This window comes from Meriones unguiculatus, chromosome 11 (assembly GCF_030254825.1).
Source record: "Meriones unguiculatus strain TT.TT164.6M chromosome 11, Bangor_MerUng_6.1, whole genome shotgun sequence".
NCBI classification, from domain to species: domain Eukaryota; kingdom Metazoa; phylum Chordata; class Mammalia; order Rodentia; family Muridae; genus Meriones; species Meriones unguiculatus.
In genome coordinates, this window is record NC_083359.1 from 8,363,081 (window position 1) to 8,434,904 (window position 71,824).

Consider the following 71,824-nt stretch of genomic DNA (forward strand, 5'->3'; position numbering starts at 1 on the left):
CAGTGAGATTTCCATATAAGAGACTTCAGGATTTCCAGCTATGTAGGACTGACCCTGATGGTATTGGTTGAAATGTGAAATCTCTCTCAAGCTCTTGTGTCCCTGGCTGGTGTCATTATTCAGAGACTGGAAAATATGTGGAGGGAGCATGGTGCTTGAGGCGTGCCTTTGAATATTGTCCTCAGTTCCTGGTCCCTTTCTCGCTCTGTCTCCTGTCAGACACGGCCACATGGTTCAGCTATCACAACGCTCTGTCTCACCTTGGGTCCCAAATCAATGGAGCCAAGAACCATGGATTCAAACCTCCCACACTGTGAACCAAGGTCAGTCCCTGCTCCCTTACGTTGCTGGTGTCAGAGCTTTTGTCACAGAAATGCGAAGGCACCTAACATAGTGAGAAAACTGCCAATGACACAATACCTAACTCTCCGGAGCCACATAGGCTTTAAAGGCACAGTCAATGTTCGGCTTTACAAACCAACTCCAAATTGGGTGCTGCGGCAGTGCATGCCTGTAATCCCCGTACTCAGGGAGGCAGAGGCAGGCTGCTCCCTGTGAGTTCAAGGCCAGCCTGGTCTACAAAGAGAATCCAGGTCAGCCAAGGCTATACAGGGAAACTGTCCTAGAAGAACCAAAATAAACAAAAAACCCCAACTCAAGTTCTCTGCGCTCAGTTGTGATAGGAAGATGATCTCCATGGAAACTGTTGGTTTTGTATGCATACATGGAGTTCTCCACAAGAGAGAAGCCAAAAGAGAAGGTCAAAGAACAATGATATAGACAAAGAACAACGAGGTGGGAAGAAACAGCAGAACAAAGAGACCTCTGGACTAGGACAGTAAATTTTAGGGGAGTCACTAGGAGGCGCCTGGAGAAATGTGAAGATAGTACCAATCAGTGCAGTGCCTCAGGCCACCAGAGGCAAGACAAGAAAGGTTCTTTCCTTGCCCTGATGTAGGGAAGGCTCTGTCAAAGGCGGTTAATGGAAGCTGCACACACAGAAGACAAGCCGGTCCTCCTGCAGCTGGGTTCTCTAATGGCCTCGGCTTAAATATGTCAATTTGTTGTATTTGGAAATGGCATATGCTTACTTCCTTTGCATGTGTGCGCACAGAAGAAAGAGCACAGAGTTCATTGAACATTATCATTGTCATGTGAGCTCACTGAGGAGCTGGCTCTTGAAGTAGGTTGCTGCCACCCTCCCCACTCAACACTTTAAAGCAAAGCGTGCCAATGCCAAGTGTCCTTTAAGGCTCTGGGAATGGTCTGGCTCCTCCAACTCTATGCCAGGGAGAGAACAGCCTGAGTAAAAACATCACATCCTTATAAACAGCTGGAAGGTAGATCAGTTTCAAGGGATGTTACTTGTTTACTCCAAGATATAAACATCTTTACAGTGAGAAAGAGAAGCTGGGAGTTCAGCCATGGAGAGTGGTTGGTGGAAAGAAAGCTCAATTAGCAACTCCAGCTGACAGCCTTGGCTCCCGGGGCAGTTTCTGCAGGACTTGGAGGGTGTGTGATTCAATGCTGTCCTCACTATCCATTGCTATTCTTTTCACTCAGAGGTCTCACTTGAGGGGACTCTCTGCTCTCTCTTTAAGATGCTCTCTTTAGAAAATTCCTGCTGATAGCTTTAACAGGGCTTCCCTGGTCAATTTCTGCTGGACTTTTTGCGCACCTGATTCTGTTTATCCAACTAACTGCTACTTGCCATTTATTATTATTATTATTATTATTATTATTATTATTATTATTATTATTTTACTTTTGCTTGCTATAAACTTGATAGATTCACTCATTCTAAGCCGAAAGTATGGCAATCATAGGTCATTCTCTGGTCTGAGCAGAAAGGAAAGAAGACTCAGCCAGAGCCTTGATGGTAGACCTTTGGCGTCTATAATTATAAGAAAATAAATGTCTGTTGTTTAAGTCACTCAGTCCTATACAGCTGATATATTAATAATCTCCCATATACTTATTTCCTGCTCAAATTTGCTAAAACATACTTTGTTGTTCAAAACCAAAAACAAAACAGTACTTTTTGTGATAACTGAAATGCTTTCCCAAATGATATGGCTGCATTTCGACTACGTTTACCTCTTTGCAGATTATAGATATAAACTGGGGACACGTTTTTTTAAAATAAAAATAAAAACAATTAGGTCACTTAAAATCACTAGAAAGAGATCAAAAGTAGAAAATTTTGACAGGTCTGGCTCATGGCACATTGAACCTCTTCACCCAAATAGATCTCCCACATTCTTCACCAGGGTCTAGCCTAACGGTATTTACCTGACCCTCCCCACAGATTTCTTCTGTCCAAACCACCAAATCTAGCCCAGCGCCTCAGATTTATCTGTCCACCCTCTCCTGTGCTGCAACCAATTACTAGGCTTTTGCCAAGACCCACCCTACTTTCCCCCATCCCACAAGCCCCTTCTAGCCTACATACAACCTTTCCAGCCATCCAGATCTACCCCACACTTTAGGTTTGGGCCTGAAGGTACATCATGTATACAAGCCCAGAGGCCTCTGTTGACCTGACTCCATTCAACCCAAGCCATGTCCAACCTCAGGGCCCAACCCACCCATGCATCCCTTTTTTTCTGCCTTCTGTCTATATCAGATGTAGACCTAACAAAAGAAGTCCATGTGCCAAGATCTCTCATCACAAAAAAATACCTCAGTGAAAGATCAAACTAATATCTGCTCTCCCAAGCCTGCCACTCCTGTAGAAATGTTTGCCAAAAAAATTACCTGGATGAACCCCAGAACATAGAATTTAAAAGAACTCTCAGAAACTTCATCAAAGAATTCAAGGAGTTTAACAAAGACAAGGAGATGCAGTTCAATGAAATTAATGACAAAGAAGGAGAATCAATGCCTGCCTGAGTGGTACTCAAGAACACACACTCATAACCCTTATGAAAATGATGAAATCCAGGGCTGGGAAATAAAATTCAATAAGGAGATATAAACAACAAAGAGGACTCAAGCCGAAACAATGATGGAATTGAAAACCCAGTAACTGAATTAGAAAACTCAAAGGAAAGCCTTATAAATAGAATGAGTCAAACAGAAGATGAAATATCAGGACTCAAAGATAAAGCAAAATATCTAGACCAAAAAAGTAAGGAATATGAAGAAGAAGGAAAAATAAAACATAGGAAAGAAGCATATAGGAAATGTAGCATACCATAAAAAGTTAAACCTTCAAATTATAGGTGAAGACAAGAGAGAAGAATCCCAAGTCAATGGCTTAGACTAGATTTTCAACAAGATAATAGAAGAAAACTTCCTCAAACAAAAGAAAGGTATATCCACACATATATAAGAAGCACACAGAACACTAAATAGAAAAGACTAGAAAAGAAGATCTTATGTCATATCATAGTTAAAACACTAAATATACATAACAAAGAAAGTACATTGAAAGCAGCAAGAGAAAAAGCACAAGTCACATATACAAGAAAACTCATCAGGACAGCTGATTTCTCAATGGAAACTTTGGAAACAGAAGAGTCTAGAGCAATGCATTCCAAATTCTAAAAAAACTATAATGGCAAACCTAGAATATATACCCAGCAAAACTATCCACTATAATGGAAGGAGAAAGAAAAACTTTCTACAATATTAAATGTCTAAAAAAATTATATCTAATAAACAAAACATAAAAAAATGCAGGAAGCAGTATTTCTGGCTGAAAATAAGAAAAACCATAGAAGAGAGACTATGGAAAGAAATATGAAGTACTACTGAAAACACAAACAACATCAAAAATCAACAATTCATTTAACATACATATTTCAATAATGGCTTTAAATATCAATGGCCTAAATAATCCAATCAAAAGACACTGGCCAATTGAGTGGATCAGGAAGCACAGCTTAGAGATAGGCAATGCCTCAAAATGAAAGGATGACAGAACTCCAATCAAATGGGACCACAAAGCAAGCAGGCATCACTATTCCAACATCTGACAAAGTAGACTTCAAGCTGAAACTAATCAGAAGAGATAAAAAGGGACACTTCATTCTAATCAGAGAAACAATCAAGAGGACATCACTATTCTAAATATACATGCACTAAGTTCTGGGGTGTCCAATTGACACATTAACATCAATCCAATTTCTCCAGCATCCAGGTTATCTGAACAAAAAAAAAAATAAGTACAGGATTAATTGACATCAAACATCAAATGAACTTAGAACATATTTACAGAATATTCCATCCAAACACCAAAGTATTCATATTCTACCCAGCATTACACGGATGTTTTGCTAAAATTGACCACATCCTGGGACACAAAACAAATCTTTATGAATTAAAAAATATTGAAATCACTCCTCATATTTTACCTGACCAAAATGCAACAAAACATATAATTGACGGCAAACAAATCTCTAATAAGTATATAAACTCATGGAGCTTCAACAACTCATTACTGAATGATGAATAAACCAAAGATTAAATCAAGAAAGAAGTAAAATATTTTATGGAACTAAATAAAAATAAAAAATGCAACACAGCAAAACCTCTGGGATACATTGAAAGCAGTCCCACAAGAGAAATTTAAAGCTCTTAGAGCTTACACAAAAAAAAAAAAGAGAGGGAGAGCATGAATAAATGATTTAATGATTACACAACTCAAAAAGTCAGAAAAACAAGAACAAACAAAATCTAAACCCCTTCAATGGTTTGAAAAAAATAGTGAAAATCAGAGCAGAAAGCAATGAAGTGAAAGAAACAACAAAACAACCCTCCCCCAATACAAAAAAAAAAATCTATGAATCTAAGAGTTGGCTCTATGAGAAGATAAACAAGAATGTTAGATCTTGCTAACCGAAGATAGAAACCAAATTATTTAGGAAATGAGCAGGAAAAGATGACAGACACCAAAGACATTCAGAATGTTGTAAGAGACCAGTTTTAAAGACCTCTATTAAGCTAGAAAATCTAAAATAAATAAATGAATTTTTATATTGAGCCAAACCACCAAAAATTAAGCCATGAAGTCAACAACATAAACAGATCCATAAAAAATGATGAGGTTGAAAATAGTAATAAAAACCCTTCAGTTAAAATATTGTCTACAACCAGATAAACTCTCAGCAGAATTCCACCAGCCTTTGAAAGCCAATCTGTCTTAAACTAGTCGAAAGGAAGAAAGAAAGAAAGAAAGAAAGAAAGAAAGAAAGAAAGAAAGAAAGAAAGAAAGAAAGAAAGGGAGGAAAAGAAAGAAAGAGGAGTATTCCCAAACTCCTATAAAGCCAGTGTCACTCTAATATCAAAACCAGGTAAAGACAGAACACTACAGGCCAATATCTCTGATGAACATGGATTCAAAATTGTTTAAAAAATACTTGCAAATAGAATATAGACAGACATCGGAAAGATTATCCAGCAGGATCAAATTAGTTTTCTTCCTAAATTTCAGGGATGGTTGAACATATACAAATCAATTGAGAGATCAAAGAATTAAATATTAGTGGGTATTGGTTTACAAGCTTGAACAAAGGCCAGCAAATGGAGACATGTCCAGTCACCCGGGGAAAGGAACTAGATTTACTGAATTCTTTCCCTGTCTACAAGAGATACAGTTGCTAGGAAACTGGCCCAGATGGCCAGGCCAGAACTGCTTATGGTCTTGGTGCCTAAAGTAAAGCAATAATTTCAAAAGTCAGTTTCCCTTACCCAATCATGTAAATGCCAAAGCATGTAAGTTCCTGCTTGCTGGAAGTTTTTGCCCTTTAAAAACTTTGTTCCCCTAGACCGTAGGGTAGCATTCCTCTCCTGCTTCCACAGGAAGTTTGCCACCCATTTTTGAACATGTATACAATAAACCCTCATGCATTTGCAGTGGAGTCGATTCTTGGTGGTCTTTGGGGGTCTCAGTAACTGGGCAAAACACAACAAATGCAGTAAACCACATAAATATACTTGAAGACCAAAAAAAAAAAAAAACATATGATCATCTCAGTAGATGCTGAAAAAAAAAAAACTTTAACAAAAATCCAACATGTATTCATGACAAAAGTCCTAGATAGTGTGGGATTAAAAGAAACACACCTCAAAATAATAAAAGCTACCTATGATAAGCCCACAGCCAGCATCATCCTAAATGGAGAAAAGCTTGAAGCAATTCTACTGAAGTCAGGAACACAGCAGGAACCTCAGATATCCCCACTCCTCTTCAATATCCTGCTTGAAATACTAACTGGAGCAAGAAGGCAACAGAAGGAAATTAAATGGATACAAGTAGGAAAAGGAGTCAAACCCCTATTTGCAGATGATATGTTACTGTACATTAGAGACCCTGAAAATGCTATCAGAAAACTTAGAGAAACAGGAGAGATCCTGGATAGCCCAAACGATCCTGAGCAAAAAGAACCGTGCACGAGGGATTACCATCCCAGAGCTTAAGATTCCTCCCTTGATATAAGTTCTTTCAATTTAGGGTCTGTACTTTAAATTGTGATATATTTTGATACTACGTCTTTGTTGCAATTCGTTTAAAACATAAAAAATTCAACTTCGATGCTTTTAAAGCAAGATGGAATTTCTAGTACCATTTCACATTCACTTCAGCACACGATGTTAAAATGGAGCTCTCTGGAATGAAATCGACTTCCTGGAGCACTACTATTTCCTGGAGCACTACTTGGAGGGTAGGAAGAACACCTGGGACGGGGGCAGTTGAGGTGGTGCAAGCTACAGGGATGGGGTTAAAGGTGCTCTCCAGCCAGAGATTTTGCACCCATTTTCCTCAGAGCCCTGGACACCCACGTGATGCCGAATGGCCTTACTGTCTGCTGGGAATTTTGATGTATTATATGCATGGAGAGACTTGGTAGCCAGTATCTCAGGCCCCGAGGAAATAAGACACTGGGTTCTGGTAATTGTCATCAGAACATCTGAAACCCAAGTTTGCATTTGGAATTTGGCCTGGCTGTTCAGGCTAGCTAATAAGACTAATTAAAGGAGACTTCTGGCCCAAGAGGGCATCCAAGTTTACCAGTGTTGACTTAATATGAAAGTACAGAACACTGCACTGCCTAACCTCAGGCTTATGTAAATTCTTTGTGTTTTTTTTTAAAGTGATATTTTTCCTTTAAAATACACTTTTTTTTTTCATCTGAACACTTTTTAAATCAACACGTACCTACAATTTATCATGCGTTTAATGAACGGGTTTCCTTTTCCTGGGATGTTTTTAAGTCGAGGGCAGATCATCTCAGAGCTGCATGAGTCTGAGAAAAGTGATGGAGTCCTCTACACAGGCTGTGGTCTACCTCCTCGGTCCTCAGGGGGAGTTAGTTCACCTGGCAGCTTCCTGCTCACTGTCCACCACGGCTGGGCACAGGAGCTCTTCCGAGGAGGGAGGGGGCCACACAACTCCTAGTGGGACATTTGCCAAAAGAAGTCTCAGTCTTGCTGCAGTCAGCTGATTGGGTTCTCTGGAAATGCCGGGACACTGAGAACTCAGAAGGAGGAGGGATCTTTGGGATCTAGGAGACCAACAGAGGTGCTGGAAGCAGGGAAATAATGCCAGCCTGGCACTGTTGGCTTTCTCTTTTGCCCAGACTGAAAGGCCAGAGACTTTGGATTTGCTTAACATCTTCCACAGGACATGTTGCTAGCATTATAGGCTCAGCCACTGAACGGGATAATATATTAAAACCAGAACATCAATGGGTCAAGTCTATCATTTTTGTTGCTGTCTGACGTTCAGCCAAATGTGTTTTTCTGGGTGTATTCCATGGTTAAATACGGTCCTGGTATCATCAAGTACCCTTACATCCACACACATTAGCATAAGCATTACTTTAAATCATATCACTTATTTATCTCATTTGATTCTCCTCTGTTCTATGAAAGGAACAAATTTTGATTGCTCTTTTTTCTCCATTCACTTACTTGGAGTAGACCCTCTGACAATTCACTACATAGATAAAAAGGAAGGTACTGCAATTTAGAGATTGTGTGTGTGTATGTGTGTGTGTGTGTGTGTGTGTGTGTGTGTGTGCATGTGCAAGCACGTTGCCCTGGGTCACTCTTGGCAATAAAAACAGATTCTGTTTTCTGGTACCTGGACAGAATGTCTTGCCTAAAGATAGTATGCATGCCCAGAGCTGCTGCTTGTCCTGGCAAAAGACCAAAATGAACCCAAGGTGAATGGTTGAGGGATCAAATGGAGAAGTGGGCTAGTTCTTTCTCAATTCCCAGTCCTTGGTCAAAGTCCTGGGTAGTGTGTGCGACATGGCTTTCAGGCAAATTGCCAGGCTGGTGGTAAGAGGGCAGAAGTCTCTACCCTCGAATCTCTTCATCTTCTGGGAGATGATTCTTTTAATTTACATCAGCACAGGACTGTGTCCCAAACCAGAAGGGTTTTGCCTAATTCATCATGTTCCCAGGCCGCACAATGGGACCCCTGACAAGCAGAACATTGGAGAGTGAAAAGAAGGGACACCGAGAGTGCTCATGAATTGCAAATATCTCATCATTAAAGGCTGCTGCCTTGCTTGGGACCATCTGCTTGATATGCGGGGACCCAGGACCTCAGGCTAGAAACATCTGCTGCTTTAATCATTTTACCTCTTAATTAAAGCACAGGCTAAGGGAAGCCAAACATCATCATGACCCTGGACATATCACAGTTTAGCCACATAGACATGGAGACCACATCCGCCTTGGCTGGGCGTGAATGAGAATACACAGGTGTGCATTCATCCAACACATGTGCTCCCCTACTGAGATAAAGCAAATGTGGGTTCACAAATCCCCTCCCATTGACATGATGGACCATTTTGAAGACACTCTGTCTTGCAGTTGTATTGATCCTCCACCGCTGCAGCTTGCTTTAAGCTGTTGTACCCTGAGGCATGATGGCCAAGCAGTTAATGATCTATAAATACACACTTTAGGGCGCTGGGGGAGATGCTTTATAAAGGAACCCCACTGCTAATCTTTTTGCACTGCAACGGACCTTTTTGTAAGGGGAACACACACCCTTTAATTTGAACTGCTTGGTAAATTCAGATTTTTAATTCAGTTTTCACATGCATTAACAAAGGGACAAAATACAGAAAGGTTTACTCAATGTGTAAACAGTAAGCACTAAATAAACAGTAGGTGACACTAGTATTTCTTCATTCACAGTACACCCATATTATTTTGAACTTAGACCGCTTGTAAAATGCTTGCCAGCCAGGAAGGAATACCACTCAGTAATTAAATGGACTGATCTACTGATAAACTAAAAAATGTACCTTCAAGGATATACAATAAGACATACAACAATAATTAAAAAAAAATCCTAGCCCAATATATCTAAGAAACTTTCATTTTTATGCACAACAAATACAGAGACTACCACGATTAAGCTGAAAGTGAGCTGATTATGACTGAAGTTCAGTACATGAGCCATGCTCTCTGACAGTTCACATAATTACGATGCTGTCTGTACTGATGCAAAAACAAGGCCCAGTCAGTTCCTCCACCACCCATCACAGATGACTGAAGCTTCCATACACAGCAGCAAAAAAGTGAGGGAGCCACATCTTTTCTCCTCTCTTTCTTAATACCTCATTTTTAGAAAGAGGCATTTAGGGACTGGCTAGATGTGTTCATTTGGTCCTGGTTCTTTAGACTCACCCTCCCTTGCCACTGAAACACCCTCTGTAAATGTTGTTTTTATTTCCCCAGATTAGAGGATGAGATGAGAGCCATACCCAAACTTTATGTACCCAAGCTCTACATGGCTTGGGCTGAGCCAGGCTGCTTCTGTCTAACTATCCCTTGGCCTAGACCTAGAAGCTTCTAGTCTCCATACAACCTAATCTTTGGCAAGCCCAGACCCTGAAGGCTTCAGCTTCCAGCCTCCATCTGCAATGCCTAGAATGTTTCCAGCCTCTGAGATTAACTACTGAGTAAGCTCATTCTTTCTAGTTCTTTCTGTCCTTTGGCTGGCCAGTTCAACTCAGTTGTTCTGGCTCAAAACTACTCTCTAAGCTGACTGTTTCAAACTAGCTTCTCTGTGCTTCTCACTGAATTGCTCTGCTTGGAAAAACTGCCTCTGAACTCCACAAACTGAACTGCATGAACTCATCTGTACTCAACTGAACTGTATCAAACTGTATCAAACTGTTCTGTATACGCCTGACCTTCCTGTGCTGTTTCCATGAGTTCCTCTCTAGTCTCTCGGTGCCGCTCTTAGGTAGCTTCTCATTCCTGTCTGTTCTCATAAGAGTTGGGCGTATCCTATCATCTGACTCATTTGTCAAATCTTTCTCTGATTCACCACTTTGCCTGCCCCTCAATTAGCTGTCATTGTTTAGGATTAAATGTGTGTACTAAATTCCAGCCAGACGGATTAAAGGTGTGTTGTGTCTATATTAAGCCAGACAGATTAAAAATGTGTACTAAGGGTGTGTCTGTATTCCAGCTGGATCACACAGATCTAAGTCTTTGAATGTGATCCTTGCCAGAGCAGCCATGTTGCTGAATTAAAAATCCTCTACACCCCTAAACTCCCTGAGAATTCCCATTTATTTCTGTGAGTTGGGGGTCCCTCTCTCCATGCTTCAGAGTTGCTTTACAATCCTGCAGAGGATTCTCCATCTCCCACTTCAGGACAGTTGTTACAGGACAAACTACCCTTTAAAGCTTTTTGTTGTTGTTGTTATTGTGTTTTGAAATTAGACAACTGACTAGTGGTTTCCACAAGGCTTTTTCATACCCCTCAGTTTTGGCTAATCAACCCAGCCATTACCCTCCTCTTCCCCTCACACACAATAGTGGCATGGCTCTTAAAGGGTAACTAACTGCTTTCTGGTTGGATTTGAGGCCTGTTCCACAGAAGAGAATTTCATCCCTGGTACTGTAAGTTTGGTCAAGAACCTGCCATTGTTATTTTGCTAAATGGTCATGCTGTCAAAACGCCTTCTAAATGTTTGTGTTTATACCCACAGACATGAGCTACTCTCAGCCTTGATCTTTATGATGCTCCCAGCGTAAAGAAGAGGTGGAGAGATGAATAACTGGTCAAAGTGCTGAGAATAAGATACAGAGTGCTCAGCCGTGAATAGTATATCTGTCCCACCACACAAAGGCTTAGGGAATGTGGCAGAAGAGGAGGCAGAAAGAAGGCAAGCTCCAGAGGATGGGAAAGAAGGATGCAAAAGCTGTCTTACAGACAGGACATGTGTGTCAAAAGCATGAAATCACAGCAGCTGTGGTGACCTACACAAGCCCTGCACAAGGTCAAGCCAGCCAAAAACATGACGTAAGTAGTAAAGTGATCATCGGGCCCCACCCCTATGGAGAAGCTATTAGCAGTGGATGGTTGCTGAGGGAAGGAATGAGAACCAGTCTTACTTGAAAATGCAGTAGGTTTCCCATGCTCCAGTGGATGGACCCACATCTCTGCACATGTGGGCATCACCAGCCAGACGTACTGGGTGTTAGTCAGGGTTCTCTGTGTGTGTGTGTGTGTGTGAGAGAGAGAGAGAGAGAGAGAGAGAGAGAGAGAGAGAGAGGGAGAGGGAGAGAGAGAGAGGGAGAGAGAGATGTCTATTAGAATAGCTCACAGACGGTGGTCTGACTAGTCCAACCACGCTGTCTCCTGATGGGAAGTCAAAGAATCCAATCCTTATTTGGTCCACAAGGCTTTATATCTCAAGTGGTCTTTAGTATATACCAGAAGAAGTAGGCTCTAACACCAGTGAAGCAATGGACTTGCCAGCGAGAGTCAGGGTAGGAGATAAAGAACAAAAATTTCCTTCTTCTATGTCCTCTATATAAGCTTCCACCAGAAGGTGTGGCCTGGATTTGAGGTGGCTTTTCACGCTTCAGATGATCTGGATTTAGGGTGAGCTTCCCACCTCAAATGATTCAGTCAAGAAAAATCCCTCACGAGTGTACCCAGCTGCTTGTGTTTCAGTTAATTCTCGATGCACTCAAGCTGACGACCAAGAGCAGCCATCTCAAGTTCACCCCTTGTCGACTTGATATATAATCGTATATATCATATGTAATCATATATATATAATCATATATCCTTATGTCATGCTTAATTTCCAAATGAAAACAATAACTAGGCCATAATTATACCCAACATGATATAACTATCCCACACACAGCTGCAAATGCATTATATATTTAACTAGGCCAGTGGGTTATAAAAACAACAAGAAGAAAAACACAGATATGAGTCCTGGGAGGTGGATGTGTTTGGGAAGATATGCAGGCAATGAGAGAAAGCAAATGGGGAATGGGTATTGACCATATCTAATTTGATCTATTTACATATACGGAATTCTCACTCATAAAGAAAAGAGATTTTTAGACGCTAAAACTTCCCTAGGCTTCAACACCTCCTTCTGTAAACCCTGCCTTACTCTCTGCACTGCAGCCCTCTGGAATACACTGCCACCCAAAGAATAGATTAGAATGAAAGTGAAAGCAGCTTTGCCAGGGAAACCCAGTAATTAGAAGCCCAAGGCCACCGCTTCAACCCAGAGCAGGGGGGTGAAAGCCTGGCCATAGTTATACCGAGTTACTCATTTCTTGAGTTTGTGTCTGATGAGTTATAAGGTGTGCATTGTCCACTCATGCATACTGTGGTTCTTCCTTTTCTTTCCCTAAGTAGAAAGGCAGCGAACTGGTGCTCAACAGGAGAGGAACTGTCATTGGGTCCCAATTTCTTGTCTGTGTCGTGGGGCAATCTTCATGAAATTTCTTTCCTAAAACATTTTCCTCCACAACTGAAACAGAATGTTGTGCCCACTCCTGTCACCTCTGCCCTGCATGGCCCTTCCCACTTTGTTTCTGTAAAAGTTGTGGGTGGGGCCTTCTCATCTCCAACGAGAACTCAATGCTAAAAATAGGTACAGAATGCAGAACAAGATAATAGGGAGGGGAGGCAAGGAAAGGGTGATTGAAAGATAAGATCATTGTTATCTGTTCATTTCAAACCCAAACAACCAAAGCCACGGTCCCCCGACCATGCCTTTAGATCTGAGAGTGGATGTACCCCGAAGATTCATGTGTTCTGAATGGAGCTAATGCCCAGTCTCTTCTCAATTCTAACTTGATTTCCACCACAGTTGGCTGGGGGACCAACATAATTAATATTGCCCCTCAAACAACCACTTGGATAGCTCTGTATTCACTCCCTCCCCCCACCACTGCAATTTGAGGAGCAAAGAGCAAGGGCTTAACACACACATCTGGACAGGCAAAAATCAGGATGCTGTCACAAGCTGGTACTTTTGACCACAGACTGATGGCGAGGTGGGAAGTGACCATTGGACAAGCTTCTCAGCAGCCAGATCTGGAGTCTTGGAAGGGGCTGTGCTTGAGATCCACATGCGGAGAAGCAATAATCCACATGTGTGCCAGTAGAGATTGCGGTCAACAGTAACAGGAAAGGCTGAGCTCTTTCTGTGTCTCAGTATATACTAGAGCTACCCAGCTCAGTGGGAGCACATGCCGAGGTCGATCAGCTGCTGATGGGGTCACCCACCCAGCTCAGAGTGACCACATGCCGAGGACAAGCAGCTGCTGATGGGGTGACACTCCAAAGTGAGAGCGATTGCACTGGGAAACGATGATGATGTCGTGAGGCCCTCAATGACTGCACACACTCAATCAGGGGTGGTAAGAAACACACTTGATGTCCTCTTTTCCACCTGTTAGTAGGCTTACTCTAGAACATGTTAGCAGAGCCTTGAATGAGAAGACAAAGTGCAGTTTTGGAAGATGGCAAAAATCCCAAGAATATCATTAAATCAGAATCAGCCTTGTTCTCACCCAAGACATTCCCTACAATGAACCTTTACTGTAGCAACAATGTTCCCTGGAGGCTTGTTGTGTGGATGGATAATCCTTGGGCAAAGTTCAGGTATTTCTGGTTTCCAGGGATTGCTAAGGTCAGAAAACTCCCCCACCCCACCCCCAGCCCCATGCTGGAGAAATGGTTCAGAGGTAAAGATCTCTGCTCTTCCAGAGATTCAGGGTTCAATCCCCAGTGCCTACATGACAATTCCCAATCACCTTTAACTCTCGCTCAAGGGGACCTGACACCCCATGTAGGTTCCTTCTAGCCTCTGTGGGCATTGCATGCATGTGTTGCCCAGACATACATGTAGACAAAACACCCATGCACACAAAATAATAGAATAAAAACAAACTTAAACCCTCTTATCTATATCAATACATTCTCAATAAACAAGCCTGCTCTAAATGTTCACAAACTCCTTTAAGGCACATCTTGTCATCTGCCTGGATATCTGTGGTACGCTGCTTATAAATGACCTTTGGCCTACCGTCCATTTAGCCTTGTGCTCCACTCAATCCTCAGCGATTACGTCTTGGTGCTACCACAGCTGGTAGCGTAAATGTGTTACTAACGGAAGGTGCCTTAATGCAGGGGATGACTTTAGGCTATCTCCACAGTACAAGAAGTACAACAGTTGACTAATCCCACGCCCTGCAGGTGCCACCAAGCTGGTGGGAACAGGAGGGAATTGAAGAAGTAAAACGAAATAACATCAAGTCTCGGGAGTGAGCTGTGAGGATGTCACCATTGAAGCGGAGTGTAGTGTTGACAGCGGCCTGGCTCTGTGCCCCTGCTACACCACATATCGCTCAGACCTGTGATGAAGTACCGTAATGTCTCAGAACTCACGCGAGTCATACGGTTAGTGAGTGAATGAAGCATGACCTGGATGCCCGATTCCTGAAGCCCAGGTTCTAACTCCACCTGGGCCACCTCCTGAGTCTCTGTTGGCTTTTTGATCTGTTTCTAAAATGAGTCAATTTAAGAATGAAAGAAAAAAGTATGGATCCCATTGTTGGGCATTGTGGAGACAATGACAGAATTAAATACACAAATACTAACAATGCTTATTCCTCAGTCTAGAGAAGCCACTAAGAAAACCTTTTCCTTTCTTTTGAGTACAGGTCTCTGCGAATCTACCCCTCTGGGGACTAGCTGAGGCCCCGGGCGAGGCCAGCATGTGTAAGCATTCACCCAGTCCCTCACTCTGCCCATCTGTGGCTTTGTATAAACTGCAGGAGGGTTGGAGAGACTTTAGGGCAAAGAAACACAGAGTTCCTCCCCAGACACACTGAACTTTGCAGCTTGTGAGGAGGCACGCATCTTAAGTGCAAAATATGCTCAGTGGAGTGAAGATCCTAGGACAGGTCAAAGGAACCTCCACATTTATAAGCGCGTCCCAGTCAGTAACCAGCCACTAGGGGGAGACCTACACACTGTTTCTGCCTCCTGAGGATCTGGAAGCACAGAAATCTGGGCCTGGGACCTAGCTCAGTTAAGAGCACTGTGGCTTCTCTTCCACAGGACCCAGGTGTGATTCCAGCATCAACATGGCAGCCCACAACCATCTGTAACTCCAGTCCTAGGGAGCTGAAGCCCTCTCCTGATCTCTGCAGGCGTGTGCTTGCGTGTGTGTGTGGGGGGGGGGTGTCTGCACACACACAGGAGTCTGCCGGAGTGCTTGGTGCATAAGTAGAGGAGAGGAGACTTGAGAAAATCAATTCTGTCCTCCCACCGTGTGGGTTCCAGATGCAGGTCAGCAGGCTTGGTGCCCTTACTCACTGAATCCTCTCACTGGATCTTTTTATTATACTTTTTAAGTGCTGTTTGGCACTATTTTATGGATGCATCACCACACAGGTGCATATATACATCATTTCTTAAGAAAACTTTTGTTATTGTTCCCAGGATTCCTTCTAAGCAGGAAAGAATAATTATCTTTGACTCAGCTAAGTCTTTGCACGTGGCCTTACTTTCTTAGAATAAAATCACAAAAGAAGGCTTTCTAGACCTGAGGATATTTTTTCAGATGTAATAGTTTTGATACATCCATGAACTGCCCTTCAGATACACTGTATCGATTTATAATCCTGGGCTGATGTCTCTTTTCCAATTGAGTACACATTAATGCAAGACTGAATACACAGCTCCTCGGTAAGGAGAAACATCTGACGTTGATTTGTATTTTTGATCTACTTACTACCTTTCATAATTATTCACTTGCAAAGTGCCTGGTTACATTTGCCCTTTTTAAAAGCCACACTGTGTGCATTACTTGTTACTTATATACAACACTATAATTAAAAAAAAAAAAAACAAAACAAAAAAAAACAAAACAAAAAACAACTTAGGGACTGGAAAGGCGGCTGAGCAGTTAAAAGCACTTGCTGCTTTTTCCAGAACAGGAGTTTGGCTACCAGGACCCATATTGCATGTTATAGTTGGGTTTCTGTTGCTATGATAAACTGCTATGACCATACACAGGTTAGAGAAGAAAGGGTTTGTTTCGGTTTACAACCCTCAGGTCATACTCCAACAGAGACGTCAGGGCAGGAACCTGGAGGCAGGAGCTGACGAAGAGGCCACAGAGGGGCGGGGCGCTGCTTACTGCTCCTTGTGGCTTGCTCAGCCTGCTTTCTTACACACCCCAGGACCACCTGCTAGAGGTGGCACCCTTGTAGTGGGCTGGGCCCTCCCACATCAAGTGCTAATTTCAAAAACGTTCTGCAGACTTACCTATAAGACAGTCTTACAGAGACATTTTCTCAATCGAGAATCCCTCTTCCCAAATGACTCTAGCTTGCGTCAAATTGACAAAAAGCCAGCCAGCACAGTGGGCAATCCTAACTGCCTATGACTGCAGGGTTAGGGTGCTTGACCTCTTCTTTTAGGCTTTGCAGGAAAACACACTCCTGTGTACACATCCAGACATAGGCATATAAGTTTTCAAAATGTGCTCAAAATGGTTGAAAATGTTTAAAAAAAAAAAAACCCAACTCATTTCCAAGTTCTCTGTATGTGGTAGGGTACAGGAAATCTTACCTCTCTATGTGGCATCAGGATGGAACTAGGTAAAACTACAGAGGCAAGACTGTCTCTGTGACCAAAACTGCTGAAGACCCTCAAGTGACAAGCATCTTTCCTCAGACGTAAGTTTCCACAAAGGGTCACCCTGAACCTAAGCAAACAGGCCCGGCTAAGTTTCCATTTGATATACCTTCATGTCATTCATTCTCCGTCAACTCTGAGAATAAGGACACAGCGTTCCCAGGTCTTGGCTCTTAAAATCTTTGTTTCTGAGGGCTCTGGTGTCATATAGAGCTTCGGTGAAATAAATGTGTCATGCTTTTCTCCTGTCAGTCTTTGTCATCAGGGTAAGAGTCATAAATCCCATAATAATTGAGACAAGAGATTTACTTTTACTCCTCTGCGTATTTAAAAACACGAATATTAAAAACACATCTCCTAAGAACTTAAGGGGGCTCACGGGATGAAAGGGGAAGCACGAGGCCAGAGCTGAGGCGCACGGGACACTTCCGTACTTTGTGCAAACCTGAAAGCTAAATAGCTGTGGGTTCAAGAATTTTCAAATTCCAAATGTCATAACAAAGAGAATAATAAAAAGATACATGGTCAAGACACTGAAGAAGTGTTTATAGTGAGAACTATATAGTTTGTGTCAAAGCAGGGGCATCACAAGATGTTAATTGTTGAAAGTAAAGGCATGGGTGAGGGAACACTGCAGAAATGTCATGGGGGGGGAAGCAGTATGGTGACGTGCAGAGAACACAGATTAAGACATACAGGGCCACACTACATTCTGAGGGATACAATTCAGTCAACTAAACAAGAAACCCTTAAGATAATGTATATATCATGATATGCCCCTGCTTATATGTGTATTATATTATTGAATGTATTATATAAAGCAAAAAAAAAAAAAAAATACTACATGCCAGAGGACAAGTCAGAAAAAAAATCATAAACTGAAGAAAATAAGAGTGCTAGTATATTAGCTAAAAAAATGCAGAAATAATAAGAAATAACATTTTTAAGTCAAAGAGAAATAGAATACTACCAGGCCTAGTCTAGAGAAAAATTAAAAATAAGAAAGCATAAACATGCACAATTAGGAACAAGAAAATCTACACAGGAAATAGCTACTGTTATAGCTATCTACAATGCTCCATGAAAACAAACTTGGAAATACGGACAAGATATAGTGCTTCCTCTAAAACACATGAAGTTCAAGATATGTTAAGAACTCAGAAACTTAAACAGGATACAGATGATGAGGCAAAGATTTGAGAAAGGGGTGGGGTGCCAGCCTCTGCTTGATGAATCAGCACCAGATCCTTTCAAGCCTCTAAGAAATCCAGCTGAGAGCCGATGTGGTGGTGCACACCTTTAATTCCAGCACGAAGGGAGGCAAAATCACTCCGGTCTCTATGAGCTTGAGACCATCCTGGTCTACACGGCCAGTCCAGGACAGCAGAGAAACTGTCTTGAAAGAGAGAGAGAGGGGGAGAGAGAGAGAGAGAGAGAGAGAGAGAGAGAAAGAAAGAAAGAAAGAAAGAAAGAAAGAAAGAAGGAAGGAAAGAAAGAAAAGACCGCATACTCGCCGCACCCCCCCTCCCTGCTCCTGATATCTTCGGTTTCAAAATGAAAAGTCCTGTGTGGAGTCCTATAGGAGATAGATTCATCTACCTAAAACCACACCTAAAATCTGGAGTAAAAAAGAAAAACAAAGTAAGAACAAAACCTCACTTGAAAACATGGGGACAGAGAGGGAGCTGGTCAAGTGCCTAGGACATTTGAGGACCAGCCAATCAGAAACAAACAAACAAACAAACAAATAAACAAACAAACAAAAAGCCACTATAACTCTAGTAACCCCAACAGTTTCTTCTGATAGCTCCTTCAGGAATTTTCTGGCCTGTGAACATTGGACAATGCTGTGGAAAAGCTATGCTATGGGCAGAAAAGCTAAGCAAAGAATTAAGCCCCCAAAGAAAAAAGAGGAAAATGGATCTCAAAGCCAGTGGGAGAGCAAGTGTGTCCTGAACAGCAGAGCATGTGTTTGCTGTTCTGTAGAGTCACTCCCAGCGTCCCAAGCAGAGAGGAATGCAGTGGCTAAAAGGCCAGTCTCTAATCAAAAGGGCCCTGCTGTAAATTTCTAAGGTTGAAGCATTTCTCAGAAGTATTTCTCGGGATGGAAAGAAAATATCATAGAACAATCCCCTGGGAAGACTCAAAATTCTATTGCTAAGGAAATGTGCTAACTGTTCATCTCTGAGGTTCTGTTTGGCTTCCTACTGCTCTTTCAGAAGGAAGAAGAATGTCATCCCTTAAAAAAAAAATAAACAAATTAAGAGCTGGAGTGATGGCTTAGTGGTTAAGAGCACTCTGTGTTGGTTCCCAGCACCCATGTCAGATGGCTCACAACACCTTTAACTCCAGCTCCAAGGGGTCCAACACCCTCTCCTGGCCTCTGTGGGCACCACAGGGCATGCAGAAATCCACACTTAGACACAAACATATTTTTTTTTTAAAGATAAAAGTAGAACTTTTATCTTTAAAGTGGCCTTTTAAAAACAATGATCAAAATCTCCACAGATAGTGGAGATATATTCTTTTAATGAGCAGGCTCAACAAGGCAAAGAGAAACAGTTGAGCTCACAGCTGCATCTCACTGTGACATCAGTGCGAGCTGTCGCTCCGCAGGAGTTGACCTACTGCACATACAAGATTCACTGGGTTTTGGTGTGTTCAGCCTTGCAAAGGAGGTGCGTGACCACCGCTACCCTCTTAGAATGTCTTCGGCACTTCAGAAGGAAGCATTTTACCCTTCACCAGTCCTTCATACTTAGCTGACTTCCCCAGCAATACACAACCACTAACGCCCTTTCTATGCACTGTTCTCCTGTTCCCGACCTCACTGTAAATAGTATCAGATGGTACGAAGGCTTTTGTGACCAGCTCTTTTCACTTAACATCATGTGTCCGAGGTTCACCCATTTGGTAGCCTGTGGTGCTGCATTACACCTTTTTACAGATAAACAGTGTTCTACGGCATAAGTAGACCACATCTTACCCTTTCCTTAGCGGCCATTTGGGCTGTTTCCACCTTGGAGCTGCTGTAACATCCGTGTGTAAGTTTCAGTTCAGACATTGTATTTGTTTCTCTTGGGATTATAGGAGGACAGGATCTGCGAGGCCAAACAGTAACCACATTTAATCCTTTGAGGAAGTACAAATACTTTTTTTTTTCATAGCAGACGCACTGTGAATAAACCCCAGTAGCAACCTGTGAGGGCTGCAGTGCTCCTGAATCCTTGCCCAGGTTTGTGGTTGGAGTTTAGAATCTAACTCACCTGGCAGGTATGAAACCACGTCCCACTGTCTGACTAGCATTTCCCCATGACTAAGGCTATTTGTTAGCCTCTGGGCCAATTCTGAATCTTCCTTGGACAAATATTTAATCAAAGATTATTGTACTTTTTAGTGTATACTTTTTTCCTGGGGGGAGGAGAGACTGAGACAGGATCTTGCTATGTAGCCCAGGCTGGAGTCTAACTTAGGGAAATCCTCCTGCCTCACCCTCCTGAGTGTGATGAAAATAGGTGTGAACAGGCCTTTTGACGATTTGTAATTGAGTTATATGCTTGTAATTGAACTGTAGCAGTTCACCATCTTTTGAGATGGGATTCTCATTATGTAGCTCAGGCTGGCTTTGGACTTAACAGTGCTTCTGTGCCTTGCTGGGATTCCTGGGGTAGCTCACCAGACCCACATTGACATGTGAGCATCTTTTCAGTGTGTTCATCTGTCTGGACGGCCAGCACCTCACTCCTTGATCACCACTGCTTTAGAGTGAGTTTTGAAATCAGCAAGTTTGAATCTTAGGACTTTGTTTTAGGCTATCCTGTGACCCTGGTCATTCGCTATGATTTCATAATCAGCCTGTGGTAGTCTAGTTCCCGTTCTGTTGCTGTAATAAAACATTCTGACCAAAAAGCAAGTTAGGGAATGAAAGGGTTTGTCTCCACTCACAGGATACAGGTTACATCACCAAGGGAAGTCAGAGTCTGCAGGCCAGCCTGCTTGCTATTCCACACGCATCGCCTCCCTACGAAGCACTTACGGCCAAGGAACCCCAACAGAAACCATAGGTCAGACTGATCTAGGTGCACCACAGACCCGTCTGCACAGGGAATGGTATCACCCATAGTGGGCTGGGCCCATCTACGTCAGTTAAGGATCCAGAGTGTCCTTCTGATCAGGGCAGTCCTCAGTAGAAACACCCTTCTCAGATTATTCTAGGTTGTGTTAAATTAACAACTAAAGCTGATAACTGAGGAATTGGTTTTATTTTAGAGATTCCAGCATGCCCCCCTTGTTCTTGTTGAGCTGCATTTCAGAGTGCTGCATTTGGGGACCTTTTTGTGTTTATCACACTTCATTTTCTCAGCTTCCTGAAGGTTTGGAATTTATTGATTGATCGGCTGGGAAAGTATTTTATTAGATTATATTTTCAACAAACACAGTACTTGTTTGGTTCCTTGTCATGTCAGTGTCTATACTGATAGTCTTTACGTAATGCAGTATTATCATAAAGCCTCCCTTTCTCGCTTATGTTTAATTTTGTTCTGTGGCATCTTCATGATGGCCACTTAGAAGTCGTGTGTGTGTGTGTGTGCGTGTGTGTGTGTCTTTGTCTGTGCATGCATGTGCATGTGTGTATCTGTGTGTTCTCTTAGCTATAGAGTGAATAGCCCTTGTCTGAAGTTTCACTTTATGTACTTTCAGTTACTTGTTGTCAGCTGTAGTCTGGAAACATTAAACGGGAAGTTTCAGAAATAAAATATCCGTGCATTTTTAGTTAGGTGCCACTCTGAGTCATGTCGTGAAGTGTAACAGTGAGCGGCTGTCTCTTCTAGGAAACAAATCTGTCTTCCGTCCAGCATATCCACCCTGTGTCTCCTACCCACCTGCAAGTCACTTGGAGTCGTCCTCTTTTTCGCTTCATTCATCCCAGTGTCACAGTACTTATTTTCAAGTACGCTTACCCATGTGGCGTGTCTACTTCACATACATTCAGAGTCTCTGACCATGCAGGCACCATCATCACATGCCATTAGGAAAGCAGAATATGGTGCAGTGGTTTGAGACAGTATTTCAGTATTTTGGGCCTAAATTTGTGTAACTTCTGTTATAGCACATTATTACTGTTGTTTAATTACAGTATTATTAATGTCATACTGTACATAATTAATAACATGAACTTTGTTGCCAGTGTATATTTACAGGAGAGAATAGCATAGCATACAATAGTCTGGTGATGTCTTCTAGTGTCCACTAGGGGTCTTGGGGCACTATTCCTCCATGGTTAAGAGAAGACTACTATACACATTATCAGCTTTTTCTTTTCACATCTCATATTTGTGTGTGTGTGTGTGAAAGTAGGTTTTACTTTGTAAATTATAGCAACTGTGAGTAGAGAGCCTACTCTCTTATTACCTAGAGCTTTTGGTTATTATTTGTGTGTGTGTGTGTGTGTGTGTGTCTGGTGAATTATTTTGGTGAGTCTGTTTCTTATCTACTGTAGTTTGGATATCAAGTATCACCATTCCCCAGTCCTCAAGCCTCCTGTGTTGAAGCCTCAGTTCCCAGCTGGTGGTGCTATTGGTGGGCGATTGGACCATACGGATGCTAATGTTCATCAATGGATTAACACACAAATGGGTCCATAGCTAACTGGACTATTAAAAAGTGGGGCCTGATTTCAGGAAGGGGGTCTGATGCTCTGCCTTAAAAAAAAAATCTATCTTGTCCCTTATTTCTTCTTTGCTTTCTGTGGCAAGAAGGTAGGGGTGGGGAAGGAATCTATATCAAGATTAACGTAGAAAAGAAGCCAATTAGCAGAGACAGATTGAAAGCCCTTCCTCACCTCTGTTTCACACAACAAGCGGAGCATGAAGGCCCATGGTATACAAACGGGTGAGGCCTGGGCTGTGGAGGGATTCTACACAGGCGTGTGTGGCTTGTAGCCCAGAACTTTTGGGCTTTTTCCTCAGCTCTCAGGAAAGTTCTCCCTTTCTTAATGGACTGTCTTTAGTCCTCCTTGTAACCATGGGTCAATGGTCCAGTTCTTTTCTGACAATCAAACGGACCTGGATACTCCAGCAGGTGCTCTAGACACAAGCCCACACCTGTAGCACTCTCGCACGGGCTGTGCTGCCCAGGTCTTCTGTCTTGGCACATCCTGGCCTATCAGAACGGATCCAGCCAGCTGTGAACACGAACCTCTGAAACCGGGCCCAAACAAGCCATTTTTTCACAGTAACAGGAAGCAAACAACACAGTGTTCCACCTCCAACTTCCTTTCAGAGGCACAGCTTGGGTGTGTCCACAGGTACTCATGTTGACAGTGGTTCGGGAGGGCTCTCTTCTGTCCCCTACCACACCCATTTGTTAAACTCTCCTCAGTACCAAATGAGCCCTCTACTGTTTCCAAAGAACTCCCCCAGATTCTGACTCCTTTGAAAGAACAGTTTCCATGGCTCGGTTCACACCCACAGCCTCCTTCTTGTGTGCGTGCCTGGCTCTCTCTCAGAAAGCCTGCTCTCTAGGCTCTAGTTTGCATCTTGGAGTCTTCCTAAATGTCTTCGCCATAACCTTCATTTTCCTTGATAGTGCCCTTGGTCTTCAATTTCTTCACTCTGGAGCAAACATGACCAGTTCCTTGGGGAGAGAATAAGAGCTGTTTGCTCTGTGGCCCATTTTTTAATTCACCCCAGCACTCCCGGAGCCAAGGCTCTGGCATTTGGAGTAGGAGCAGCAGCAAGCTTCCCTCAGATGGCTCCTCATCTTTGCCGAGTCAGGTGCCTTGAAGAACAAACTCCTATATTAATGTCTTCAATGCAGCTTCCCACTTATCTTCAGCTAAACCCTCGTGAATGCCACTGAGGATATTTAGAGGCATTCCTGTCCACCATTGCAGTCTCTTAAACAGCGTGCTATGACCTTGAGCTAAACTTGACAAGATAAAACAAAATCATGTTCTACCCTTCTCGTTTAGCACCTTTAACCTGAGAGCTACAATGTCCTCCTCAACTGAGCATGCTCAGAAATTCGCCCAGCACCAGAGTGGTTTGGGTGTGAATGTGCATAGGCTCCCAGAATAAAACACCAATGCTTCGTTTCTTGAGGGAAGTGCTGCTTTGGAAACAGCAACCAAGATATCCCTATTTGCTGCAAGGAGGCCATCATTCCCTTCGTTCACGCCTCGGTCATGCTCAGTTCAGCTTCTCCTCACCACAGTGTGAACCCATCCTCTCGGTCAGAGTCTCATTCCTTCAAGGAACTGGGCATTGGGAAGGGCAGGAGGCCCTGTCTCCCTGGTCGGAACAGGACAAGGATGAGCGAGACCCAGTAAGCATGGCTCCGGTGCCTCTACCTCAAAAGTGGGTCTGTGTGAGGAAAAGAAGCCCCACAGAAGCCCCATATCGCACTGCATTTCAGGAGTGGGCGGAGGGCAGCATGGGAAAGGCCAAGGACCAGCTCCCCAGGGAAGAAAGCTCTTTGGCTGGACACTGGGGAGGCAGAGCTCTGTGTTTGGTTCTTGAAGTTCCGTGCTGTCTCAGCCACAGGGAACTGGGATAAGGGGGTATGAGAGCAAGCTTGAACAGCAGACTCAACTTTTGTCACCAAAATTCCCTGAGTGTCCCTGCCTAACCTGCCTTGCTCTCTGCTCACTACCATCTGCAGGGCGCTATTTTTCTGGTTTGGCTGAGGAGTGAGTTGGTGAGGTTCCTTGCCCTGTGGACAGGAGGCCCGTGTCTGCTCTTCCCAAATGTGATGCTGAAGGTGAAGAAGGAGCGGCTGTGTGAGATAGAAGCCAGGCTGTGCTCAGGGTGATCGCTGAGCAGATAGATGGTAAGGATGTCCATCGGTCTGAGTGTTTCTCCCAAAGGTTCACAGGCCCAGAACGTCAATGTTCAGTGCGGCAGAACCTTATACGGTAGAGCCTGCTGGATGGTGCCTGTGTCTCTAGCGATATCACTGTGTCAACAGATTAAATGCTGGTCGTGATTGGTGAGTCAGCAGGAGAGAGCAGGTTGCCATAAAGAAAGACCATACTCCACACTCACACCCCTTTCAAAGCCGTCTGCCTCTCCACCATGAGGTGGTGCAGCCCTGACCAGGGACAGAACAAACAGGATCACCCAAGTTTTACAGTTCAAAGTAAATAAATCTCTCTTCTTTATGAAGTACCTAGGCTCGGGTACCTGTTGCAGTGACAGAAAATGGACTATGATAAACCACGTGATACACAATGGCATTTAGTGCTTAGAGTTGGACACCAAACGGCTGGGTGTGTCCAGTCCCTGGGTGAGACTCCCATCTGCCATTCATCAGATCCTAAATCAGACTCGACGTGCTGCAGCAGACAGGTTAGCAAGGCAGTGAGACTGCACCAGGATAGGAGAGCCAGACAGACCTTCCAAGGTAACTGGTGACAGATAAGCCATTTCTAGCACTTTTGTGTGTGTGTGTGTGTGTGTGTGTGTGTGTGTAGCCTTCCTCTTCTTGTTGAAACCCCAGAGCCAAGAGCAGAAAGTAATGCTTGGCTCCCAAGCACATTCGGGGTAGCGTTTCTGGAGATGAAACTGATGTCAACTAAGTTTTGAAGAACACAGCTATACTCTGTCTTGTCATCCTCTGTGCCAGGAATTTAATATAAGGGCAAACTTCAAAAACTCACCAGTATCCATGAAAGAGAATACGCACTGAAACATTTTAGGTATGATAAAAAATAGGACACAGGCTCAGTTCCCATCAACAGGGGGCAGTAAATAACGGTTTATGCCGCTATGTAGTAAAAGACTAAAACAGGGCTCATTGAAATAATGGAGTGAGTTCTGACATAAAATGAGCTCCAGTTTTATCAGAAAATAAGACACAGAACGGTGTGTGCAGTCTGGCCCCTCTGTGTCCACTTTATAGTCATCCGTGTCCAACATATGTTGAACATTTTTTCTGGAATAAGTTATAAGCAACTATTAATTTTAGAATCCTCCTGTTATTGGTTTCATGGCTACTTGTGTCAAGACAGTATGAGGTGAGAAAAATTTTTTTATTCTGTCAAGATATGGATGCTATAATCCTAGATGTATATGTATCACATAATAGACATGTATATTAGTCAAGGGAATTACTCAAGTGAGGAGAGCTGGAGGCCATTGTTGGTGTTTTTCTTTGTGCATTATCTACGCCAATTTAAGTAAAACATTTTAATGTTTAATTTAAATTGTCTTCAAAGACAAATTTTATAGAATGAGATTTTTTTTCAGACTACAAGCTATGAAGCCAAAGTCCTGGTTTCCTCAGTCACTCTCACCTGCATCCCATGGCTGGCTGTGGAAATGTGGCCGAAGCCTGTGTGTCAGAGCATAGATACAGGTCACTGCAGAGCCTCAGATGGGACTCACAACCCTGCCCCAGCTGTTCAGGCGGAAGTGTCAGGTAGCTGCAGGTGCCACAGGTGTCCAGGCAGAAGTGTCAAGTGGCTGCAGGTGCCACAGGTGTTCAGGCAGAAGTGTCAGGTGGCTACAGGTGGCTGCCCTATAGGCTCCTGCTGCTCAAAAAATGTTTTCTACACCAGCCTCACCCAGGAACTAGCTGGAAATGCAGGATCACAGGCACCACACATATGTGGATCTGAGCCCGCAACATCAGGACTACCAAGTGGCTCAGGAGCACACCGAGGTCTGATGAGACTGACGTCACCCTCCCGAGGGCCTGATGCTGGTCTTAAACAGTGACCAGCCCTCATGACAGCATGTTGTCATAAAGTCAGTCCCCCTCATACATTTGGTCCCCTCTGGATGCAACTGTTCCCTTTCCTGCCTTTTTGTCGTGAGGTGATACTGCCTTCCTGGGCACAGGAATTCAGGTGTGCGGGGGGGGGGGGGGGCAGTATGTGCAGGCAGAGACAAGACCCAGATAAGCAATCAGGATCTCCTTCCATACTCTTCCAAGCACTCCTCTACGCTCCTAACGCCACCACTCTGGCTTGCCTCGCTCACTAAGAATTTTCTCATTCTTTCTCACCCTTTGGTGCAGCTCAGAGTAATGGATCAGTAAGCGTGGATGACTACACAGCCTGACATCCTGCGCCACTATTGCAGAAGGCTAGGGAGTAACAGAAGCCTGGAGCTAAGTAATGCTCATGACCTTTGCCTTCTCCATGGGGTCAGAAGCTCAGCCAGTCCTGCTTTACCACCATTACCATTCAAAACACCATTCAGAGAATGATTCAGAAGCCCATGCTGTTCATGCCCGTCTCCTCTGCATATGAGCACAGCTCCTGTCATGCCCCTGTGCTCCTGTACATGCCACCAGAGAGCACTATTATCTGAACACTGAAGTGCCCTCCAGGTGGCTTACAGCCTGCCCCCCCCAGCTCTGTACCCCTGGGAGCCACTGTAGAGTCACCACGTGAATCACAGGCTCCCTCCTCCACCTGAGGGACAGCTACGACCTCACTCCTGAAGCACCACACAGCCCAAACCACCAACTGCACCCCGCTCTCCTCTGAAACTCCGAAGCTCACCCTCACTTGCACCTTAAACACATACCCATCACCAACAAAAACCCGGGAGAGACGAGTGAGTTACTCTGATGTTTATTTTAATGCATCTTAGTCCACACAGTTGGTATAAAATCAGAAAAAGCAAGCAAAAGAAAAAAAAAAAAAGGTCTGGAGTCTTAGCATCAGAAGGACACCGTATATACATCTACAGTTGGTGGCCAGTACAAGTCATCGCCAGACAGTCCGTGGAGGCACAGGACAGTCTAGATCCAGAAAGCCAGGGATCTCGCAGTCCCAAGGGTCTAGACACTTGTCCTGCTGCTCCGACCGCGAGAAAACTGTGGGAGTGACGGAGGCATTGAGATTTATTTACTGTGGTAATAACAACAGCCTAGCTAGGCACGAATGCGGTTATGAACCATTTATATCACACACAATTACTCAGGTCTCCATTCTACTGTATGTCATAAAACTGTTAATTGAGTTTCCAGTGAGTGGTTTAAATGATTAGTAATAATAAGGAATGGTAAATCTATAGCACCATTTCACAGACTCCTTGTCTCTGACGTCTCATTTGAGTGTGCGCCCCTTGGACTGTGCCTACAGGGACAAGGCTTCAAGGAGCCGCCAGCCATTGTTCTTCAGAGGGCTCCGGTCAGGGCGTTTCTTCATCTGTGAGTGCTTAGGGCTCCACACAGTGATTTGGGCAGTGGATGTTCCTGCTTAATGAACCAGGTTACCCACAGTGTGAAGGCCTTTGGCCGTTTGGGGTTGGTCCCCCACACTTTGGTTATCCTAGGAGGTTGAGTGGGAGGGAGGTATGAGCTTTCAGATGAAAGGGGCCACGTGGAGTTTTAACGTCTGAGCGAAACAAAAGATGAGAAACAAAACAAAGATACTGAGCTTAGTTATAGTGTTAGGATGTAGAGTTCTTTAAGATTCAACATGAGGCTGACATTCAACATAAAAAGCAAACAGTCCTATGTACACATATGTAAAAAGTGTTATAAATAGGTTTTATAAACCATAGATATTATATACATCTTCAATCCACAGCAATCCCCACTCAACTGCGTTCTGTTTGGTTTGGCTTGAGTTTGGATTTGGGGCTAGCTCTTTTTGGTTTGTTGGGTTTGTTTTTCTGGTTTCCTTCCTCCCTCCCTGTGTACCCTATGCGCGCTCAGAGCCGAGACGGGCGATGGTGCGTCGGGCGCCTCATTCGCGTTTCCGGAGGATCACGTAGATAATGCCACTGAGGAGGGCCAGGGGAAAGGCCACCCAGGCCAGGATGTAGGCGAAGCCGTAGGAGTAGTCATTGTTGACATGCCATTCACTGTGCCGAACCGTGTAGATGGCCGCTGCGCTCATCACGCACAGACCTGAGAGGAGAGAGACAGCAGGTAAGCAGGCCGTCAGTGCCAGGCTGTGGCTCTCTGCCCCCTGAACATCCACGATGCTGGGCAGGGAGAGCGTTCCTACCCTGGCTGGGCCTCCCGGATCAGAAGCGGGATGAGACGGCTGGAGAACGAGTGAAAGGAAAAGGAAGAGCAGAGAAGCGGCCACGTCACACACACACACACACACACACACACACACACACGCTGAGGGCCCACAGCACATTTTCTGCCTTACTTCCTTTTCTTTCACTGTCACCCTTCCCTGGGCATCTCCAGATGGCCAGCAAGGGCTCAGGCTGCAAGATGATGAGCCTTCTAGCTCTTCTCAGAAGTGGCTGGGTTTGGACATGCTGCTGAAGCTGTGAACCGCTCTGCAGAAGGTCAGTGCCTTACAGGACCAGAGACTGGTGGAAGTGAAGCCATCCTGCAGCCCGGGTGGCACTGGGAACAACAGTGGAGGCTAGACTCTCTGCTGAGCACAGGGGGCCTGGTTCCTTCAGTCATGCTGTCCCATGAATGTAAGTGAGCAGTGCCTATTGGTGAAGGCAAAGGGAGGCATGGAGGAAATAAGGGGGACCACGAGGGTGAGAATCAGAGCTGCAGTGAAAGGGGATGGATAAAGAGCAGCCCCGTTCTACTTGGTGACCCCCAAAGGCCAGGCCTGAAGCTCAAAGCCCATGAAAGAACGTCAGTCACAAAGGTTGGTCAGGGCACCCCAACTCTTTGGTGCAGCTACCACACTCAAGTGTGACCACCTGTGACCATGTGACAGCCACGTCCCTCCTCAGAGAGGAGTCGGATGGCATCGGCACCCAGCCTGGAGCTGGACAAAGCCGTATCTGTTTCCCACGGAGAACAAAGCTCTGAGACTCTATTATAAAGGCGGCGGGCTGTGTGGGATTTGTGCAGTTGCAGGGCTCCAGCTCCCGGGCCACCTACAGCTAACCTCGCTGCTATTTGGGCTGCTGACATGCTGGACAGTTCAACTTTGTTTGAATAAACAGAGGGGGGGGATGATGTCACACAATCCACCCAATCAGACTGTCCTTTGGCAACTCAGAGGAGAATATGCCCGCTCAGCTTGCCTCCGTTGGAAAAGCCACACAATAGTCTTCGGACTGCCGTGGGATGGGACCTAGGACCTGCCCCTACCTACAGAAAGCACAGAGACAGCAAAGCTGCTGTGTCATGGGAAGCCATAGTCCTGCTGAAGGACAGCAGCGGTCCTGGGACATATTTGATCAGCCTTGATCCAGGTCCTCGGTTATCTTGTCCTATTGTTCCCTGGATGCCCCTTCTTGCTAAGAACTAGCAGGGATTTGGGTCTGAATGAGTGTGGCCTGCCTGCTTAGCATGTGCAAGGCCCATCTCTAGCTCTACAAGCACAAAACGAAGGGAAAATACAAAGTAGACATTTGTGACCCGGGCCTGTGAGTCTCAGCACTTTGCGAGCTGAGGCTGGGGGACTGTGAGTTGAAAGCCAGCCTGGGCTACCCTGTGGGACCCTGTCTCAAGACATAAGAAAACCAAGACAGGAAGCAAACAAGAAAGGAGAGAGGGACAAAGGGAGTTAGAGAAGGAGGAAGACTGGCATTGTGTTGGGCTTCTGGTGGCCTAGCTAACGAGGGCAGGGCCATAAGGAGTGAAGCATACCACAGCAGAGAGGAAGGTATGACAGAGCCAGAAAAGGAAGCATGACTATTATCATTTGGACAGGGATTCTTCGTGAGGTATCTCCTGGCCACGGGTTTGAACAATGCCTCGGCAGCTGTGTGAATCAGCTATGTCTCCGTTCCTGGTAAAGAGAAACATTGGTTTCCCCCCCTGACCAAGAGTGATTCATTACCCAACTGGTGGAGATGTGTCATTCAGGTACCTATTGGTCAGCAAGGCCCCCTGGGAGAGTGCCAAGTCTATCCACAGGTCCAGTAAAACACAAAAACCAACATGATGGCACCAAGCATGCAAGTCACAGCACTTTGTACCTGCCTCACGGTGACTGTTTCTGCAGCAACCTCCTGCACACGCTCCCTAGACCCAGCGAAAGAGACACCACTTTTGATACTAAGAAGTCTACAAAGGAAGAATGTCCCCAACATCCTGAACACCACATGGCAGGACAGAAGCTTTGAAGGGAGAATTAGTTCAGCCAGGTCTCAGGGGTGTGAAAGAAGTGGCCAGGTGAAGACGAGCAGGACAGAAACTCCAGGAAGAGGAGCCCAGTCAAGGCTGAGACTGGAAGAAAGCATTGAAAACTACCGGCAGGTGGGGGCAGCAGTCTCCCAGGACAGGAGGCTGGACCTCATGCAGGGCCAGGGTGGCAAGGCAAGGGGCAGAGAAGGGAAGGACACTCAGCACTGCAGGGACGTGAGCAGACTCAGGACCTGGGAAGCTCCTCCCAGGCCAGATGGGATAGCACTGGAGGTGCCACCTATAATCCCAGCCCTCAAGGGGCTCAGGGGTCAGCCTGAGCTACGTCATGTCTCAAAAATAAACACAAAGGCAGGAGAGATGACTCGGTGGTTAAGAGCACTTGCTCTTTCAGAAGACCTGGGTTCGGTTCCCAGCACCCACGCGATTGTTCCCAGTCATCTTTAACTCCAGTTCCAGAGGGCATCCGAGGTCTTCTTCATGGCATGTGGGTGGGGCACAGATATACACGCAGCCAAAAGACCCGTACACATACAATAAAATAATAATAAAATTTAGTGTAAAGCCCAAAAAGGCAGAAGAGAGAGAAATGGGATTTGCAGTTGGCAGGAGGCAGGAGGTGAGGAGGTGCAGGGGTCGGTTTGTGGCCTGGTGCAATGGCGTCAGTGAGTACAGAGAAAGAACTGGCACAGCATCCAGAGGACGGCAGACCACAGCAGACCAGGTGATGGACTAGATGTGGGAGGAGGAGGATGGAGGGTGGGATGGGGCCGTTGGTTGCACATGCAGCCGGAACCTGACGTCCAGCAGCTGAGCAGAGACAGCTTAGCGGCAGGCCTCGTCATCAACAGTCCAGAAAGCAGACATGCAGCCAATGAAAGACTCTCCAAGACCTGGGAGGCCTGTGCTGAGCATTAGCACTGCAGGGGCAGGGGCAGAAGCCACAGGAAGCTAGCTAGGAAGTGGACCCCGGAAGCCCCATCCAGAATACTTGATAGTGGAAGGCTCAGCCCTACTCATCTCGCTTCCATCAACACCCTTAGAGCCACAGATGCTAGAAGAGCTGCTACTACCCAGCAGGGTAGACTCTGCTTCTAGATGACCATTACTGTCCAGAGAGCAGCTCATACCGTCCTTGGGCTCCTGTCTGGGCATGGCTGGTGAAAACTCTGTTGTGATTCGCTGAGAAGGGTTTCTAAATTTGGTGTCTGGGTTATGCTACCTTTGAATCACTCAAAAACAAACAGGTCCATAGCAAGCACACCAACCTCCCCATTACTTATTTTGTTCTGTGTTAATTCTTTCTCTCTCCCTGCCTTCTGTGCACACACACAACAAAAGAAATGAAACAAATAGAAAAACCGAGACTCACTCAGGAGTCCACTGCTTCTATTCTTTCTATCCCCCTTGACCACAGTAGCTGGGACCATCCTGGCAGAAATGAACATATTCTAAAGAGACACTTGAGTCTTTCAATCTGACGATTACACTGTTGAAACAATGGAGCCCAAAGAAATGCAGATTCCCCTAGAAAGCTCATGCTGGGAGAAGGAAAAAGCACCAGCAGTGGCAAACTTGTCTCCCTGGAAGAGATTTCACAGGGTTCTATAGACTTGTCAGAACATTTTACAAGGTAAGTCTGATGCCCAGATAATGATGGCTCAGTGGTGGGTGTGGCCACACCTTGACTGGGGTGGCTTAGATGTGCACATCCAGGGCCCTCTATTTAGACTTTCAGGGCCCTGAAGACAGACTTGGGAGAAACGAGCCCTGGATCTCTTTGCCCCTCTTCCCAATGTGGCCCACACCGCATAACTCTCCTTTGTCTGCTCTTCGCTGTTAATGTGGTCCTTTCTTTAAAGTAGCTTGTGGAAGAGAGGTGGCTGGAGCTGACTTGAGACACAAGTTGTGACTCCCAACTCTGGTAAGATACCTGCATATCTGAGTTGAGTTGGATTATGCCACAGGGACACACTTATCGAGTCACCAGTCAGGGCTGAGGGTCTTCTGGGTGCTTGCCCTGAGCTGGTTAGCTGCTGCACACTAAAACGCACAGCTCTCTACTTCTAACTTGGTGTCTGTGTGGTTTTGTTGATGGTCCCCCACCTTGGAATCCTGACCCAACACAGCAAACATAAGGATAAAAATGTGTAGGAACAGCAGCACCCAGGAAACAGAAATGACTCGCAAGTCTAGAAGCAGGATTGGGACATTCTCCTCCAAGGGGTTTAGAAGAATCTACAGCTTGTGAGTGGGGTCTACTGCTAGTGGAAAGGTCCTGGGAGGCCTCACAGCAAGATCAGGGCATTCTAATGGGTGCTCATCAAGTCATCAGGAAGAGAGCCCACTCAGAGATACTCCCCAAGGCTATGCAGGGTAAGGCCATCTTGCCCCGAGTGAAATAAAGCAGCTGAGGTTGGGCTTTTATTATTCCTCTTGCAAACTGCCAAGCCAAAGAAGTACGTGATCAAGGGATGTAGTTCACTAGGAGACTTTGTTAACGATGCAGCAAAGCCAGAAGAGCTGCCGTGACCATGAGGAAGATACAGGAAGCAGGAGAGCCCACTCAGAGGTCTCCTGTCTCTCCTAAGCTCCAGCTCACAGGTCTGAGCCATACAGACATACACAGCATGTCCTTCAAAGGGAAGCTGTAGGGACTGGAGAGATGGCTCTTCAGCTTAGAACACTTGCTGCTCTTGCAGAGGATCTAGGTTCAATTCCCAGCACAGACACTGTGGCTCCCAACCACCTGTAACTCCAGTTTCAGAGGATCTGATACCCTTTCCTGACCTCCTCAGCACCAGGCATGCACATGTGTGCATTTTTTAAAAAAGGAAGCAGTAATGATACCGCAACCCGTAACAGTATCTTATGAAACTCAATCGATTCTCTGTTGGTTTCCACTTAACGTGCCTCAGTGCTCTGAGGACCTGCCCTTCATGGAATGTAGCTGCCCACTGTGAAAACCACACTCAGGTTTCACGCACCCTAACCACGAGGCTACTTTCTCCTTCTTTCTTCCATGTGTCTCCCTGTCCACCTCCTCCCTCTCTTTCCTTCCCCAGTTGCTTCGGTTTTTCTGACTTCCTCCCTGACGTTAGACTGTTAATTCCCAGGTATGCACTAATTTTCACCTGCAGCCACCTCCACCCCTCATCTTCTCCCCAGCTCCTACCTTCTCCCTAAACACCACCCAGGGGAAAGCTCACAAGGGACAACCGTCACGCTACGAAAGAACCGGGAGTCTACAGGTCAAGGCCCAGTTCTTGGTTGTCAACGTGAGCAGAAAGAGCTCCCAGCAATTTCAAAAGAACACCTGCAGACCCGAGATTCCTGGGAGACCTCCCTTCAGGCCGTCTGAGGAGAACTAACAACTAAGCACAGAATGTTCTTAGGGAATTACAGCCGCTGTTTCACTTCAGCATTTCTAAGTCCAGATAACGTGTTTAAGTAAGGGCCGCTCAGCTGACGACTCATGACTGAAAACAAGTCCCGTGAGTGGTGAGCAGCAAGATTCAAAGAGCCTCAGGAAAAGCAAAGCCAGAGGTGTCTGAGGGAGTGCTCAAAGCTGAAGCAAAGTTGTAAAGCGCCCCAGTAAACAGACTCTGAACAGTTTCGGAAGCTCTAAGAAGGTCTGCGTGAATGGAAGGGCCTTAACCCAGAGGCTGTGTGGGTCACATGTGTCCTTATCTCCAGACCTCACAGCTCTTTCCCTTGGCCTTTTGTCTAAGATCAAATGTAGTATCCAGACTGTGAATTTTCACTAAAATGGTATTGTATAAAAAAGACCCTGGATAATTGAAAGCAGCAGGTGAAAACGCTTCCAGGTATAAAACTCAGCTCTGCCCAGCCCAGCAGTGTTCAGCTGAGTAGTTCTGCAGGTGCTGCCAAGCATAGCAGACTTTCACAGCTTATGCATAACAAAGGGTGTGAATGTGAATTTAACATCCAGCGAAAGTCAGAGGCAGGGCTAGGTGTGGCGTATGCCTTTAAACCCAGCACTCAGGAGGCAGAGACACTAGCAGATCTTCTGGAAAAGCTATCAGCAGCTCAGCCTCAGGCCATGTCTCTCTATCCAACCATCCACCAAGGACTTGTGGGCTGTTTCCAATTCCCAGAGGGCTGCTTCTGTTCATGGGTGGTGATATGGCCCACAGTCAAACACCACAGTCAAACAGTGCTGCATTTGGCTAGGATGGGAGTGTGTACCTAGACATACTCTCTGCCTCTCACTTCTCTCAAGTTCTCTACAGTCTCGGTCATTTGACAAACACCAGACAGAAAGGTAGGGGTCAATGAAGCAAGACACTGACCGGAATCTAGAGACAAAGCTGAAAGGTATTCGGAATCCTACATTCCATACTTGGGAACGGCTAACTGAAGAGACCACAGGGAGAAGGTGAAGTTCCTCCTGTATTTGCATGTGTTTTATCACAGTCTCATAATTGGAAGCAAGAGCATGGAATGCTGGTGAAGACCACAGAGAATACAGCAGGAAGTCAAAGTCCACAGGAGTTTGTCAGGGTGACCATCTCCACTAATAGGTAAGAGACACTTTCCTGAGAACACCCTTGCCAACACTCTGAACAGGCCCATGTTCTAAAGCCAAGACAGTTTCTTGGGTATTACAAAAACCAAAGGAAACAGTCCTCTAGGCTATCCTTGGCTCTGTGGGTTGCCTCAGCATTTATCTCTAATGATGTGCACACATTGTAACTTCAATTCTGGTGTAGATCTGGCACGCTGGAGGCTTTTCTTCTTGAGTCCACAAGACTCTAACACATGTGTCTCATTCCACAGAGCAGTGGAATGTCCCCAAGTTCAAATATACATGCAAATACATTTGCATGTACACACATACACAAACACACATACACTCGTGATGGGGTTAGGGAGAGAAGAGAAACAGAAAGACACACACAGAAGGAGAGACACCGAGAGGAAAAGCTTCAGTATAAACATCCAATAGTCCGATTCATGAATACCCATCACTCAGGGACCAAGTCCTTCAAGGCCCATATTCCACGAGAACACAACTTACCAGCGAGGATCTGGAAGAATCCGGTGATGTAAAAGCGGCCTCCTTTGGTGAGAGTGAAGAGCTGGCAGAAGAAGAGGAACAGAGACAGGACGCTGAAGATGACAGATAGGACCATGGTGGCCTGGACAGACTGCAGCCATTCTGGAGGAAGGAACACTTGGTTAGAAAAGTTGGGAAAGGCCAAGGAGGACCTGCCATGCAAGGGTTACGTGGGACAGAGGGAGCCTGGTTGTCTGCTTGAGCTGCCAACCTGGTGGGAGCAGCTCACTCCTGCACTTTAAGAAGACAATTGTCAAGTGACCTTTTCTTGTCGAACCATGAACAGCTCTGGAAAGGGCTGGAGGAAAAGCATGCGTCACTAAAAGTTGCGCACAATTCAAAGTACACTGAACTGCCTTCCAGGGATTCTTCCAAATGTGCTGCCTAAACTAGCACACGATTCGTGGCTTGTATAGTCTGAGTTGTAATTTTTGACTTTACACCAACAAAAAAGTAGTATATAGCTACCAAAAACAATAGTTCATGCTTAGAATTTGGAGCTTTTCCTGGGCTGGCTGGTTGTGTATAGTATAGTTCTCGGTCACAATGGGGACAGTAGCAGTGAGTGGCAGTGAGAGGCGGCTTCCAGCCAGCCACCCAGCCACAGTCATGAGCAGAAAAGATCCATATTGCAGGGTGCAGGGTGCTCGGTTGTTGGGTAGCTTGTACACTGAAGGCATTTTTTATTCTTATGAGCATCTGTGTGCATATGTGCTAGAGGATCTGAGCCACATCCATTGTTTCCCAATATTCAAAGATAACTGCCCTGTAAGGCTCTGAAGGGCTTCTTAGAAGCCCTCTACTATGTTCCAAAATTTGTAATTCATAACCAATATTCAGTAGCTAGCATTCCCCAGAGAGATCCCAGGGATGGTCTGTGAGAGCCATGGGCACTCGTCTGAAGCAGGAAGGAAGTGCTAAAAATAAAGTGCGTGTTTTCCGCCAAACCCATCTTTTTCTTGGTCCATCTTGACCACAGCCTTTGGCCTCAGCACAGAGCCGTCTGTGTTCCGTCAAATCACCAGATAGGATTGCGGCTTCCATGTTCTCCCTGTCGTCAACCCCCACCGCTTTCAGCAAATCCCTAAACTTCCAGCCAAAATTCAGGCAAAGGGGGAGAGGTGTCCCCAGTGCAATGTCTACCGCAAGTTAATCTGACTTTCGATGGCCTGAAGGGGGAAGCAAGCTGTGCTGAGCTCAGTGTGACAGCGACACACGTACGGTGTCCACCAGGTGGGCTGCACCATGACCACCCTATTCTCGCCAAAGAAGAGAACGGAAGGTGAGGATTTTTAACTTCTCAAGGAGTAACCAGTTGGTGTGCAATAGCTTAAGAGTGCACTCATCACCTGCTGGTGGCAGACAGCCATACTTCCAGCACTAAAGGAGGATGAAGGTGAGTTCGTGACCAGCCTGGGCTACACAGAGGAATCCTGTCACCAAAAGAAGCTTGCATCAATGCTTAGCATAAGATTCGAAGCTACAGGATCTGGATTATTTACAGCTGAGCACCAAGATATGTAAACTTTTAAACCAACATAACGCCCCAAGTCATACATGCCATACTAGGCAATGCCATTTTATGTACAAAATTACTAAAGAGACTGTAGAAACTTCCTTCAGGCTACATATACCACAGTGTATGAAATGAATTCTATGTTTAGATTTGGATCTCATGGTCAACAGTGGATCCCTGCAAATATTAACGGTTCTTGGACGAAGCCTACATTTTAAATTGTTTCTGGTCTGAGCGTTTTGGATAAGGGAAACGATACTTGTGGTGACTAAATTTCAGGAGAAATCTTTCGTATGCAGAGTCAGGGAAGCTCTTCTGGAGTTTCCAGAAAGGCTTTTCCAGACTCACACTGGAAGCCTTTTCAGATGGAAGAAACTCTAGCTTGTTTGTAACTGAAAGAGATTTCCAGAGATGTTTGATGAGCCTGGGTGTCACATCCCTATCCTATCCAGGAAGCCTCGACTCCACAAGTGTGCTCTTTCACCATAGCAATGCATGCTCCTGCTTTCTCCAATCTCTCTCTCAGCTGAGGTGAGAGAGCAGAAGCCCAGAGCAGCCCCTATTTCACTTCTAACGACTGCCACAGATGTGTGTCTTTTCCTGACAGCGTGGTTTTTCTGGAGGATCACTCTGCAGTGAAGCCAGTGCTACCACAACACATTAAAACACTATCCAGCTCAGTGAGATGAGGCTGAAGACACAAATCTATGGTCCCAATGAAACTAGAGCTGTGAATCACCATGGCCAGAAGGCGCTGTCCTGAGGGGCAAGGCTGGAGCAGGTGCTACTCTGGGTCTCACTCTCCAGTTCTAAGATCTTTAACCAACACAAGTGAAAATTACCACCAGATCTCACAAATCTAGTGAAAACTTAAAATCTTTATGTGTTAAATTTACACAGGTAGGGAAGGTACCCTGTACTTCATTTCTTGACAACTGAACCTCATTAACATAAACCTGCATAGTAAGACCAATTCTATCCTCGGCCACAGGACCTGTGAAATGAGTTCAGATTACTCACAGAATAGCTCTTTGACTTAAATCATTCTAGCCAGTTACCCAAAAGATATACCCAGCCAACAGCAATCGGAAAACAAAACAGAAACCCTAACTAAACGATAATCAAGATAAAAGATGAATGACAGCATCCGAGAGAACAAAATTTGAGCTAAAATATAAGGGGATCTAAAGAGAAATGCTTTCTTCTCCAAAATATCTAAGTCAGAAAGCCAAAACATAGGAGCCAAGGTTACTCTTGTGAAAGGAGCTGATTCAATGCAGCAGATATATAGGAAACTTCTGTCCAAATGATAAAAATTATAAGCGATTTTCAAATCCACATGGGACGGTCTTACAAACTGACTGAGTGTTAGGTACTGGGAGGAAAAGTCTCAGGAAAGCAGAAATGATCTAAGCATAAAATATGACCAGGAGTGAGAAATCAGAAGCTAGCCAGGGCAGAGGCTACAGCTGGGGCAACAGCCCTTGCCTTGCAAACACAATGAATGCCCACCATAGAAAAATAAACACAAGCCAAAATAAATTTGCAAACTTAAAAGGGAGATTTAAACAATTCTTTAAAGAAACTGAGATGAAAGGTAAAAATTTCATCAGCAAAAAGAGACACTGATGGCCAAAGCAGCCTTCAGAAAAGATAATGTCTGCCTCCTTATACCTTTACTAAAGTATACTAAAATAGGAGGGTTGAATTGTCAACTCAAAAATCTAGAAAAAACAAGAATGTAATAAATCTAAAACTAATTCAGTCAGTAAAGATTAATAAAATTGAAGAAATATAACAACATGTATTTTTAATGAAATACCTGGTGTGTGTGTGTGTGTGTGTGTGTGTGTGTGTGTGTAAGGGCTGTGGCAAACATCAGATGGTTGACAGCTTTCATTGAAGAACAAAAAAGCAACACTAATGATGTTCCTGGACAGACACACTCAAAGCTGTAAGACTCCAATTCTATAAAGAATAATGAGCACTATAATATTATTCTTCTAAGTCTCTCAACTGGAAACGGTAGAAATCTAAAGTTCAAGGTAAGCTGAGCATTGGGAATCCAGGCCTTCAATCCCACTCAAGAGGCAGAGGCAGAGGCAGAGGCAGGTGGATCTCTGAGAGTTTGAGGCCAGCCTGGTCATTCAAAGCAAGTTCCAGGACAGCCAGGGCTATTACACAGAGAAACCCTGTCTTGAAAACAAAACAAAACAAAAAGTTTAAGGTCATCCTTGGCTACCTAGCAAGTTCAAGGCCAGCCTGGGTTACATGATACCCTGTCTTAATTCCTTTTTCTTCAAAAAAGAATAAAAGCAAAAAATAACAGCTAAGAAAAATTTTGAATCAAGCACAGTAACAACAAACAGAAGATCAAAAACAATATAAAAGAAACAGAAGAAAACCAGAAAAAATAAACAAAAATTAGCAGACATCAAAGATCCCCAGTGTGTCTGTTACCTTACATGTTACCTATTAGTGATACAATTAATAAAATGTATCTATAATATGTACTTAAAATATTTTACATGCAAAGCTCGTAAAGTTTTAGTAAACCAAACTGTATGTTCTGGTCACTAAGAGACAAAGTTAGAGTGGAGCAGCAGGAAGACTTCGGATGGATAGATGCAATGTTAGTGTACATTGTACATTAAGTACAGTCCACAGACCATCAGGAAGGAAATGGAAAGTGCTGTATACGTTGAAGTTGGGTCCCTAGCACACAGATGCACAAGATTAAGCTGCAGGGGGAGCAAAGAGCCAAGCATAAAAATAAAAGCGCCCCACCCGCACACAAAAACTTAAAAAGCCCAGATATGTGATTCACAAATGAAAACCATGGAGCCAGTAAACATATGAAGACACTCGGCCCCACTAGATAACCAGAGGATGTATAGGAAGAATGTGATACCAGTTCTTATCTATCCAACCGTCAAAAAGCGTTTCTTTAATAGATAACATCAGGTCTGGTGTGAGGGCTCTGTGGGTAAGAGCACGGGAAGAGTCCGGAGCACAAGGAGAGAACTGACTCTTAGCAGTTGTTCTCTTACTTCCCACACATGTACCATAACATGTGAGCACAGGCAATGATTACACATAGAATGTAAAGCCGATCACGTCGCCTGGACCAAAACCACACATTGTTCTCAGGAGTAAGGGCAACACCGTAGCCTTTTATACCTGGAAACCCAAAAAGGTTATATTTAAATTTTTCAATGCTTAAGACATAATAACCCAATAATTTAGTATCTGTACCCGGAAGTAAATACTTGAACAGATACTCAAAACTGTACTTAAAAATTTCATCAGCAAGGAACAACACTGAAAGCAAATGAATCAGACCTCCAAGCTACGGTGAAAGCAGCCTTCAGAGAATGATGACTGCCTGTCATGCCTTCACTAGGAAAATACTTAAGATCATGGGGGCTGAACTGTCAACTCAAAAAACTAGGAAACAAGAATGAAACAAACCCAGAATTAATTCAGTGAGATTAATGAGAGCAACCAGGAAATCAAGCAGGATGTTCACACTGGTGTCACTCTTATCACTGGGAATAGTGGCTTAGCTTATCTCCCTGAGGCCTCACAGTCTCCTACAAGGGTAAACTAGGCCAATCCACCTCAAAGGCCTGGCAGCACTTGACAGGGTGCATTAGACACAGGGGCCTTTAAAGACCCCAAGGCAACAATGAGTAAAATGTGCAGACAACATGGGGCCAGTGTGTAAACACACCAAAAAACAGTATCCTACAGAAAAGGAACAAAGATCTGGCAATCTGATGCCCAGGGGAACCCCAAGAACTTCACTCATAATGAGGGGGAGTTTGGTCGAAAATCCTTTCACTGGATGTGTATCTTTTGATTTCTTTTTAACAAGAAGAGAGCGTACTCTCCGCCTTTCTGAAGCTTTCACATTCACAGAGTCAACCAGACAGGCCAAAGACGTTTTTAAAAGCTGTGCCTGTAAGCATCCATGCAAAGGTGCTCCTTATCCTCACTCCCTGAACAGTACCGTGACAACTATTTGCACAAACTTCTGCAAAGGTTTTGCACAAATACTACCCCACTCAATGTGAGTAACCTGAGTTCCTGAGGATTTTGGCATTGGGCTGGGAACAAATCCACACTCTATAACGACAGGCAACTTCCAAAGTATTGTTTAAACACAGAAAGTTTAAAAATTGCAAGGCAACGAAGACACCGCAGCATCAATGGTAAGGGCTGGTTCCAAAACTTAAAAGACCTGCAGGAGCCTGGGCACAGAGAAAAGAGACTCTCTTTTCATCAAGTGCCATGCCACCCATCGGGTATTGCCTAAGGACATCAGAGGACAAGCAGAGCCAGGACTTGGGGAAAGCAATCTCCATGACAGTCTCAAGACTGGCTCAGCCAGTTGGCTGTTCAAGGGGAAGCCGCAGTATCCTAAAGGGGTGGCTCAGCTTTGCTAACATTGCTCCCCAGCCAAATCACCATCAGACTTAGACTAGAGGGGTGGCCAGGGCAGAGGGGCAGGTGCGGGGTTCCATGTGAGAACAGGCTCAAGCAATGATGAGCAAAAGCCAGGCTCTCCCCAGCAGCCATATGCATGTACCCTGAAGCGCCTTTGCTGCATCTCTGCTGACCACCTAGTTAACTTGTCACTTGCCTCTTAGAGACTAGACCTCCTTTCTTGTGACTTACTAACCAAGATCGTAGGGTCGCAACGATTCAAGCTGCCGTGAGAGCCCTGTTAAAGGAGGATGCGCAAGTTGGTGCCTGAGACCCTGGGGTTTAATCTCACTGGAAGCGGGGGGGGGGGGGGGGAAGCGGGAGAGAAGGAAGGAGCAATGGGAAAGAAAGCCAACCCCACTCACAGAGATGGTGCTGAGCAGGAGAGAAACAACCTTTTATGGGGTGACTTGAGGCTCCATTTCTGGGCAATCCCATCCAGGTCACACGAAGCAGTATTGTGCTTGAGGACCAGAGTTCACATAAGCGAGATGTTTGTCGCGTTAACCAGAATTCCGAGAAAAGCATTTGGCCCAACCCGATTTCACTGTGTATCTCCTCGGCAGCACGGAACACTGCGAAGCGTCAGACGATGACTATGACTACAGCCAGCTGGCCGACTGAGCTTTGGGGGTCGCTGGACCTCAGCAGTGACTGCTCATCTATCTGCCTTTGTGGAACAAAGCCAGGCACAGCCTATTCGAGAACCAGTGGACGTGGCTGTCCCATCCGAAAAGCCCTTCCTTAACCAATCAAGTGCTGGCTTTTCTTGGGATCTATGGCTAGAGTTTGCTCACTTTTGCTGGAGCAAAGAAGCTACCGATGATAGGATAGAGAAACAGAAGCGGGGGAGAATGCTGCCAACCTGAAGTGTGTTTATGCAGATCCAGTGAACTGCAAAGGCCAGTATTCCAGTGGTGAGCAAGCGTGCTATGGCGACATTCTGCTCCCCACTAATTACAAGCCTCCAATAACTTGGCAGAGCCCAAGAAAACCTTGTCATTCTCCAGGCTTCACTCAGGACTGAATGCCTAGTGGATACCTAGGGAATGTCACTAGAATTCACAGTGCCCGGTCTATGCCAATCTCAACCTTTGATGCTGAGTTCCAGCATGGAAAGCTCTCATGCTCTCAGGCGGGCCTGCTCTTCCAGTGAGCTGCCAGGAACCAGGACTACAGACAACTTTCTGTTGTGGGCTGTGGCTAGAGACAGGCCCATCCCCCGGGGCACGCAGGGGATGGTGGAGCTGGAACATCCAAGCTTTCCTTCAAGGTCAGATTCCTACCCAGAGCCAGCTGAGCAGAGGAGGAAATGCATCTGCCCCCTCGGCTGTATTCTTAGCCCAGGGCCTACAGTCTAGTTGGTTAAGAGCTCAGGAAACACGAAGAGTTCATCTGCCTCTGTCAGTATCAGCACGGGGCCGCCTCTATCCCTGACCTCTGGGCAACTCATGAACGGTTTTCTGATTCAAGAAAGAGAGCACACAGAAGTCCAGAATATAGCTGAGTAGACAAGTAACTTGCTTAGCATGCTCAGTGATATCGGTTCTATCTCCAGGATCACCCAAAATAAAAGATAAAAATAATAAATAGCTATGTTGAAAAAGACAGAACACAGATGGGAGATGGAAGAAAGCTAAGGGAGGAGAAAATGACAAAGGCAGGAGTTAGTGTCTCCCATAGGCACAGTGCTGTACTATCTTCAAAGTCACATGACAACCCCAGGAGCAGGACTCCCGCCCCCAAATCCAACCCACCACCATCACACAAAAATCCCCATTTTCCCTTCTTTCTCCGTATGAATGTCATTCCAGAAATAGCTGGGTTTCCAAGCAGCCTCCACCCTGAACAATGTGGCCTCTGCCTCCCCTTCGCCCACCAGCTTGACTGGCCAGAGTTCAGTGTGGGTCCTGACCCAGAGCCTCCACCCCCTCCCCACAGCACACCAGATGACAGTTTGAGATGAGAATCAGGGCCGGGGCTAACTTTGCCCATGACCCCTGCAGCAAGCAAACCAAACAGAAAAGCAAGACATGGCCCTGGGACTCACGGAGGCCACGAGGGCCTCTCTTGGGGCCTTTTCAGCTGGTCATTACGGAGGCGTTTTAGTGGGGAGAACCTGTGGCTGGACATCAGTGAACACAGAATTGCCCAGGGTGTAGAGAGAACCCTCACATCGAGGGACTCCAATGACACCTGATGGCAGGTCGAAGGTCACTAATCCAAAACAATCCAAAAAGCTTAAAAAAATCTGGATCTGACATAGGGTCAAGTTGTTCACCTGATCCAGTGTGATCCGTGAACTTCGAAGATCAACAATTATTCTGCTGGATATGACTCTACATTATATGTAAACACATCTTGTGTTTAGACATGGGTCCCTCACCAAATACAGCGAATGCATATACAAGTGTCCCAGCAGCGAAAGCCACCCCAAATCAGGACCGCGTCCAGCTGCAGACCTTTTGGGTAAGATACTCAACTCACACCAGCATTCAGTTAACTTCACTCCTCACTAAGAGGCGTGCAGAACACACACAAACTAGCTTCTCAAGTCTAACTGTGTGCTCTGACTCCCGTGTTCTTCTGTGCGCTGGGTCTTAGACTGGCATGAGTATACCCATGCACTCGCTGGGGCTTCTGAGCTAGCTGAACAGGAGGAAGGTTCCAACAAGGTTCTGGACCTTGTTGGAAAGTTGCAGAAATAGGGAGCTCTGCAGAGAATGTTTATTCTGAGGCCCAGGCCAAAAAAGCTGATACCAAAAAGGGGGTGTGTGTTCCACATTCCAGTATATCGGCCTCTTTCTGGACACTCACAATAAGTAGTGAGTTATTACAGGCCACAAGAAGCTGTAGTTCTTGTTTGTTTGTTTGTTTGTTTGTTTATATAAGAAAAGCTTGACTGACTTCTGCAGTTTAATATTTTTCAAAATGTTTGACCATGGCAGCTCATTAGAAAACATCCAGTTTGGCCACAGAAGCGGACTAGGGAGAGAGGCAGATTCAGTTGCACATCATGAGCTGTGAGAATGGAGCGTGGTCAAGGAGTGGCTGGGTTATCTCTGATATCTTTGGGTTTTACAGGATCTCCCCATACAATAAAACAGAAGTCCTCTGCCTTTCCCAGCCCCACCAGATGTAGAAAGGCTATCATGGAGACCAGCAGTAGAAAGAACACAGGCACAGTATGCCACCATCCTAGGCACAAAGCCTTTCTGTGTGCCCCAGGTCCCTCGATCGTCCATCTAGTCTCCATGGTCAGCCACCTCCTTGGCTCCATCTGGATCACAATTATAAATGTACAGAGGCCTTGAGACTCTGTCCGTGGGTCCTACCTCAGCACAGACTACTAATAAGACATCAGGGCACATGCCAGTCTGCCCACTTTGCTAGAGGTAGAGCAGTGTAAAGGAGCACGGATTCCTGGGGCCTCGTCAACTTGCTCTTCCACTGCAATGTGCTGCAAGTTCCAGAAAAGCCAACAATGTGCTTGGAGGTCAGAGGCAATGCCCTCCCTGCCAACCCTAGAATTAAAATCCACAAAAGGTAGAGAAGCAGGAAGGAGATGATGGGACACGGAGAGACAGCTTTTCTTTTCTTTTCTTTCTTTCTTTTCTTCTTTCTTTCTTTCTTTCTTTCTTTCTTTCTTTCTTTCTTTCTTTCTTTCTTTCTTTCTTTTTCTTTTTCTACCAGTCAGTCAGCTGAGCCAAACCCCTGGATTCCTCCACAGAGGCAATACAACATCACACTTGCTGCTTACCTACACCATACAGCAGGTGACCCCGGACAATCGCACTAGACCCAGAGAAGCCACGGAAAGGAGGAAACTGCAATCCTCCACGATTTGGAGAGTTCTCAGACAGAACAAAGACTGCTGTCACCCTGTGCTGGTTTAAAGGCCACTAGAAAGATTTCCAGTCCTGAGGGCGAGCAACAGGACACAATATGCCCAAGTCTAGAATAATGGCACAGAGGAAGGCAGCCAGGAATGACTGCCTCCTCCAGACACAAGCTGTGGGCTGAACAAGGGAATTTCTCAAATGGCTTCATCCTATAGGCTTTCTCCCACATCCCAGGCTGCCCCTCTCACATCTCCGTCCTTCACAGACCCCCGTCAAGGCTCAGCTCAGGACTGTGTTCCGCTCTTTCATCCTCCCTTCTCTTCTCGAGCCCCAGGACCCTGACTACTCTCCCTCACCGATTCAATATGTCCAAATGTGGGGATCCATAGCAACTGGTACCTGGGAACCACTAAATCCAAGAGAAACCTTGCTGACACTTCTGAGGAGCCAATCCAGTTCTGGTTTCTAGCCTCCAGTGCCCTGCTTTCCCTCAGCTCTACAAGCTCAGTCCAAGACCCCATTCTGTGCCTGTCTTCTGACCCCACAAACCTAGACACCAATTTCACAATGCTTCCCCCAAGCCCCTACATGTGGTGCAGCAGCAAAGGCTTGCACCAGCCTAACTCTTCCTCCCCTCCTCCGGAACTGGCCAAGCCTCTAGCAGAGCCTTATTGTGGGCTGAATGCAGAACTCTAGGAAGAAGGCCTGGCACAGCTGCTTGTATAACCTTTGTCATCAGGACTGTCACCGTCCATCACTCTCACTGGAGCCCATCACTCCATCTCCTCATTGGTCCCCAAATTAAATTTTCAAAACACCCACCCTTCACTGTGGACAAAGAGGCCTCCTATGACCTGAGCCTTCCTCCTCAGAAACAACTTTTTCCACCTCATTCTGAACTCCACCTTCCACGCTCAAGACTGTTACTTAGTTATACCCATGGCCCCAAAAACTGGGAGCCCCCTGGGACAGAGACCTGGTCTTCATTATGCCATCGGGTGCCCCAATTCCTGGAGTAAAGTCTCCAGTACAGGATGCCCCCCCATATGTGAAGATCACATGGCTGCACTCGCTGGTATCTGCTCGGAACTGAGAAGCTCTCCAGGAAGCTGGGTGTTCCGCAGTATAAACACAGGGTGGGCTCATTGCAGAGCTGTCTCTGGACGGATGGGAAGGGTGGTTGGAGGCTCTTGCATACCAGTGACTGTATTCACAGGCCTTAGGCCCACACGGGCTCCTTTCAGGCCGTCATGCCCTGAGCTCAAGCCGTGACCAAGCTCTCCCTAATCTCAAAATGCAAAGGGTGTTTTCTGGGCTCCAGTGAATCCTGGTTCTTATGAAGCGAGGTCTCACGATGTTATCTATGCATCTCTTACCCTCCCGGGTTCAGGCAGTCCTCTCACCTCAGCCTCACACCTAAAGTTTTTAAGCAGCAAAGACTATGCATGCGCCACAGTAACTCCTAGTTACCAACACCTGGTAAGAAAGTCAAGAGTCAGCCAAAAGTTTGGCTATGAGTCTCAGCATCTGCATTCCCCTGTGGTCTGGTAAGGCTGCTCCCCACTTGGGGGGAGGTGATCAGCAGGGTATTGAAGCAGATGCTGAGACTCAAAGCCAAACTTTGGGCAAAGTGCAGGGAATTTTATGAAAGAAGGGGGGGATAGAAAGACCTGGAGGGGACAGGAGCTCCACAAGGAGAGCAACAGAACCAAAATGATAAAGACCATGCATGGAGATAACCTAGAACCTCTGCACAGATGTAGCACATCAGTGTCCAAGTGGGTTCCCTAGTAATGGGAACAGAGACTGTGTCTGACAAGAACTCAGTGGCTGGCTCTGTAAACACCTTCCCCTGAAGTGGGAACAGCCTTACCAGGCCACAGAGGAAGACAATGCAGCCAGTCCTGATGAGACCTGATAGATTACGGTCAGATGGAAGGGAAGGAGGACCCCCCCATCAGTGGACCGGGGAAGAGGCATGGGAAGAGAAGAGGGAGAGAGGGGGAGAGTGGGAGGGGACTAGGGAGAGGGCTACATCTGGGATACAAAGTTACTAAACTGTAATTAATAAAAAATTAATTAATTAAAAAGTAAAAAAATTATATGAAGCTAAGCAGTGAAAAAAAAAAAGTCAAGAATCAAAATACCACATACCATCCCCTAAATTCTGTTTTTCCCACCAGAGAACCCATGAGATCCTAAAAAATCAAGAGCCATTACTGAAGCAAAGATTATTGGCTGTTCTGGGGAGCCACAAAGATTTTAAATTGTGAAATATGAGCCCATAAGTACAGAAGGCCTTTGGGTTTCCTGAAGTCTGACCCAAAGCTGAGCCACAGCAAGGAAATGCTCTGGTATCCTTGCCAAAATGACAGTGTCATCAAGTGAAAGAGTGATATAAAATCTGGCAACTTTTTGGAGACAGAGACAAGAGACCACCAAGAGCGTTTGGTGGAACCGATGCTAGCAAGATGTATATTTTTCACTTTCCACCCCAAGCAATGCCACCCACAACCTTCTGACTTCCATGTGTTTGTTGCTGTCATTTAGAATAGAAAAGAAGGGCAAAGACGGCTTGCTGCCTTCTGGTCTGGCCCCCATCCACCCTCTGAGACAGAGAGTTCCTCTGCAACAGAGAGATCCAATTTCACCAGAGAGCCTGCAGGGCATCTCCAACCACTGTGAAGGCAATGTATGCCTGTGTGTCTGGTTATTCCCTTCATGTTCATGTTCTGGGTTGAGTAGACAATTTGTAAAGTCAAAGATGTCTCGAGAAGGAACACACACACGAACACACACACACACACACACACACACACACACACGTGCACACACGAATGCAAGCTCCAGCCCCTCATGATCCTAATCCTATGTTCTGTTCCCTTTCATGGCTCCTGGTGAGCCTACTGCTCTCTTCTCTTTTCTGGGCACACCACAAGTGCAACAGAGAGCTGTGGGTGAAGTAATGGGGACAGGGAATAGCAAGGAAGAGGGGCAGGATGTGGAAAGAAGAGAGGAGAATCCTGAAGTGGGGTGTTTACATCCAAGGAACAAAGGAAATGCTGAAATCCTATGGTGAAAGCTAATTCCCCTGGGCCATGCCAAGGCTGTCACTGGAAAATGAGGGCCAGTAGGCCTCACAGCTTAGAAAACCAAGTGCTGGAACCAGGTTTTATTCTTTAGAATTTCATCCTGGATTCACCTTGGAAAACCAATCACAGAGGAACAAGAAAAGATGGAAGCCATCTAGTCTGAAGCTGCCTCGGTGGCTCTGACAAGTAAGGGGACTGTGACTGTGAACATTAGAGGATGGGGTGACTCATAAACCCTGAGATCCCGAGAAGGGGAAGAATCACACACAGGAAAGACTCCAGCTAAGGGGCAGGCAGGGTGCTGAAGCACCATTCGCTAAGATACCAGACGGTGGCAAAGATGGCCAAGGAGGAAGATGCAGGGTGACTCCGGTGGAGACTTGGGTGGTGCCCGCACAAACAGTGGGCAGAACTGTCCGGCAGGCAGCTGCAAACAGGGGTCTGGAACTTGAGAGAGAAAACCGGACTAGAAGAAAACAAAGATCCACCTATGGACTTTAAGACTTCACTACACTTGAAAACAGAAAATGGAGGAAAAGATCATGGGGAGCTAAGAAGGGAGGGCGGGAGGGAAGGAAGAAGGTAGGAAAGGGGAAGAGGGAAGAAGGGAGGAAGAGAGAGAAAAAAGAAGAGTGAGAGGGAGGGAGGAAGGGAGGGATAAGGAGAGAAAGGAAGAGAAGGGTGGGGAAAGAGAGATTTCCCACAGTTCTACTCCATTTCTCTGCCTTCTTATAAACCAGTAAGGCATGATCTGGTAACTAAGCTGCAACTAAAGAAAGAAACAGATGACTGTTTCCAGGCACCTTCCTTTAAAAGAGGAAAGAAAGAATCCATTCTATCTTTCTGGCTTTGTTTACCCTAGCAGGAGATCAATCTGTGGGTTGCAACCCCTTTGCGGGCCAAACAACCCTTTTGTGGGTGTCATCTAAGACACACAAAACACAGATTCACACATTACGATTCATAGCAGCAGCAAAATCACAGTTATGAAGTAGCTGTTATGGTTACGGTTGTTAATGTTATGGTTGGGGGTCACCACAACATGAGGAACATAAGGTCACCACAACAGAAGATTGCAGCATTAGGAAGGTTGAGAACTGCTGGTGTAGGACATGGAGGAGAGAGCCGCAGCTCTGTCAGCCTTTACATCAACGCAGATGAGAGCCAGCTCCAAGAGATGGCAAAGAAATGAGCTAGGCGGCGCCCAGCTCTCTAAGAACGTCACCAAACCCATGCACCTCCAGGGCTGCCGTGCTCTGACTTTGCTAAAAGAGGTGGATGTAGCCTCATTTGTGGCACTAACATCTGTTAGGTGTTCTGCCTGATGGAGTCGTTCCTAATACTAACCAGCCCACGGGTCTGCTATGTCCTTTCTTCTTGGAGTAGGTCACCGCCCGGCATACCTCCCCACTTGCCTGTACTTACTTAAACCCTGCCTACCCTTTGGGGGATGGATCATGTTCCGCCTCCCACTAGAGATTGTCCTTCCACTTCCTCCCTGAGCTCCAGCGCTGTCTGCCTGCCCCCTCTCCTCGGGCACCTGGCCCCATGGGTCTCGAGTGACTCATGCCCCCCCCCCCATATCCCCAGACTCCTCAATGAGATTCGGCATCAGGAAGAGCGAGACCCCGAAGCCTTGGCGTGGGCCCCATAGAGTCTGTTTTCACCTCTGCCTGCATCAGGAATCAGGCAGGGGCCAGAAACTAACTGAATCAGTTTAGAAAAACTGAGACGGTGCAAAGAGGTTGGGGACATGAGTAAGACACGTAAAAGTAGCTCCAGCACAAAGATGTCGCTTTGAGAAAAGGCCTGACACACCTTCAGGCTTGACAGCTAGCCTAGATACCAGGCTGCCTCAGAGTACACTCAGGCAGGCCCCACCCGTAAGGCAGTGGCTTCAAGGACAACAAACGCAGGTCCCTGAAAGAGGGTAGAGCACGTCAGTGTCCCTTCAGAGGAACAGTGGGTTTGAGCTTAAATAGTGGCATGCGGCTGTGGTGTCCCAGCTACTCAAGGAAGCTGAGGCAGGGGGATTACCTTGCGCTCAGGAATTCAAGAGCAACTGCGGCTGCAGCAGAATCCCATGGGAGGTGGGGGAGCCCATCATGGAAATGGAAGCACACACCTGATACGTATCCTTTACAGAGCTCTATCAATAACTACTGCTTCAAAAACCACGCCTCCAACACTCTAAGAACAGGCGATTCCTTTAAGTCTGAGAACTGAACCCGCTGCATCCACAAAGGCAGCCCGGTGCTTTCAGAGGCCCGGGGGACTGATCACTCAGAGCTTAGGCTGTAACACGCTGACACACCAGGAAGACGTCAGCAGGGCTAATCACCACTCCGGAGGTTTAAGTGGAAACTCCTAATTTAGAGTAAGCCGGAGCGAAAGCAAGCTCGGCTTTCGGAGGGCATTTTCTGAGTATCTTGGAAGCCCATTGTTGTCAGAGCTATGGCCTGGGGTTCCCAGAAAAGCCACCAAGCAAGCATGCTTGGATCCGCACTAACAAACCGAGCCGAGCCACTGTAGGCTGGCCCAGGAAGAGGAATTTGCCAGGCATGGAGACGTTGAGAGGCACGCCTACCTCTTTAAAACAGCACTAGTGTCTGTTTAAGTTATTCTTCTGGCATCAGGGACAGCGATTTAACTGAGCGGGAAGATGCAGGGTTTGGGCCAGATGCAGCTTCCATTCTCTCTTGTAGGCAGTTTGTGCACAACTTAGCAGCTCCTCTGCCTCCTTGTTTCGGCTGAAACTCAGGCGGTTTTAATATGCCTGCCAAAACTGCTCCCTTCCGGGCCTTAGAGTCTTGAGTTCCGTGCCAACCCCACGTGGCCAGATGCCACTTGGGGACAGCGCCTGTGGACACGAGGCCCAAAGCCCCAGAGAAAGCGGACTTTTGCTGGCTGCCTTGCCACTCAGGATCACTAGGTGGCAGTGGAGAGCCGGGAGCGGCGCACCGGGAATGTGCAGGGCACTTCTGCGGGCTGTAGGTCGAAAGCTGACGCTGTGGCTTTGGGGAACCGAGAGCATTCTCATCCCATCCTCGGGCACTCAGGAACACTGTGAATTCACTCACCCGCCAACTCACCATGCAGCCTCTTGGGTGGTTTCACTTTAGTGTGCCCCACGCCCCCAGAGGAAGTGCTACCCATTTCAAAGGACAGGGTCTTTTGCCCTGGCCCCGGCCCCAGAACGGTGAAAATTTAAAACAGCTCTTCACCCGTCCTCAATACAAGCATGTTACCAGTTCCCATTTCTACCGAGCCTAAGATCTTTCGTTTGCAACCCTTCAATGATACACCTGTAGAGTCTATAGTTAAAAAAATCCTAACCAAGAAAGTGGATTGCACAGAGCTGAGAAGCATTTCACTGTCTGCTCTGTGGTGGTTTCTCTCATTGAGGGAACCAATGAGAGAACATGAGAGAGTCGTTTTCAGTAAGATTGGAAGCTGTCCTTAACTGGCCTTTCAAAGCCAGACTTCCAGGCCTCCCTGGGGCCAGGACACATCCTTGGGAACACAAGACCAAGTCTTGGCAGAAATCTCATTTCTACACTCCCACCAGCACAGCCCGGCTCTGCTGAGCACTGCTAGCATTCCCTCAGTTTCATCTGCAGCCTGGTTTCCAACACCCCACACCCAAAGATGCTGAGCGCAAAGGAGAAACAGTCTGTGGAGAAGGGCCCACAGCCAGGCTCAGCTTATGAGGCTAAATGATACCACAGAGGCCTGAGACCCTAGAGAGGCAGTCTGGGAACCCAGACCTGTCCAGGCCATCTGCAGGAAGGCCCCATTGGCTGCCGTTGCAGAAGGAAGGCGCAGGACGTTTCTGATGGAGATGGCCCCCAAACCACAAAACGTCCACAGCATCACCCGTTGCCATGGGGTCTACTTCTGGCGTCCTGTCACCTTCTCTGCTTACCTGTGTCCGTATTTCTCTACCCACAATGAACATTACGAAAAGTGACTGGGACAAGAGGAAGGCATGGCTCAGGTGGAGTCAAAGCCACACTGAAGACTCCCTCAGGAGACCTCCATCCCCTTCCTCTCCTCTTGGTTTCCTGGCTCCGTGCCCCACCCAGTAGGGCCTTTCTAGACCAGAAGCTCAAGAACTGATGTTCTCAGGTGCAAAAGAAGACCCCTCAGGGCCAGTCTACCCAAGGCATAAAACCAGTCTCTCACCGCTCGCTGAGGATGAGTAGCAGTGCTGGACGGCTCCCAGGGAGGACGTGGTACAGTTCTGCCAGAGGTCAGTCGTGTGTCCATTGCCCACGAGCCATTGCTGGAAACAGTCAGACAGCCCCAGTCAGTGAATCGGGTGAGGAGCGGGGGAGAAAAGGAGCAGGGTGAGGGATGGCGGAACAGCCTCATGGCCGGGGGGGGGTGCCCTTCCAACACCCAGACACACACACATATGCTACTACACGCAGAGGTGTGTGACATAGTGGGAACCAGGAACTTGCCCAAAGACAACTAACTGCGCTCAAGCTCCACCCCCCTACCCCACCTTCTGGGTGCCATTCCTAGCCATGGCCTCTCTAACCCCCCCACACACACAGGGGTGGGGGGGAGGAGGCATCAGGGTCTTATGCAGCCCAGGCTGTCCTCAAACTCTCTCTATGGCCAAGAATGATCTTGGGTTTCTGATCCTCCTGCTTCTACCTCAGGAAGCACTGAAACTTCAGGTGTGCGCTCCCGCTCACAGGCTCATGCCTCGCTGGGCGCTGAAGCCCTGTCTTCTGGCACGCCAAAGCATTGTTCCAGCTAAGCTTATCATTTCCACTGCTGCCAAGATCAGCCTCGGCAGAACTCATGTTTAAGTTGTGGTGAGGTTAACAGATCCCAAACCTACTTCTCAGATCCCAAACACACTTGCAACCTGCCTCACACTGAGACATTAAAGCCGGGAGCGCGCATCTTCCTCCGCAAGAGGGCAAATTTTAAGTGAATTAACCCACTGTGCGCGACAGCTCCGCAACCAGCTTCTTCCCTGCCCAGCCCCCACCAGTGGAGACTGTAAGACACTACAGTCCCCTGCAATTATGGCTAGAGACTTGCAGAGTTTTTTCCAGAGAAGTAGATGTTAACCTGATAACTCCAAGTCCTAGAGACTTTTACAAATGAAACAACTCGTCTGAGCTATAATTGGGGGGTTCCACTGAGTTCCTCGAGGAAGCTGCATCAAGGAACAGAAGGCCGCCTAATTTTCTCAACTGGGGGGCCAGGAACCACGGGTCGGCCCTGGAAGCCTTTGGCTCAGAGGCCCAAGCACTTAAGTTCTTCCAGCCCGTGTTCACTTCCTATCCCTGACGGTTGGTCTAACTTTCTCAGAGAACTGAAGAGAAGTCCCGGGGCCTCTGGGACGTCCAGCTGTCTGCAAATGTCCTTTCAGTTTGGCACTCCGCTGGGAACCCAGAGCAGGGAGAGCGGCGGCCCCGCGGGGACCCTCCCCTGCCCGCCCCCCCGCCCGCACTCACGCTGACGATGGTGGAGACGAACAGCAGTACCAGCACCGCGACGTGGAGGAACAGGATCCCCAACAAGAGTAGAAGCATGGTGGCTGGGATTTGGGCTCGGGATCGGTGGAGCGGTGCCTGCGAGGAAAGGGAGGCGGGTGTGAGTCCGCGGGCCCAGGACCCGGACCCGGCTGGCCGGGAGGGGGCGGCAGCCACCATCCGTATCCCCTCCCAGCGCCCGCCCGCGGTCCAACATCTTTCGCCTTTGGAACAAAACAAGCAAGTGGTACGCACGTCTCGATCGCCGCGGGAGGCGCGCGGAGGAGAGGAGTTTCCAGAACCCTGAGCGGAGGCCAGAGCAAGCCTCCGCCCAGCCCGGGCGCCTCTCGGGGACCCGTGGGACTCAGGAGGCCACGGAGGCCACGTCCCTGCCCGAGTCACGGGGCGGGTTCCCCCGGGGGGCGGGAGGCTCAGCGGGCGGCGCCAGGATCGCCGCCGGCAGCGGCCGGGGGTCGCCCGCCGCCCGAGGCTGCTTTCCCAGACCCCAGCGCGCCCCGCGTTCCGTTACTTGCCTCCAAGTTTCCACCGGGTTTGGCCCGCGGAGACGAGCCGCCCCGCCCCCGGCTCGGCCTAGGCGCTGGCGGCTGGCAAGCCGGAGAGCAGGCGGGCTGGAGGACTGCCCGGAGGACTGCCTGCCCGGCTCCAGAGCTTCCCGCGCGCGCGCGCGGGCCCGCGTCCTCCCTGCGCCCCGGGGGGCTAAGGGCCTTCGGTCCCCTTAGCTCCACGAGCGTCCCCCTGGGCTGCTGAGTTCGCCGCACCCAAGGCCCCTACGCGGACCCCGTCCAGTCCCCCGTCCCGAGTGGATGCGCCAGAAGTCCCAACTCGGGGTGCCGCTGACGCGTAAAAGAGAATTCTCAAACTCGGGTCAAAGCTGGCAAGACCTGTTCCCGAGGTCCGGAGATCCTGTTCCCCCACCCCACCCCCCGCGTCACAGACTCGAGGGAGCTGAAGCTCGGGTGACGTGATAGCGAATACAGCTGTGAAAGACTGGCTACAGCTGGGCGGGCCGGTTAAGGACAGAACCCTGGGCCAGGGAGCCTTGTAAATCAGTTTTGACAACTGCTCCATCCCACACACCTCCACTTTCCTCCCAAGGAGCACATCGAAAACAAGAACTCAGGAATGCGCGTTAGATATAAGCAGGAGTTCCCCCGGGATTTCAAAATTAATTAATTAATTAATTAGTTAATTAATTAATTAAATTCTATCGGGCGGCTTCAAGCCGCAGGGAGCAAGAGCGCGAGAGGACCTGACGGGCCAGAAGTCCGAGATACTATCCAAGGTATTTCAATGGCAAGGCCGCCCAGCCACCCTCTATTCGGACGCCGCCACCACCCCGAGGTCTGAACGCCTCGGGGAAGTCCTAGGTGTGTCCCTCCGGTAGGCTAGGAAGGCAGCGGCCAGGGGTCTCGGGGCTCCTGCCGCCAGGAGGCCCTGTCCGCACTCCAGGCGCGCCATCTCCAGAAGAGATGCCCGGGTTTAGCGCCCACCACCTCCTCCGCTTTCCCTACCGACTTACTTGCGGTTCAGGGGGACGGCTGTCTCAGAGCAGAGTGGCCTCGGGCACAAACTCGGGTGCGACCTCTGGGCAGCTGTCTTAGCTGTGCTTCGGGGCTGCGCGAGCGAGCGAGCGAGCTAGCGCGCGCAGAGCAAAGCAAGGGGCCGGAGGGAGGCTCCCGGCATTCCCCTTTAACGGGAACTACGCCCTGTTTGCGTCGAGGCTGAAGGGTGTGTCCCAGGGTCAGCTTGTGCGGGAGGGCGGGCCTCCCCGAGGAGAGGGGGCAGGAGGGCGGGGCGCCGAGCGCCAGAGACAGTTACTTGGACTAAAAGACACCTCCGAAAAAAGCAGATCTCTGCAAAACCTTGACTTTTCCCCCCGAGCTTCTCACCTCCCACCTCCCCGAGCTCTGTGGTACTTGTGTCCTGTTGACCAATAAACTGTACCTTCGACCCCTGAGCCCTCAACCCTCATGGATTGACATCCCTGCAAGCGCGCAATGCTGGGTGTCCGGAGCACGGAAGCGGACTGTGCCCACATGGGGACTGAGGCTAGATCCTCGCTCCTATCAGCACACTTGGCTTGCCCTTAGGTCATAACTGGGCTAGTCCTCAGACCATCCATCCTCATTATCCCCATTTGAACCTAGAAAGTGCGCTGGTTTCCTGGGATTCAGCGAGCATATCTAGAGGGCCCTTCTGGGACCTGAATGGGGGTGAAGGGGGGATGGAAAGCCAGGCTGACAAATAGACAGGGAGCCTCAGGATCGGGCTCCTCCTAGGCTTGGCAAAACCAGATTACAACCTCATATACGCTCCATTAGAAGTTTGCCTGAGGCACTCTGGCCTGGCTCCCAGCCTTGGCTGGAGTCCTGGCCACGGGGTAGGGGCTGAGGGAAGTGGCCATCTGAGGTGCGGGAAGAGCAGCAGCCGGAGAAACTAGCTGATTCATGGCTGCCTGAGTGTGGCCCGCCCAGAGTTAAGGAGGGAGAGGCTGGCTGGCCAGCTCCTCTTGGAGATGTGCCCAAAGAGCCATCAGGTCACCTGTACCGGCTGACTGAGCAAGGAGCCCGTGCGTTAAAGTCTCTATCGCACATCTAAGACCCTCCCTGCCTGTTAAGACCCGTGTGTCATGAAGCCCTAGATGACTCAGATAGTTGCTTATTATTTTGCCATTTGAAGGTAGCCGCTATTTAAACTCATTGTATATGTTCTTGCTCATTAAGTAAAATAAATAAATAAATAATAAATAAATAAATAAATCAGTAAATGTGAAGAATTCTTCAGACAATGATCCTTTAAAGTTTCTCATCGGATTAAAAAGAATACCTGTGGCATTTTAATTCAGTGCCCTGCCGGTGCCAGCTGTTTGACCTGGGCTTGGCACACCGGGGATGCGGGGCAGTGTGGTGCAGTGGTGGAGGCCTAAGCTCTGCACCCAGGGGCACACCTGACCAGCCGGATTCCTCCTGCTGCCAGCATTCACTGCGCTCTGGTGTTTTTGTCTGGGAAGAGCTGCTGCTGCCTGCATCGGAGGGTGTGGTGATCTTTAAAGATGCTCTCAGAGCCATTAGCGCTCTGTCTGTCTGGAAGGAAATGCAGGCCCTGTCCCCAAACGCACCACTGTTGTAAGGATAACGAATTTACCGCTCACCACCCTTCAAGGCAAACCTGTCTGCCTCTGCACTAAGACAGATTAGAAAATACCCAGAGTTTCACGGCTGCATGAGACCGCACATGGCCAGAGAGTGACCGAGGAAATGGGAATAAGTCTTCTGTTTCATGGGTCGCTTTCATACGTTAGCTGTGTCCTGGAGGTCACTGCTGGGCTCCTACTTACTTAGAGCCACACTTATTCCAGGCATTCTCGGTGGCACCATATTTAACTCTGGGTTCTCTTCCCTTTCTATTCCTTAGGTAAACTTTTAAAGGCAGTCTAATCTACATCTTGAAAAGAGGATGGTTGTAGCCACATTTCCAGCCTGCTCCTCCCCCCTCCTTTTTTTTTTTTTTAAACTCGGTATTTCAGTCAACAGTCACCTAGGTCATAGCCACACGACAAGCTGCCAGAAAGGTGACCCCCTTCTGTCCCTGGATGCCTCTTGCTTCCTCACCAGTTCCCAGTGCCAGAAAGAGAATGCTCCTGGGGGGATGCTGAGTAAGCTTGGCCACACCCAGAGCCTGCCAGCCACAGGTGGAAGTGGCCACGTACCAACCCCAATGCCAGCTGTGTGAATACTGCCTCTTCATCCTAGGGTAGGGCCGTGTAGGTCCCCCTTTTCCTTCCAGGCTGGATGTGCTCAGGCCCTGGATGCTCTCAGACCACTCCCTTGCCTCCCCAACCAAATACACCCCCGGGTTTAAAGCAGGGACTTAACAACCGAGTCCCTGTTACTCCCAGGACCCAGGCGCTGTCTCCGCTACAGTTGTTTCCGTTTGCAGGTTGCACCGGGTGGGGACTGAGCCCCCCTCTAAAGTGCAGCTGCCCAGAGGCACCATTTGCCAGTAAAACTCACCAGACTAACGGTGCAACCCCTTCCTCCACACAGATCTCTTTGCAGTCGAGTGCAAAGGACAGATAGCAAGTCCTCTCCACAAGACGGCAGACGCCCACAGCCGACAGGGCCCTGAGCTCTGCTGCTCCCAGCCGGGCGCCCTGGGTTGTTCTCTGGTGGAGCTCCCTGTAACTGACGCTGGGCTAGGCGTCTTTCCAGTTTATTCAGGGGCTGGTCCAATGCTGGGATATGTCATGGTGGCCTGAGAGGTTCTCAGCCTCTACTATTTAAAGAGACAGTGTCCAGCCTGGGTTTCCTCCAGAATAAAGTGATCCCAAGAGGCCCTGCAGGAAATGGAGAACTTGGGATGGGTTTGGGGTGTTCCTGAATCTGAGAGCCCGGGGCTGTTCTCCCTGGAAACGCTGGTCTGTGTTCAAGCAAAGAGGCCCAGCCCACCCTTAGCAGGCTCTCTCCTTCACTCTGTGGATCCTACAGGATTGAAATCTACTGTAGTGGCTACACAGTGCAAGAGCAGCAACATCCTCGCACAGCGCTCCGACATGGCACAAATCCCTCCCTCGGCATCGGACCAGGGGACCAAATACGTCAGCGCTACCCAAGCCGGGTCACTCTGCTGTGTGTCCAGTTAGCGAGAGTCCATGCTGTCTGCTCTTTCTGCCATGACTCCCTCTGCCTCAACATACCAGGCTGGGAGTGTGTTAGAACAGAAGTCAGGGAGACATGTCTTCCAGCTCTGTCCTTAAGTACCCTTCCTCAAATCACCACTAAACATTGGCCTTTGTGAGGTCAAGTAAACAACCCTCTGCAGAAAAGGGTTCTGACCTAATGAGGCAGGGCAGACCTGGAAGAGCAATCGGGAAGTCAAGGGCTCGGCAAATGGTGCTCCTTGCGTTTTCTCGGCTTAGCCCACCCCTTCCGGCCCATAAGAAGGGCCCTCATCTCTAACAATTGCAGATGCCCGTCTCAGGGAAGAGGTTCCCCTGATTGGATTTCCTGGAACCCTGGCAACTGCCCAATCTCTTGTGTCAGGAACTCCCACTCCGATCAACCCAAAGTGTTTGGGGAAGTCCTCGTTTGCCGTAGAGACCCTACGTCTTGCCGGGCTCCCTAAGTCAGGAGCAAGGCTGAACGGTCCAACCGCTTTGCCCACAGACAGCATTCTTCTCGTTCCTTCCCCTCGTTCAGCCATTTCTATCTTCTCAGCACCTGTCCTTAGCCCCAATTGTTGAACTTAGAAGCTACTGAGAACGTTGCCAATGATCTCACTAGGGCCCATGCCAGAGATGCTGGCTTTAGTGGTGAGGGGAGGAGACCAGAGGCGGGTTGCTTGTCACACTCCCTCTCCAGCATGTCACGTTGTTCAGCTGGATGTTCTGGAGTTATTACACCTTTGGTTTTCCTCCCGGCTTGCCCCCGTGCTCCAGTGCAGACTGGGTCGAGGCTGGGGGCGGGCTGCTGTCTTATGCATGGTATGGGCTAGTCTCACCAGGTGAAACAGGGCAGGGTGCGGACAGAAGAAGAGAATTCGTCCCCATTCTCCTCTGACATGGTCGGCACAGAGGGAAAGCAGGAAGCACAGCTCCTTTCATCTTTATCCCCAAGCTGGGTGTCCCCATGATTGCACTGAAGATTGCAAGCCAGAGGCTGTTGGCTCTCAGTCCAGGACAACATGGTCATATCAGAAAAGATTATTTATGACTTCAAGGCCTGGAATTTGAGGCAGAGTGGGGGTGAGGGCTGAGGGCTGAGGGCATGGATTTTGCATCTGGGCCCAGCAGGTCAGCCAGTTCCCCCCTCCCCCACATGAGCCACTCTTCCCTAGACCGGCCCTCTCAGCCTTTGTCTCTTTTGGGCCCCCCATCTCAACAGCCAGGTCCTGAAAGACCTGCTGGCTATCCCCTCCCATTGACATTCGCCTTCACCCGTCAGGACTGGGTTGTCTGCCTCCTCCCCCTGGAGCCACCTTCGAAAAATCACCTTCTGGTTCTCTCACGCTCATGAGAGTAGCCCTCTCCTCAACCGAAGAGGATTTCCTCCCAGCCCTGACAAACATCCCATTGAGCCACTTGTCACAACAATCACCTAGAACAGTCACCCAGTCATATCTGTCGTCATGGATGTCACCTCCCTTTTGCACATAGGGAAAAATCAGGCTTCCGTAACACCACGGAGAAAAAGAGTGAAGTCAGCCCAGACTGGCTACTTCCGCCAGCTGAAGTGTTTCTGCTGCACTGAGTTTGAGTCTCCCAGGACTGACGGCTCCACTTGGAAGCCATAGATTGAAATGACAGCGTTCACCAGTCATCTATTAAGGCCCACCCTGAGCATTTCCTATGAATCAAACCACTAATCTTTGCAATGACCATAAGAAATGGGCACCAGCGTCACCTTTTCCATAAGAAGGGGCACAGCATGACACGCAGAACCCATACCTAGGCCCCTTTCTGTCTTCTTCCTCGCTCTATCTCATTTAAATGCACACATTTAAATGCGTGGGCTCTCTGTAATTCAGTTTCCTTTTCTCATGAGAGATATAACTTATATACAGTTAGTCACTCGCATTTCTCTCTCTATTGAATGGGAAGAGTGGATCAGTCCCTCGGTACTGACTTCCAGCATCCAGCCTCAGGAGGTCCCTATCACACACAGCTGCCCAGCACCTGCACTGGGGCAAAGCCCAAAAGTGCCCGCTGATTCCATGAGACTGTCTGTCGTCTTTGTGAAGTAGGACTCAATAGACACTGGAGGAGGAAGCCTTTGTGCACTTGGCAGCTGATAAAATGCTGTTGACCGCAGCCTCCTATCTGGAGGGAATTGCTCTAACCATTTCCATGTGAAGGAGCTGAGGCAGGAAAAACATAAAACTAAGCCTCCCAGGATCAGCTCCCAAAGGCCAGACTGGGCCGTAAGGCCGATCCCTGCTTTCCTAAGGTGTGTTTTTGCATTCTGCGCCCTCCCCAGGAGCAAAGGAGAGGTGAGCCTGAACCTGGCATACGTCCAGACAGTGAAGTGGTCATCGAAGCATCTGTCCTCCATCACTGTCTGGCCAGGGTTCACACAGCAAACGGAGCCTGTGTGGGAGTTCTTGGCCCAACCTGGGTGCAGCTGGTCTGGAAGGGGTTTCAAAAGTCAGCTCGCTGGCTCTGGGTGCCTCTATACTGTTCTGATCTCATGCAAGAGCAGCCTGTTGGGAGGACTAGCAAAGGGGGAGGGGATGCAGAGAGAGAAGGAAGGAGGATGGGGGCAGCTATGAGAGAAAGGAAGGAACGGGGCTAAGTTTGAGTCCCACTGACTTCCATTCCCCTCTCTCAATACAGAAGCGTGAAACTATGTCATGCCCAAGACATGTCCTGGTCAACGGGAAGATGCCCTGGATAGACAAAGAAGCAGGCAGAAATCATCCCAGCATGCACACACACACACACACACACACACACACACACGCACACACACACACGTGAACACACGCATGCACACACACACACCACACCACACACCACAAGCCACAAACCATGCCACACCCATGCACATGCATGCACGTGTGCTCGCGCGCACACACACCACCACATACATACCACACACATATACTCACGCGTACAGTCCACATACACACACACCAGTCACACACACCACGTGTCCATGCACACATACCACACACACGCACACACACACACACACACAAACTGGGCAAGTCACAGTATTGTCTCAAAATAAAGTGCGCCTTGAGCTCCTTCACCTGTGGGAGAGAGAAAGCATGGAATAATTACGCTGGAGACACAAAAAACTGCGGAGTACAAACGGCCCTTTATGACTGGAACATGTTGTTGCTTAGGAAAGCCAGATTCCAGAGATAGACACAGAGGGGAGAAAGCTGCCTTTCTCTAACATCCCATGAGCTGGCGGAGAGCAATCTGAGTGAGAGAAGGTCAGAGGCAGACGCGTGTTTGCAATGCTGAGGCTTTCCTAAAATTCCTCATCCGAAGAGGCCGGCTTCTGCGCCAGCAGAGGTGAGGAAGTGAGCGGTCTCGCTGCAGGGCGTAGAAAGGAGGAAACGGGCAACGAGGAAGGTCCAGGCTCCTGCAGACCAGCCGTGGCCCTTCGCAGGAAGGCAGCCTGGGCTCGACATGAGGTAGAGAGGGGTGACAGAGGCGGCCACCAGCCCTAAGGGGACGCTTGAGTTCACACAGCAAGAAGTAAGCATTCACCTCCAGCCAGAAGACCAATGGGGAACCTGGGAAAACAGCCCTTTTACGCCTGAGGTTCCTCTGAGCCTGAGAAACAGCAGTTGGTCTGAGAATGACCCTGAGGGTGGAGAGTTTCTCCAGCCCAGAGATCCTCTGCCCGCTTGCCAAGTATGAAACCTTAGCTACACCAGGAAGGTCACAGGCAGAGGCCAAAGGTCAAACCTTTTTTTGAGTGGTTCAAAGGAAAAGTGGGCAAAATTTCAAGCATGTTTCCTCTTCATTGTTATGGTCCAGGAAATACCTAATTCAGGGGACTCCAGCGGCAAGCTAAGAGCCTCATGCGGAGATTGTTTAAAAATTTGAGCTCAGAAATGAATTTTAGAAGTTTATTTGAAGATAGTCCTGCATATATGAAAAGCTGGCAATCAAGCGTATTAATGATGTCACTTCCTAGAATAGAAAAGTTGTGAATATTCGGTAAATTCTGGCACATCCATAAGCTCAACTACTACGGAAATCTTTGCAGTGATGTGAAGGTGAGGATCATGAATGATGGAGACCTGCCTAATATACAAGCAGTATTAAACCCATGTAATGTATTGAGCTCTTTCTGCGGGTCAGTGCTAAACACACACCTCTAAGGAGAGAGGGGCTGTGACCCCTAAAGCACCACTCAATTGGCAGGACAGCGGTGCCCAAATGTAAACTTTGGCCACCAGACCACATTCTTAACCTCTCAGTTCCATCAAGCGCACAGGTTGGTTTGTTCTTGTTTTTATTTTTTTACGGTATTGAGGAGTGAACCCTGGCCCTTTCGCACGCTAAGCGAATACTCTACCATTGAACTTCAACCCTAGTCCTCTGGTCCTTTTTAAGGTTTTTGTTTGTTTGTTCATTTGTTTGTTGTAATTTTGAGACAGGGTCTCACTAAGTTGTCCAGGCTGGACTTGAACTTACTCTGTAACGCAGTGAGACTTGGACTTGTAATCCTCAAGCGTGCAATCCTTCCGCCTCAGCCTCAGAAGTAGCTGGGATTATAGGCCTGTGCCACCAGGCTCAACACGTATACATTCTCACAGCTCCATGGTAACAGCGACGGGGGTGACACCTGTGAGTATGCAAAGCCGGCAGAATGCATTGCAGCTGACTCCTCTAATCGGTGTGTGCTGTGGTTGGGGTCATCATTCCTCTAGACACTCACATGCCAAGACTGTCGGTGGAGGAACCTGTAGGCAGGAGGACCTCATAGAAGCAAGCTAAGCCATTGAGGCCTCGGAGGCAGTATGGGGACCCCAGCCCCATACCTTCTCTTTGCTTCCTGGCTCCCATGAGGTAAGCATCTTTCCCCACCACGCACTCCACACTATGGTACTCTGTCTCACTGTTGGCCCTAATGAGTAGAGCGAGCCTACCTTGTCCTGGGATTCCCGAGTCCTCCCTGTAAGTTGATTGCATCGGATATTTTGATTCAGCAATGGAAGGGTGATGAACACACTGTATTTCTGTGCGCTGACTTAAAATGAGAAAAGAAGCAGTAGGGAGCCGAGCACATCACAGGGCTAATTGTAGTGACCAATCACACATTTCAGCCTCAGGTCTCCAGCACACTGACTCTGTGGTTGTCTGGCATGACTGGAGGAAATACATACTATTCCAGGGAAGTAGCGAGAGGGCCAGGAGCCAGGTCCTGTGAGTCTCACATTTGGACACAGAGGCAGGAAATTAGTGTTGGGGTAATTGTTGTGTTTCACAATGTTGATGTAAAATGCTAAGATTCATAAACATTATGAGTCTGATAACCCTGTTTTTTACTTTTAAGAAATATATCAGGTGATTCTGAAGAACAAAGGTAGTCTAGGTCCTTGCTGAGCCCAGGACTCACTGCTTTAGGTGCGTGGCTTTGGATGTGAAAAGAAGCCACAGCATGTGGTAAGACACGTGGTTCAGATGACTAAAACAATACTGAAAATGATGGTTTTAGTTTGGCTCAGGGAAAGCCCTGTGTGGTTGCCATGGTTTACCACGTACAACCCTCCGTTTCCTCCTCTCCCTTGCTCAGTACCCTGTCTCACAGAACGTGTCCACACTAAAATGTGAATGATGCAAACATCTGAGTCCCTCTACCATGTGATCACCTCAGTTATTACGAGACCTAAGAACTCTGTGAGATTTTGTCTCAGCAGAGTGTTTTCATGAGTGTTCCCCGGGGGCTGGGCCAACGCAGTCCTCTCCAACCTTGGCCCTGTCTAGTCTTGGATCACTTCACATGCAACTAGGAGAAGACTGGATTCCAAAGCACTTCCTAAATGTACCGAACTACGGAACTGCTCCCAGGTTGACTCCAAGACTCAGGATCACTGAATGTCACCGCTGAAAACGTTGGCCCACATGGCCTCCTCCAGCACTAATGCTGTAGGAGGAAATGGACGATGCTTTATCTCAGAAAACCGAAAGGCAGATTTCAAGGCAGGAGGCATTGGCTACCAGTGTCAACCAGATAACTTTCTCAAGATAGAAAACGGGGCATCAATAGTACCCAACACGGAGAAGTCCTAAACAGACAGTCACTTGGAACCCAGGTGAGGAATTGGGGAGATGTGTCTGGGATCATGTAGTGATCAAGTGTTGGGAACATGAGGGTCCTTGTGCCCTCAGACATCCAGGGGAACCAGGGATTCTAATCACTAAGGGTGTCTCCTCGAAGGAGGAAATACCTGTTTTTCCATCCAGAAGGCTGGGAACTGGAGGTGATTTAATAGCCTGGCGATACGCATCGTGTGTTAGGCCAGATCATATCAAGCTCTTACAACCAAGACTGGAGGTGGCTAGTCATCTGAACCATGCTTACATCCAGGGGCTTTCCAAGCTCCCAATACCAGGACCAATACCTAATAGTCTAAATGATCCTTACATTATCGGTATAGCCAGAGGCTCCCCAAGCCCTCTCAACAAGGACCAGGGATGGCTACTAGACCAAGTGACTTCTAAGCTATCTGTATGACCACGACCAGGCCAGACCCTTCCCTAGGCCCTTAAGCTAATACAGGTAGCCTATCCCTAAAACCCATCTTCTTGAAAAGCACAGCATGTCCCCTGAGTTGAGTTTTTATGTAATTATGCTTTCTTATGCACCAGAGATTATGTTATGCTAGGAAACTTTTTTTTCCATGTTGTACTGTCTTTTAAATATGCTGCCAACGAACCACCTAGCATCTGACTCACCAAGTCATTTCCAGATTGATGAAGTCAGTCTGAACCAAGTTTTCATCCTCACTTCTTTGTGGTTTACTTCCACACCTGACACCTGCAGGGTCCCCCTCAATCAAGACAGAATCACATTATTTCCAGGTTGTTCAGGATCTGCCCTCATAGGTTTCCTCCCGATTTTATGGTGTTTCATCTCAGTGAGTGGCTTTTCTGTGCTCTTTCCCAGAATCCAGCTAAGACGGTAAACAAATGAGCCAAAGATGGCCTTTGGGTATTTGTTGTTTAGCCCGCTGTAAACGGAGATTCATTAGCTCAAAAGCCTACTGGTTTCAATCTAAATTTGTATGCATTGTGTTATTTTTAAAGTAGCTCCAACAATAACATTTCTAGACCTATAGTGTCTACCTTCTTTTGCATACCTCAGCCCAACCATCTCCCTGTTGACACGTTAGAGCCTTGTGATGATAAGACCCCAAGTTTCGATGGCCCTTCAGAGTTCTCTGTCTCAGAGGACTGTTGAGTGGTCTTGACATTACCTAGGTATGTATGGCCCCTCTCTGACATCCCCTTCCATAAGAGCTCACTATCCGCACCCTTTGTGCTACAGCCCCCGCAAATCCCATGCTGTGAAGCCTTTTATTCAGTTCTGTCCATATACTGCCAATAAAGTTTGTCATGTTCTACAGTCTCTTGCTGTCATAAGTTTTTCTAAAGGCCATCGCCAAAGTCTTATGGATTAGGGTGATGGAACACAGGGTTCCCAGATCACAGAGCTCAGCAATGTCCCAAGGAAAATCTCCAGAAGAACTCAGTAGGGTGCTGCCCTGACTTCTTCTAGTGACCCAGCAGAAGGATTTCTGGATTGAGTGCCATGTTAGAAAAATTAACGACTACTGTCTTAGTTTGCTTTCTATTGATGTGATAAAACACTGAGTGAAAGCAGATTTGGGAGGAAAAGGTTTATTTCATCTTACAACTCTCAAGGCCACAACTCCATCACCGACAGAAGCCAAGGCAGGAACCTGGAAGCAGGAACTGAAGCAGAGACTGTAGAGGGATGCTGCTTAATGGCGTGCCCCAGAGAAAGAACCTTCACCATGGCAAGCTGAGGATGTGCTCATGGGCAAAGAACGACCAGCTGGTACATCACTGGTGGAGGTCTGAGACATCTGTATACACAGGCGACACTGCAGGCATGTTTCTACCCCAGGAACTGAGGAGCCGTTTTCACTCTGCAGCTCAGGATCTGATCTTCAGTCCTGCTCCTTCACACACAGTGGGTGGAGCCAGAACAGGCTAGCCATCTACTAGCAGCTTCACACTGAAGTATCAGTTTCCTGTCCACACAAGTGCTGTCTTCCAGCAAGGAAACAGAAGCCACGTGGTGCTCCTTGCTGAGGTCCCTGGGCTTTGCTGATTTCTTCTGTGGTGAGAGATATCTGACTTTTTCCAGCTGGTGACTAAGTGTGTTTGGCATCCACAGCAGCTCCACAGAGCTGGACTTGTGGACAAGTGTGCTTTGAGCATCTTCAGCTCAACTATGTGAAGATGAGGGAGACTGAAGACCTCCACTGAGAACAATATTCATTCCATAGGTATTTACTGCGCAGCAACTGTAGCTAGGAACAAACAACAGGGTTCAGCCCCTCAGTCTTCTTCAGAATGTGGAAATGACCACATATGCTTCCCAGCCCTGATGGACACCTCCCTCAAAGGATGGAGTCATCCTTCCAGTTTGAGTTGTCACTTGTCCATGCTACTGTAATGCTAATAGTGCAACCCTGTCACAGGAAGCCCGGACAAGCTTCTGAATACTATGAGACAAGATGATAAGAGATTCCCAACCACCATCCCAGCCACATCTGCTTAGATCCTCCACTGCACCAGAGTCTGGCCTGGAGCAGAGGGATGCCGATGCTACACGAGAATTGTGAGAGCCAATCATATGCTGTTTTAGGCTAATATGTTTGGAATCGTTTGCTATACAGCACCAACTAGCTGATACATTAATAATCCTTGATTTGGGGCTAGGTGCCAACCATGTTATGTTTAGAAGCAGGAGTTTATGTCAATGGGGACAGAGGAAAAGTCCCCTGTAGTAGCAAACTGATTTTTTTCTTGCTCCTTGTTCTTTGAGACTTAGAAATTGATTCAACTGCATCTCTAAAGAAAGAGAGTGGCAGAAAGGCCTAGAAGCTTCCTGAGGTTCCATACTAGTTGCTGGGGTCATGGAGCTTCGAAGATGTTTCTGAGAGTCTACGTATTCTGTGGAGCTGCTTGTGGATCTGGAGAGTACTGTATGTCTGTGCTATGTTCTCAGGCTCAGTGGAGAGCAAGACTTGGCAGTGAACTGCTGTTACTGCTGTGTGTTTGCTTGTTATTTCTAATTCATCATAATTTCTTACATTAATCTGTAGGACATGGAAGACAGACATGTCCACTGAATGTCATGGGACATCATAGTGCTAAAGATCTGGAGAGGAGGGGAGGAGGGGAAGAAAGAAAAGGAGGAGGAGGAGAAGGAGGAGAAGGCGGAAGAGGAGGAGGAGGAGAAGGCTGTGGTAGCTAACTTCTTTCTTCTGTATCTCTGCTTACCTCTGGAAGGCCTAAAACAGTCTGTGAACTCAACAGCTCTTGTGTGCAGCATGCATCTTGAGTAGTTTTGTGGGAAAATGAGCTAAATGCTGGCTCTACATGTGTGTGGGCATGGGTCCAGAGTCACGACACACTTCATATATATCACACACTAGACTGTTAACACTATTCTTCGAACATGGAAACAAATGGCACTTCTTCAAACTGCTGGGAAAGCCCTATGAAGACCAAACAAAGGGCTGATAAAGAACAGAATCCTTACTTAGAAAAGGTGCTTAACAACAAGAACAAGAAATCTCAACACTTGGCTCTTCATGGGCTGGAAGTTTGAAGAGGGAACATAGCTCTACAGTTATCCATAGGACTTGGTTCATCATGCTTGGGTGGGCTTTGGTCAAAGCTGCTTCTAGGGTGCTGAGTGGGGTATGACATGAAAATTCAGAACATCTATGTATGCCTCTCAGATACGCCAAGACTACAGAGATTTGACATGAAGGAGACGGAGACCCCAGGTGAGCACAGCGATGACACCAGGCTCTTGACTCTTCTCAGCTCCAGGAATTTGCTCATGGGTCTCTTCTTACAGCACCAAAAACCCAGTGGTATGATTTTGTCAAGATTCATCCACCTCTTTTGTGTCTTATCATCAAGGGTAACCAGGCCTGGTTGACAAATATCCAGTGTTCCAGTTGTTCTATGTATTTGTCTGCTATGTTTGTGTGGTGTGTCTAGTGAGAGATTAAATACTGTCTCTGTTACCGACTTGGCCAGAGCCCCCTTGGTTTTTTGGGTTGCAGATCAGCATATGGCTCCCCTCCAGGCATCTGATCTGAGATACCTCCTCTGTGAGCCTGCTACTGACATCTTCCACCTGGCAAGGCACATGCCACACAGACTAGATGCTCATGAGAGATACTTTTGGAGCATGACATGACTTTCCTCATTGGTGCTCATGAATGCTGCCTGTTCTTTCCCTCAGATGCTTCTCATTTATGGATAAGAACAATTGCTGTCTCAGAGATCTTCATTTCTTTTCATGTCTATTAATATAAATTCCTGAAAGCTTTGTGTCCCAGTAGGTCTTCACAACAGCACTCAGATGCTGTAACATTTAAGGTAACCATGCTGGTGGCTGCCACAGAAAACCAAGCATCTCTGCCATGTAGCAGTTTCTTCCCAGGTTGAAACACTCAAGGGAGACTCAATAAGAGGGAAAATAAACAACTCAAAATAGCTTCAGGAAGTCCCTAAAACTGGCCAGATTAGTCCTAAGAGTAAATAATGAAGACTGCTGAGAGCCACTCTCAGACAAGCAAAGCTAAACAGAAAACTCTCAGACCAGCCAAGCAGTCTGGAAATGGCAGAAATGAGCAAAGTGCCTAGAGCAGGGCTCAGAACAACTAGAAAGGACACTTTCCAGTGTGCTGAGCTGCCTGCAGGCTGTGCAGTGCGCTCCAGGTTCGCAGCTTCCTGAGCTGTCATCATGCTTGAGTGGGCTTTGATGATGCAGCTGTTTTTAAGTCATTTCTGCTCCTATAAGTAACCCCACAACCATATTTCTGTAAGCAACCCCAATAAAATGCATTAGATCATTAAACTGGACTTCAGTTGTACCTGTACTTTGGTCTCCCTGGGGTGAGTAGATGTGTCTCCTCTCTTCCTGGGGTGAGTAGATGTGTCTTGTGACTTCCAAGGAAAAGTTTGTCACACAACTCCTGGAGGCACGGGTGATGGAAAGGCAGTGAACTCAGCTACCTAGAATCTTGTTCTGCTTCTCACCCTCAAGCCCACACTTCACACTGTGCCCAGGAAAGCAGCTCATCGTATTTCAGCCAAGTCAAGATCTCTGAATGTCACAGGCTCGTGAGCCCCTCACAGATTGCAGACACCACCATGGATAACAAACGGTGGGCCTCGTTACGTTCTGCTGCACTTGTTTATTATGCTCAACTTTCTAGGTTCTGAGCTCATGAATGGCTGAGGCCTCTCTTACCATTTGAGGGAGGGGTATCCTAAAGTATAGTGTGAAATAAAACAGGTGTTTTCTGAGTGAATGAATGCACAGTTAGAAAAGTGATTCTCCAAGCCCCCACATGCTCTGCAGTGTGCCTGTGTGTAAAAAGACCATGTTGCAGCAGAGAGAGAGAGTGGAGTCAGTGTATCACCACAGTACCGTGGAGTATTTCAACTATGCTTCATTGGTACATCAAGAGTCCATATGTCATCACTGTCATTTCCCACCGTCACCTCGTCACCTCCAGTGTTTCCTGGATGTACCAGGTGGGCAGGGACTTGAACTTTCCAACACCCAAGCAAAGGTCTTTCTTTGCATCTCACTTTTAAAACTTAGGGTTCATGACATTGAAGACTTATCTTTATTATTACTTCCATTTCAGACAACCAGAAAATGAAGTTCAGAGGACAGAGAACTCCCTCCCCAAGCCCGGAAACAACCCTACAAGGTCTTAGCTTTCACACCACAAGGCTAAATGGCATGGTGTCTGGTTTCTAGAACAGTAGACCTAAGATTTGACCAGCAACTGCCTGGACCAATGCCAGGATTTGGTATGAACTATTTGAAGGGCTCTGATGTAGCACCGTGTGGCTGAATATTTAGTCATGTTCAAAACATCTGAGGGACTAAACTATGTTTATCCAGACCTGGCTATTCCTGCTCTCAAAACGGCTTCCCTGGAGCACCCGGGAGGGTTAGTCTCTGCCAGAGAATATTCCTCTCGACTCAGGAGAAGAGCCTGGTTGGACTGTGCATGTGCAGCTGGTGGGGATGAGGCTGTGCAGATCGCAGCTTCCAGTCAGGGCCATGGGAATGTGGGAACACACATCTTTCTCAAATGCTTATAAACACTCCATTCATCATGCTGTTCTCCCCAAACATGCGTGATGCTGTGACCACATGAATTCCATAGATGTCCAGCCTGCCTCCTGGACAAGCCTGGGTTGTCACATCTGGATTTCATTGCTTCTTTCTCAGCCACAAGTTCCAGCCACAGGCTGCTTGTGGTTCTGTGCCCCAAGCCCTGGTCGCAGCACACAAAAGCATTTCCCTGACAAATGGCAGTGGCTGCAGTGTAGGGTTCCCCCTTTGGAGGCAAGAGATGGCAGGAGAGTTCAAAGTCATGTGATCCTCCAGGCAGACCCTTTCATGTCTAGTTATTGTCTTAAGAAGCCAAACTTACAAGCTCAGTGGTAAACCGTTCGATTTCCATTTGCTTTTGCTCCCCCACAGTCTTTACAAAACCTTGCTCTAAACATATCACATCCCTGTTGTAACAAAGTAAGACT

The 71,824-nt window shown here is 47.3% G+C and overlaps 1 protein-coding gene across 3 annotated transcripts; it reads right to left on the bottom strand.

Moving 5' to 3' along the window:
- Positions 1–27,514: 27,514 nt before the first annotated feature.
- Pmp22 (peripheral myelin protein 22) lies at positions 27,515–58,719 on the bottom strand. Of its 3 annotated transcripts, none has more exons than XM_021651516.2 (5): positions 58,536–58,719; positions 54,484–54,600; positions 53,189–53,288; positions 36,027–36,167; positions 27,515–28,816 (listed from the first exon to the last, which is right to left on the bottom strand). In XM_021651516.2, exons 2-5 carry the CDS (start codon positions 54,559–54,561, stop codon positions 28,653–28,655), a joined length of 483 nt encoding a protein of 160 aa, XP_021507191.2. In that variant the 5' UTR covers positions 54,562–54,600; positions 58,536–58,719; the 3' UTR covers positions 27,515–28,652. The 3 variants fall into 3 exon arrangements, with proteins under 3 accessions (XP_021507191.2, XP_021507190.2, XP_021507192.2); XM_021651515.2 differs by lacking the exon at positions 58,536–58,719 and adding an exon at positions 56,042–56,233; XM_021651517.2 differs by lacking the exon at positions 58,536–58,719 and adding an exon at positions 55,035–55,180.
- Between the last annotated feature and the right edge of the window lie 13,105 nt (positions 58,720–71,824).

Coding starts and splice junctions, on each gene's coding strand:
- Pmp22 (XM_021651516.2), bottom strand. CDS start 54,561: ATGCTTCTACTCTTGTTGGGGATCCTGTTCCTCCACGTCGCGGTGCTG. Junction 53,289..54,483: donor TCGTCTCCACCATCGTCAGC/GTGAGTGCGGGC, acceptor GACTGTTTCCAG/CAATGGCTCGTGGGCAATGG. Junction 36,168..53,188: donor CTACTCATCCTCAGCGAGCG/GTGAGAGACTGG, acceptor TCCTTCCTCCAG/AATGGCTGCAGTCTGTCCAG.